The sequence below is a fragment of the Amborella trichopoda genome, chromosome 10, assembly GCF_054954075.1.
Source record: "Amborella trichopoda isolate Santa Cruz 75 chromosome 10, AtrichopodaSantaCruz75HAP2 v2.0, whole genome shotgun sequence".
Lineage (NCBI taxonomy): Eukaryota > Viridiplantae > Streptophyta > Magnoliopsida > Amborellales > Amborellaceae > Amborella > Amborella trichopoda.
The window spans coordinates 40525737-40597825 of record NC_142345.1 but is presented as its reverse complement, the minus strand read 5'-3'; the positions used below and the strand labels follow the sequence as shown (position 1 = coordinate 40597825).

At 36.0% G+C, this 72089-nt stretch overlaps 2 protein-coding genes across 5 annotated transcripts; one reads left to right on the top strand and one right to left on the bottom strand.

Annotated features, from left to right (window-relative positions):
• The first annotated feature begins 12451 nt into the window (after positions 1 to 12451).
• On the top strand, positions 12452 to 31303 carry LOC18433978 (Armadillo/beta-catenin-like repeat family protein). The gene is made up of 4 exons (XM_006844054.3): positions 12452 to 12862; positions 26577 to 27839; positions 28169 to 28478; positions 29521 to 31303. The coding sequence occupies exons 2-4, from the start codon at positions 26661 to 26663 to the stop codon at positions 31095 to 31097; spliced, it is 3066 nt and encodes a 1021-aa protein (XP_006844117.2). The 5' UTR covers positions 12452 to 12862; positions 26577 to 26660; the 3' UTR covers positions 31098 to 31303.
• An 8360-nt stretch (positions 31304 to 39663) lies between these two features.
• LOC18433980 (eukaryotic translation initiation factor 2 subunit gamma) lies at positions 39664 to 63193 on the bottom strand. 4 transcript variants are annotated; one of them, XM_020667147.2, is made up of 11 exons: positions 63011 to 63193; positions 61808 to 61863; positions 60785 to 60881; positions 54292 to 54429; positions 52895 to 52956; positions 50961 to 51073; positions 50760 to 50862; positions 46733 to 46960; positions 41620 to 41838; positions 40929 to 41189; positions 39664 to 40186 (listed from the first exon to the last, which is right to left on the bottom strand). In XM_020667147.2, the coding sequence occupies exons 4-11, from the start codon at positions 54395 to 54397 to the stop codon at positions 39884 to 39886; spliced, it is 1395 nt and encodes a 464-aa protein (XP_020522806.1). In that variant the 5' UTR covers positions 54398 to 54429; positions 60785 to 60881; positions 61808 to 61863; positions 63011 to 63193; the 3' UTR covers positions 39664 to 39883. The 4 variants fall into 4 exon arrangements, with proteins under 4 accessions (XP_020522806.1, XP_020522808.1, XP_006844119.1 ...); XM_020667149.2 differs by lacking the exon at positions 60785 to 60881; XM_006844056.4 differs by lacking the exon at positions 61808 to 61863.
• Between the last annotated feature and the right edge of the window lie 8896 nt (positions 63194 to 72089).

Genomic DNA, 72089 nt, shown 5'->3' with positions numbered 1-72089 from the left:
GACACTTTAGGAATGACAAAACTATGGCTATAGTTGGAGAAAAATATTTTTGGCCACGTATGCGACGAGATGTTGATCGATTTATGACCAGATGTCGAACTTGCCAAGTATCTAAATGTCACACACAAAATACAGGTCTTTAGACTTCTCTTCCTGTTCCAGATGCCCCATGGGTTGATATTTTTATGGACTTTGAACTTGGACTTCCACGTACCACACGAGGTATAGACTCTATTTTTGTTGTTGTCGATCGATTTTCCAGAATGGCACATTTTATTCCTTATAGAAGAACTATGGATGCTACACATATCACGAATCTCTATTTCAAAGATATTGTAAGGCTACATGGTGTTCTTAAGTTTATTACATCTTATCGGGATACATAACTTTTAAGTCATTTTTGGGGCACTTTATGGAAGCGCATGGGAACCAAACTTCAATTTTCTAGTGCCTAGCAAATTTGTTGTGGTTTATTTTGATGATATCTTGGTTTTTAGTGTTAACCCACATGATCATCTTAACCACTTGGAACAAGTTTTTGATGTGGTAAGAAAGGAATCACTTATTGTGAATTTGAAAAAATGCTCATTTATGACAAACAATGTTGTCTTTCTGGGGTATGTTGTTTCATCAGAGGGAATTAAGGTGGATCAAGAAAAAGTGAAAGCCATAGCTGAGTGGCCGGTGCCAAAGTCACTCACTAAGGTGCGTTCTTTTCATGGCCTAGAGACCTTTTATCATCGATTTATCAGAAGTTTCAGCACTCTAATAGCATCAGTGACTGATTGTATGAGGGCTGAAAAGTTTTCATGGAGTCCCGCTACTGAAAAGAGCTTCACTCTAATTAAACAAAAGATTATGCAAGCACCAGTACTTGTCATACCAGATTTTTCTAAGGTGTTTGAGATTGAAACTGATACATTAAATGTTGGTATAGGGGCAGTTCTAAGTCAAGAGGGACGACTATTGACCTTTTTTAGTGAGAAATTGAATGATGCACGTAAGAAGTATTCAGTTTATGACCTCGAGTTTTATGCAGTGGTGCAAGCCTTACGCTACTGAAGGCACTACCTGATTCATAGAGAGTTTGTTTTATACTCAGATCATGAAGCACTCTGGTATTTGAGTTCCCAGAAAAAGTTGAATGCGCTACATGCTAAGTGGATGGCCTTCCTTCAAGAATACACCTTCCTATTAAAGCACAAGGCCGAAACCCAAAATAAAGCAGTTGATGCTTTAAGTATATGGGTAGTGTTGCTTAGAACTTTTTCTATAGAAGTGTTGGGGTTTGAAGTAATAAAAGATCAAAATAAAGTTGATCCAATTTTTAGCAAGGTCTTTGAAATGTATATTAATGGGCGAGACCCTATGGGTGAGTATCTCGTGCATGATGGTTGTTTATTTAAAGGTGGGCGGTTATGTATACTTGATCTCTCCCTAAGGGAGAAGATAATCATGGAGCTTCATGGTGGGGGCTTCGGTGGACACTTTGGAAATGACAAAACTATGGCTATAGTTGGAGAAAAATATTTTTGGCCACGTATGCGACGAGATGTTGATCGATTTATGACCAGATGTCAAACTTGCCAAGTATCTAAATTTCACACACAAAATATAGGTCTTTAGACTCCTCTTCCTATTCCAGATGCCCCATGGGTTGATATTTCTATGGACTTTGAACTTGGACTTCCACGTACCACACGAGGTATAGACTCTATTTTTGTTGTTGTCGATCGATTTTCCAGAATGACACATTTTATTCCTTATAGAAGAACTATGGATGCTACACATATCACGAATCTCTATTTCAAAGATATTGTAAGGCTACATGGTGTTCTTAAGTCTATTACATCTTATCGGGATACATAATTTTTAAGTCATTTTTGGGGCACTTTATGGAAGCGCATGGGAACCAAACTTCAATTTTCTAGTGCCTATCATCCTCAAACAGATGGGCAGACCGAAGTAGTGAATAGAAGCCTTTGTAACCTCTTGAGGAGTATTGTTGGTGATAACATATCTTAATGGGACCTCGCTTTGCCTCAGGCTGAGTTTGCTTACAATAGTTCAATAAATCGATCTACATGAAAATCACCATTTGATATTGTTAATGGGCAGACGCCTAATCATGTGTTGGACCTAGTGCCAGACAAGATAAATGATGATGCCAATGCTTTTAGTTGAGCATATTCGAGATTTGCAAGATCAAATCAAGAAGAAAATTGAGGAGAGCAATGGAAAGTATAAAAAAGCCTCAAATGAGCATAAAAGAAAGAAGATTTTCAATGAGGGTGACTTAGTAATGGTGTATTTGTGAAAGGAAAGGTTTCCGTTGGGAACCTTTAATAAACTCAAGTCCAAGAAAGTGGGTCATTGCTACATCTTGAAGCAATATGGGAACAATGCATATAAGGTAGAATTACCAAAGGCATTGGATATCTCCCCGATATTTAATGTTACTGACTTAATTAAGTTTCATGGAGAACCTCTAGAAGTCGCAAAAGATGTAGTTGATATGATGAAGAAATCACCAAGGAAGAAAGATGATGAAATTGAGCAAATTTTGAAGACTGAAAGCTTTCAAATTCAAAAGGGTTCCTATCGCCAATTTCTAGTCAAATGGAAGGGCATGCCATACTCTGATAGCATGTAGATTTCTGAGCCAGAGTTCAAAAGAGTGGATCCAGACTTCTATCACATATATACTGAAGCCAACTCGCTGAAGTCGAGTTCCTTTCAATTGGGGAGAATAATGCAACCATGCGCCTTCGTGATTGGGCCAAAGAAGGGTCGCAGAACCCAAAAGGAAAAGAAAGGACAATGACATAATAAGGAGAAATTATTAGGGTTATTTATTAGGATTATTTTAATTATTTTTTTGTCTAGGGAGTGCGCAGGGATAATTAGCAGGGCGATTTTAGAGTTTATATTATATTTATATATGGGCATTGCCTGCATATAACTTGAGCCACCCACCGTTCAACATAGTTGGATGGTGGTGATTGAAAGACATTGAATCACTTTCTTTCACTTACCACTATCCAATTAAATTGGACAATGGGTGGCTCATATTGGCATGTGGGCATGTCCTTTAAAGGAATAATTTATGCTTGGAGATATTTTAGAAAAATCTAGAAAACTGGAAAATATAAAAATAAAGTGTACGACAAGAAAAGCTCACAACTTATATTTTAAGTGGCCCAAGTTGCACCAAGTACTCACTAGGCAAGGAACTGAGTCCGGGTAACTAAGCCGAGTTTTGAATCATTGACCAAAACAAGCTTTGCCAACGAGAAACATTCCTACCACAGGCCGAAGTTCGAAGGGGATTGGGACCGAACTTGGCTCAAGAGGTTTGATCAGGGACCATTGCAGAAGCCTCATCTTCACCTATTTGAGCCCGATTCCCACCTCTTGCTCAAATGAAGCTGAGATGCATGTGGACAGGCATAATATTCTTCAGTTTGCAAATTCAACGCTCCTGATAGTAAAAAGTATAATATGCTAAAAGGGTGTGGTTTGTATAAGGTTGCACCTTAAACAATCAAATTAAGGCGTATTTCTAAATTTTATCATAAATATAATTTTGATGTAAAAGATTTTTAGGATAGCTTGAGAATCTATTTTTATCTCTAATTATAAAATTTTAAACTCCAAAAAATGGTTCAACTCAAGTAATAAACACTTGAAAATCTTAAAAATGGACGGGCTAGATAATGTGTTGCGAGATACCCTAGTTTAGGACTCGAAATCTGTTATTCTTTTCGCATTCATACATTTCGATGTCAAGATGATCCATTAGATTATTTTCCAATATCTAAACAACCTTTCTACTTATATATTCAGGTATGAATAGCTTGTACATTGTGATTAAGTTGCCTCTTAAGGTTTAGCAAACTCTTTTTTTTTGTGGAAATCAGAAACATGCACTTATTTTTTGAAATAATATTTTCATTCATTTTATGTGTACCCATATTAGAAAAGTGGTTCATTGCATATCTTACATTCTTTAGTACTACACAGCTTTGTAACACTATAAATTGGGGCTCTTGTTTTCGATAAACTCAATAATACATCTTCCATGGAGGCTTAAAGCCAAAATATATAGAAATACAGTTTCTAACATGATATTAGAGCCACTATAGATTCAAAAAGTCTCTAACAACCAAGCAACGTTTGTCATTTACTGGTTCGATTAATTGGTCATTGTTTTTCTGCCCTTCAAATATTGGTGTTCAATTTTTTTTTCCAAAATTTAGTTATCTTTCCTTTACTAATAATTCCCCTACGTTTGCAACTACAAAAGTTTCGTTTGCTTTGGATTTGGTTGTAAATCTCGTCAAAAGTTTCTTATGCAAACATAGAAGTTAAGTTTCATGCTCACCAAGAGGGTGAAGAAGTCCTATAGGGTGGTGATCCAGCACTATTAATCCCTGGACTTCTATACAAACAAGAAAACGGTGGCCATCATCCCGTCCAAGCGCATCCGCAACAAGATCGCCGGCTTGTCCACCCAGCGCATCCAGACGGGTCCGGTTCGAGGAGGACGAGAGAGTTTGAGAGAGAGGCGCATGGACTTTGAGGGATTTTGTTGTGTACCGCCTTTCAATACCAACACGGTCTTTTTCGTTGCACCATCTACAAAGATTTGAAGCCTCTTACATCAACTATTGTTGCACGTCCCTTACTTCTCCTTCACTCTAAAATTGTGCCTTGCACATAAGAAAGACCTTGTTCTTGTCAAACCCTGCCTCTCAAAAAAGAAGATAGAGAGAGAGAATGAATAATCAATTTATGACCATAGAAAAAAAAAAGAGATCTTGAGTCTTGACTTGGTTTATGGAAGTCTCATGGGTCGGGTTTCTATATTTGTACATGATGGTCGGCCCCATGTTTTAGGGGTTGTTTCTAGGACTTTGATGCATAGAGAGATATCTCGCGTGCAACCAAGGGAATTGGTTTCTACGCTTAATAACCATTATTGTCTTTTTATCGAGTTGTGTTTTGACTCTCTGATTTGTTTTGGATCTTACTATTCTTAACTCTGAATCTAAGGTCCAACTGTGCTTGTTGATCCACTGCTAATTTCTATTGACTCTTCCAAGTGCCTCCTGTTTGATTATCGAATTCCTCGATTCTGGTAAATGATCAAGTTTATCATTACTCCATATTATTGGAGGATGGACTTTTCCGTTACTCCATCCTGTGTGATGATAAAGTTTACTCGATCATGTCTGTTCCGGATGCTTATGTTCAATGATTGAGTTTTCCATTACTCAATCCTATTGGATGATGGAGCTTTTCGTTACTTCATCCTATGTGATGATAGAGTTTACTCGATCATGTCTGTTCCGGATGCCTATGTTTAATGATTGAGTTTTCCGTTACTCAATCCTATTGGATGATGGAGCTTTTCATTACTCCATCCTATGTGATGATCAAGTTTACTCGATTTGCCGCTGCTAAAGCGTCTTCTATTCTTGATTTGTTTCTAAAAGGTCGCCTTTAGTTTTTTCAAACTCAAGTTGCTCTCTCTTAACTCATCTTGAGTTTGAGGGGGAGTGTGGATATTAAAAACCTGCACTTATTTTTAGGAACAATATTTTCTTTTCTTTTATATGTACCGGTAGTTCATTGTATATGTTTTAAGGTCTGAATATACATAAATACAGTTTCTATCATTGACAGGTAGAAAGCAACCAATCCAATAGAGGAGTTTTTACTTTAACAAAATAATAGTATACATTGTGTGGAAAGTGAAAAAAATTAATGGTGAAAAGAACTTAATTTGAAAGCACAACGGAGTCCCATTCAAGGTAAGAAAAATAAAGTTGGGAACATGTGACTTTTGAATTTATTAAAAGATGTGCAACTGGGCAAAAGGTCCATATCTAAACTCGAAAACTCAAAAGTTTTTTTTTGAAAAATATTCGATATAACTTTTTAACTATAGGAAGTATTTATGGTTCAAGCCAATTACTTGATGGGAATAGTTGTTGTTTGGATTTTTGTGTCTTAATTAATACTATCGTTTTACTCATGCAACTCTTTCTCTATCTCATTAATACCAATTGGTTTCTATGGGCTGTCTCCTTATTAACTGTCTAGGATGATAGAGGGAAGACTAGGGATGTAAAATTCAGTACATGGTAAAATTCACTTCCTTTCATCACCATCCATCATATTGATCGCACAATGATGAAACACACAATATGGTTGTGATTTATGACTATGATTGTATGGCTCATGCAATATAATTATATTTTGCATACACTCTCTCCTCATCTCAATAATCAATCTAAATAATAATAATAATTTGTACCTTATATATGGTCAAAATTAGTGCCCTTGCAACAATGAATCTAGATCATCTATTTGATGTATTTCAAGATATAGGCTTTTATAAATTCAAAATTAATTTGTTTCCTTTTTAACATTGCTAATCGAATGATAATAAAGTTATCTAAAAAATTTGGAAAGAAAAAAGATCATTCTAATGCCTAGATCTAAGCATCTCATCAAAATGAACGGCTTATATTAATTGGGCTAAAAAACGCTTTCTAGGTTGTGTTTTCAAATTTTTCCTTTTTGTGATTGTTCATTAGAACGAAAAGAGTGCATATTGTAGAATTTGGGTCAAACAAATTGCCCTAACATGGTTTTTAAAGATTGTTTCTATACAACCGTTGTATGAAATCACTCCATATGTATGTGTGTAGAAAAAGGTTGTTTTGATGTAGGAAAATTATCTAATTGATCATCTCGACACCGAGAAGTATGAATATGAAAAAAAAGAAATGAAAAAGATTTTTAAGTCTCCAAAATGGTAGTCTTGTAACACATTTTTAGGTAACATATTTTAAAGATTTTTATGTATTTATAGATATACTTTTATAACCATAGAAAGAAATAGATTCTCAAACCATCTTAAAAATTTTTGACACAAAAATGCCTGTTATGTCAAAGTTTGGAGGTGCGCGTTACTTTGATGTCTTAAGGTTTCAACCTTATGCAAACCACACTCATTTTTAAAACCTAAAAACTTAACATTTTTTAATTATATTTGTTTAGTGATATTATTATTATAAGCGATATTTAAAATAATATTCTATTTGATGACTTAAAATTGACTTCAGACTCTGTCAGTTTATCGGACATAATCACTCAATCCTCTGACAAAATAAAAGGAGTCGTAAAAAAATGTTCCAAGTTTCAATTTTGGGTAACTCAAAACATATGCATCATGACTAGCCGCGGAACCATAAGCATGTATAATAGGAAGGATGGGGCATATTTGTGAATACTAATTTGCTCAAGGTGGCAGTTAGCATGCGGCCAACCTGCATATTGTAGAAATGCGACTTCACAATAAATATATTTTTAAATATGATTTAATCCTAATTTTTAGAGAATATATAACCTTTAATATAAAAATCATGAATATAAAAAATCAATAAATTTTGAAAACTATAAATAATAATTATATTAAAAAAACATTTGAACTGTAGTTACAATTGTTTTTAGATTGATCACCTAATTGTAACCATCGTTAAGATGGATGTTTTATACCTCTGGACCGCATATTGTAGAAATATGGTCCAACAGGCAAGAAACAATTGTTCTTTACTAAAAGGTTAAGGTTTCTTTTGCGGAAAATTGTTTCATGCAGGTTGGACCGCATTTCAACATATGCGGTCCAGAAAGTGTAAAGCAACCATCTTAAAGATGGATGCAAGTAGGTGTTCCATCTAAAAACAATGGAAAATAACAGTCCAAATGTTTTCTTATTAAAATTATTATTTTGAATTTTTAAAATTTATTTATTTATTATATTCATGATTTCCATGTTAGAGATTACATGTTCTTAAACATTAAGTCTTAAAATCCATTTCAAACATAGATTTATTAAGAGGCCCGCATTTCTACATATGTGGGTTTGGCCACATAGAAACCAGGTCCTTCTTTTAAAGCTGCCTATTGTTAGGGGTTTAGATGTAAATTTCCTCTAATTTATGGACAGGGTTAGCATGAGACTTTTGGAGTAGGGTTGCTTGACTTGTACAAACACCATGAAGCCTCTCTCAAAGTTTATATTTTTATAGATCGGGGATGCAAAAATTATTTTAAACCTTTGTAAAACCATTTACACCTTAAAAAACTAAGTAAGATCTCCAAAAATAGTGCAAATCTATTGATGTAAGGTCCACTAAAATGAATGGCCAAAATCACATGTTGAGGTGACAATTAAGTTGAAGCATTTCTAAAGTTCCCAGACCATCTATTTTTTTAGGGTGTTGATCTTGGGGGTCAAGACGATGGATTTGAATTGTTTTAGTTCCTCAATTATATACAAAAATATGGAGAAATGAGGGAGCACCATACTTTTTGGCCAAGGCCTCTGCCATCCTACTTTTGCTTAATATAGCCGATAAAAATATTCAAACAAAGTGATTGCAATTTACTATTTCCAATTTTTTGAGAGATTGAAAAGTACCATTGTTCCCTATACATAATTAGATTGGTACTTGAAATATCAAGAAATTGAGGGTAACAAGGTAAGGAATTAGATATGGAAAAAGTTTATAAATGAAAGGTGCCAATAAAAAATTTACCTGAAAAGTTTGTTCCGATATTGAAAAATCCTACAATTCATCATCTCAACCACAAGATGTACAAATATACGAAAAAATGATGTAAATTAAAATTAGTGTATCTTGTAACACATAGTGTACATCGTCCATTTTCAAAGTTTTTAAATGTTTATAAATCTGCTCTATCTACACCTTTTCTAGAGCTTTCATTTTCATAACGTGGTAAAAATGAATTTTAGGCAATCATAAAGGTTTCCGATATTAGAGTTGTATCTTTTAACAAGATTACAAGGCCAAACACTATCACTTTTTTTTCTTTTTTTTGACATGTTGCTAAAGCACTATCAATTATCCTATATTCTAAGAGCACTATATTATGCTTCAATGGGAGAATAGTTTACTTTTACTCTGTTGTGGTTAGAAGGCCAACTTGGTAGGATTTATTTCCATCTAAAATTTTGAGAATCAATTTAAAATTCTTAGATGATTATTTCAATCTAAAATTTTTATAGATCTGTTTGATCTGCATGATTTTTCGACTTTTAAATTTTATAATTAAAGTGGAAACAAATTTGCAAGCTATTATAAAAGTTTCTAACATTAACACTGCATCTTCCGCTTGGGTTTGGATGCGCGCTTTACTTTGACTGTGTAAGGTAGGTGCTTTATATAAACAACACCCATTATTTTTCATTTAATCTCTTGATAGAAAAACGTATATTTAATTATGCATTTAAGGTATATTTAATTATACATTTTAGTTATTTCACTTTTTTCTGTTGCATTAACTAAAGCGTAGTTTTATCCTTTTATTTATTTTTTTTTGCTATTGGTAATTGAGTTATTACATTTGAAAGAGAATAAGGGGTACTGTCATCATAGCTCAGGCCTGTTAAATGGGGATGGATTAGTGCCCTTCTTCTATAGAGTCCACAATAATTATAAATCAATTTGGTCATTAACAATAATAAATAGAGCAATTTGATAAATTTTTAACATATGTTTGAGGATGTATCCTACTTACAAAAGTAACTTTTTTAATGTAATATGGGATGATTTGACCGCTTCAATGGTTTTGTAGGGTGGTTGGTATTTTTCCTAATAATAATAATAATAGATTTGTCATTAGAGTCCCCAAACATGACCAACTAACTAAATAATTGTTTTAGGTTAGAGATCTGCTCAAACATGAATACAGTACCCTTGAACTTAGGGCTGGCAATGGCTTGGGTGGCCCGGTTAACCAAGCCTCGAACAAATACAGCCCAGTGGCCAGAGTTGGTCCGTCACAACCTTAGAGTTGGCTAGGCCTAGGCTAGGACATGGTCATGACAAAGCTTGCTTAGACAGACAGTCCTAAACCGGGCCAAGGCTAGGCCTAGGCCCGGGCCCCTTCGGCTCGGGCCGGATTAGGCTGTGCCAACTATGGAAACTGAGCCATGCTCGGGCCATGGTGGGCCCACCCCCTGCTAGCCCTACTTTAAATTACTAATTCTTAAACCCTAAATACATGGTCCAAAGCCATTTTGATACGATAATACTGACGTCTTTTTTAGTGACTTGGACGTCTAATTGTACTAAAAAAACACTCAGAAATTTCCAGTTCCACAATGTCAACTATGCCTTCCAAAGGGAAAGCTTTCTATAATTTCCCTTTTGTATATAAATTATATACTTCTCCAGCTCTCCAATCGTCCAATTTAGATCTAGTGAATTGTCGACTGTTTAATCTAAGATCCGGTGCGTTATAGTATTTTTATTTATTTACAAATCATATAAATATGAAATTTAGTATGTGTCATCATCTCAATAAGGCACATCTAAATATAATATAAAAATATTTTTAATAAAATAAAATAACTAAAATACTTTTGAAACTTTTAAAAATATTTTGGTAATTTTATTTTATTGGAAATCTTTGTTTATATTTTTTTTACTGCGACTTTAGGGGCCGTTTGAGAACTTGAAAATCTATTACATGGAAATAGATTACAAGTAAATGTTGTTTAGGTACACATACGGAAAATGGAAAAAGCGTAACCTAGATTTCCCAAAAAAATGAGGAAATTTTGGATAGACATGGTAAGAAAATAAAAAAAGATTACCGAGATTTTCCAAAAACATCTATTTTAGTTACCCAAAAATCTCCTCATTCACTTCCTAATAAACTAGAAGAAAAAAAAAAAAAAAATTCTTCAACTCGTAGCTAAAACCAAGTCCCATCGTCTTTAACGAGCCACTAAAACCCGATAGCCCAAAGTCATCTTCAGATATAGCTATTGTTTATTTACCGATATCCAATCACATCTTCTTCAACTAGCCGCTAAAACCCGACAGCCCCAGACCCAGATATAGCTATTGCTTATTTCTAAAAAAAGTAAACGGATTTGAGTTAAGATCACTCTGTTTATTTTTTTGGCTTTATTTTTTCTTTTTTGCTGCTATTGTTTGTTGATAAATTCGAAATATTTAAGTTCACTCACAGAGAATCGTCAAATTAGTGTATTTGAATTGTTTTTTTTTAAAAAATTTAATTTAACTCTTCAATATCCTCCAATGCCCCAACCTAATTTCTCCTCCAATACACTTTATTTAATCAAAAAGCCTTCTAGGTTCTGCGATCAAAATTTCTCCAATTTTTTTTTTTTCTTTTGAATTTGCCCATGGAAGTTTTGTGGAGAGAGATGATTGAAGGGCTTTAGCACAAAAAACATAAAACATAAAAAATATGATGGCTTATCGTAATAAAAGTATGTTATTTCAATGTGTTAACATCTTGAAACCACGTCAAAGGCATACAAAAGGTGCGGCTTCTTATGCCGTAATTATAAAGTTTAAGCTACATACTAAAAGGGATTTTACGTTTAACCATGTTTTGGGTATAAAGCCAAAAAAAAAAAATGTTGGTAACGCATTTCCCATATTTCTTCCGGACATAGCCAAACAATAACAATGTATTTCTCGGGTTGCATCTGAATACTACCTAAATAGTGACAATCCATTTAATGTAATGTACTAGGCCAGTAATATATTTAATAGACAATATATTTCTAGATATCCAAATGACCCCTAAAAGAGGAGTGGACAACCAAAATTTAGTGTCAAAATGTTTGATAAAAAATTTTAAAAATAAAATAATGAAGAGGTGTGACATTGTAATTGGGTCCATTTCGACTCTCCATAAAGATCAGACAGCTGGATACATGAAAGAACATAACTTATATACAATAGAAAGTGTTCCCCTTACCAAATTATTTGCCCTCATTGTCATAAATTTTGTAAACGGGGAAAACCAAGGAACAACACATATCGTAGGAAGGATCCGAAGATGAAGACTTAAGCCCAAAAATTATAGAAATTTTCTTTTTGTATTGTTTATCCCCAAATATATAAAATGGGAAGAGGGATTTTGCGTATAAAATTTTGGGCTTCAATAAAAAAATGTCAATCCGGATCAGAACTAGTCGATCTAGATTAAGAATTGTCTGTACCGCTAAATATCCATAACTTGTCAATTCCCTCCGTGAGATGATTGATTCTTGCCATTTCTTTAACATAACTAGCCGGTTATGCTAGAGAATCAATTGAAACCGGTCCCACTTCTTTTAATTTTTTTCAATATTTTAAAATTTTAATCACCAATTCGACAATCTAGAACGTCGTTAGATCGACAATTTGGATTGACGATCCGGGCCACGGATCGATCTTTTGAAACCTTGATTCAGTTTTATACAATTGTTTTGATCTCCGGACTTAGTCAATGGAGTTCGAGCAACCACTTCATACTTTATAATTGATTATTGTATATAAACGCATTCTATAAAATGTAGTTGGTAATTGTTACCTTTCTGGAAAGCAACTCCATGTCTACTACTTCTCCCCTTCTCTTTATCTGGTCGTGGTCAATGGCTACTTCCTCTCTCTCTCAAGAGAGAGAAGCTCTGGAGCTTACACTTAAAAGAGCTCACACATGCCCCACTGGTTCATCTCACAAAACTCCCTATTTGAGAGAGAGAGAGACAGACTGGTTCACATGTTAGAATATAGAATTTAGAGAGAGAGAGAGACTGGTACACATTTTTTGCGCCCCAATCTGTACCGATCTGGGTGAGAGGTGAACTCAAATTTCGAGGGGGTGTCGACGCACATGTTAGATTATAGAATTTAAAATTCTAAAGGTGATGCCTAAAGGAATTTGCAGTCTTCGGATATCACTGCTTTCAACGCTATGCATGAGAAACTTGTAAGCTCTGGTGCTAAGGATTGAGGAGGTTAGTAAAATCAATTTTTTCTTTTTATTTTATTTTTATGGACTAGATTTTTTAAAATGATTTAAATACCCTTGCTTGTTCTGAGTTTTTCAATGTTTAATCGTTACTTTATAATAATCTTACCATCTCTATAGCAACATCGCCTTTTCCATTAGCACTGGGAATCGGGGGGCAGGGGGGAAATATACTGGCACTTTCGTCGCAAAGCAGTGTGCCAGGACTCGCCTCGGCCAGGGGAATCGCCCCTTAGTGCCACAAACAAGCACCACTTAATGGCCCCTTGTGCCACAAACAAGCACCACTTAATGGCCCCTTGTGCCACAAACAAGCACTACTTAATGGGTTCGTTTATAATGTGTTTAGAGAGCGATTTTACACCCATTAGCATCAGTATTTTGGCAATGGTCTTCCCCGAAGGGTAGTTTGGTCATATTTAGGACTTGAGAAAGGTTGACAAGAGCAGTGACTTAAGTAATTTTATCAAATTTTTATACCACAATAGAAGAATCAAAGGATGCCACTGTGTAGTGGGCATGGCATTTTGGTAATATTTGCATTATATTGGCACAAAATCTTACTAAAGATCAAAGATTTTGCACTATTTATGTTTTACATGGAGATTTTGGGACCTGTACTTTCTTCTAAAAATTGGCTTATTATTTGCTTAAAAGATTTAACTTTAATCGAAATGAAGAGGAAATAAGCAAAGGAGGGTTTTGGACTTCTATTTTCCCCATATGTACCTATTCTAGTCGATTTTAAGTTGGAAAAAGGTTTTGATTACGTTGATATGCCTATTCTAACGCATCCACCTTCTAAATTTTATGTTAGGGATTAATTTTAGATCCAAAACTTCACAGTTCCATTATCTCGACAAGCACAATCATGAATCTGAAAAGGAAAAAAAAAAAAAAATGAGCCTTAAAAATGCTTCAGTTTGTACCTTCTTTTGACATTTCATTTTAATTCTTTAAAGATCATCAGGTGTACATTATTTTCAGGGGTCCAACTTATGGATCTAGGTCGGAAATAGATTTTGCAGGAAATAGATTTGCAGTAATTTAGGATATGTTTCAAGTCCTAAAACCCTTGAAAACCGACACAGATGAATGAGACAGGGGACTCGCAGAAGATCCTCACATGCGAAATAGGGACCGAGCACAGAGGTCAGTTGGAACCTGCTTGGTATGTCTACCTTATCCACCATTAAAACAAGCAAAAGGAAGCTTACCTTGTTCTGTTTCAGTTATGAAACTTAGATTGGTGTTAAGACTTGTTTTGACACTGAAATAAGAATATTGAGGTTCTATCCAAGAAAGAATTAGTGCCAAATATAGTTTGCAGACCAGGCACATGGCAACTTGAAGAAGGCACGACTTTGTAGTTATAACTAATGAAACTTATTAACTTACTAAGATTTTATTTAGAAAAGAAAAAATATGTCTTATTTATGCTAAAAAAAGAAAGAAAAAATATGTCTTACAGAACAGGAAAAAAAAAAGTTAATCGGAGAAAAGAGATGCATAGAAGGGTGTATATATACTGTCATTAATTATGTTTTTCTTATTCTTGCAAATTTATGTGAAACGATCCTACATTTGTTTTCCGGATCATTCCATTCTTCTTCAATTTCCAATGCTTGCTTGACTTACAAATCACATACTCGGGTCTAAACTCGCTCGAGTTAGTTCGGCTCTAATTTAACCAGTTAAGAGACCTTAGCTAAAGTATCAAAATACTTCCAAAATTATTGAAATTCACCCTGCTTGTCTTAAGCTTCCAATATTGAACATCGGCAAATTGGACCGGAAATCGCTGAGTATTGAAACACGGGTTCATATATTAAATAACCGTGACATATTAAAATACAAAACTGTTATATATTCAAAAAAATATTAGCATGTGACTTGAGTGGTTAGTGGTTGATTTTTGCAACATTAATGCTCAACTTCAATTCCTACCATATAACTCCCCCAAAAAAAAAAAACCAGTATATGCAGAAAGTGGTGCATAGTGAGCTGTTTTAGGTGAATAATAACTTTAGTTGTTTAATAGTTTTTTCAAAGTAGGAGGCTGCGATTAACCCACTTAACCACTTTTTCTGCTTTCCATTTGCCCTTCTCCTATTTCTTTTTTCTTCTTCTTTTTCTTTTTTTTTTTTTTCTTTTTTTTTTTTTTTTTTTTTTTTTTTTTTTTTTTTGAGCATGGTGGGAGCGTATACTGGACAACAACTCCCTCGGGCAAAATAGTTACTTTGGGAGATTTTTTTCTATTCAAATTTTTGAGATCCATTATGATTATTTTCAGTGAAAAATAATTGCGTTTTGAGTTCATTCCCTCCAAAAAATGGACAAGTCCCGTGCAATCTTGGAATGCCATTTTTTTTAAGGTAGGTAGGGAGTGAGAGTTATTTTTTTTTTCTTGATTGTTGGGTTCTAGAGATTACATCCCAAAATTGTGTATATAAAACATATTCCTGGCAAGAGTTTTACCTATGGGAGTTAGATGGACAATCTACTCCGATGGGAGCATGAAATCTTTTGTTTTTTCTTTTTTTAATCGATAATATAATTCCGATAACATTTTTTTTAATTATCAGAAAAGAAATGTGCACTTGCTCCCTCGGGCGAAATAACCACTCTTGAGAACCTTAGAAGCACTCGCTTAATTAGACTGGGAATCATTTGGAAGACTTTAAAAAATAAAAAGGTTTAATATGCTCCGTTAGGAACATAGTTTAATTCTACTCCTTCGGTAAGAATACCTACTTGAGAAGATTATTGAAATATAGAGTTTTGGGAACCACTTTAGATTTACTAAATAATTATTCTCAAGAAACTTTGAAATTTTGAATTTTCACAACACTTATATTTCACTATTTAAAATTTGGATGGCCTCTATTCAATCTCGAGATATTATTTTCTTCAATTGCATAGAGGGTACAATTAAAAAAAATATATTAAAGTTATTTTATGGGTTGAAGAGATTACATACCAAAATTTTGGGTCTTAAAATTAATTCTAAGTGGTGTTTTAGGAAGTAAATTGTCACACCCCAAGAATTTACAATACTGTTATTCCTGAGATGTGACAGACAAAACATATATACATCTATTGATAGGACAAATTTACAGTGGCGAGGTCTTACAAAGTAAATAAAGAAAGCTAGCACAACAACGGTATCTTTCAAGGTTGATCTTGACTAGCACTCAAAATGAATCCGCAGTTATCCTGAAAAAATGTTTACCATAGTTTGATGAGTTTGGCTACTCAGTAAGTGATTATCATAATCCTAAAAAAATAATCGTGGTTGAAAGATATCAATATTTTCAAAAAGAAGATCTATTAACAGAAATGCATCAACAGTTTCACTTTTGCACAATTAAACACAATCCAAATGATTGAAATGCACATAACACTTTAACGCGTCAATGCATAATTCAAAGGATTTCACAAAATACCCTACTGGCGTCCCAAGTAGGTCACCTATATACCCCATCAGCGTCCTGATAGGTCCACTTAATCACTATCGGCGTCCCAGATAGGTCCACTTAATCCCTGCAGGTCCACTTATACCTCACCGGCGTACCGGATGAGTCCACTTAATCCCTACCGGCATCCCGGATAGGTCCACTTATACCTCACCGGCGAACCGGATGAGTCCACTTGCATACTTAAATTATTTCTAAATCTCTTTAAACATTCGAAAGCAGCAATATCATGTACTCAACATATCACTGAAATCATTAATATGAATTTCACTTAAACCATTAATAACAGTCACTCTCTATAACATTTCAAAAATAACCAATCAAATATTTTGGGCTCAAATTTAGAAAGGTAGCAGTTTGTAAAGGCATTCTAGCATAATTGCCAATTTAATATGTATAGAAAAACTCTTATAGAAATTCAAGAATACGAAATTATCACAATTTATGGGATATCAATCCACAAATAAACATTTCACAATAATACTATAATCAATTACAAAAATGTCAATTTTTAAATAATAAGGCAGTCATTTGCACATGAATTTTACAATGTCTAAATATTCAAAACAGTAGAAAGAAATATCACAATTTTACTAAAAGCAGAAATATCACATTTATTTCTAACAATAGACAAGAAAAATAAATAAATTTATTTTTCTAAGAATTTACAGCATTCAAAATTTCTAACATAGATAAAATATCACAATTTTTATTAAAAACATTATTTTTCAAGATAATGAGGTCACATGCGCATAAAATTTATCGCGCCTAAAATTCATGATAATAAGTAGAAATGATTATTTCATTTCATTTTTAAAAAGAACGGATTATTTTTCGAGACAATGGGGTCACTTACACACAAAACTTATAAAATAAAGATCCTGGACGGAAATATCACTATTTATTAAAAACAGACTATTTTTCAGGAAGACGATGTCACTTACTCACAAATATTTGAGAGGGAGCTTCCGATAAAAAATTCGGTTCGAGAGAGGAGTTCACTGTGTTTCGACCAGAGAGAGAGAGAGAGATCTCAAAATTTTCTAGGGTGGGAGTGCTCACCTCCCCTATTTAAATTCTTATAACGTATTATTATATTATTTTATTAGGCTCTACCTCATACCTGAAGTGTCGCGTTAAGAGTCTGTTTTTAACATATGAAAGCCACGTCCACTAAAGGACGTGGCAAGCAGCAAGCAAAAGTTTAAACCAAGTAAAAACTTTTGAAAATAGTGATGGTCCCCAAGGACCATCATACTCAAACAGACCATCACCTATTTAAAAATATCTTTTCTCTTTTTTTTTTCTCTTTTTTTTTCTCTTTTTTTTTTCCTTTTTTTTTTTTTTTTGAAATTTTAGGATTGTTACATTCTTCCTCCCTTAAAGAAATTTAGTCCTCTAAATTTGTGTACCTTTTTACTGAAAAAGATAGGGGTATTTTTCTTTGATTTCGTCTGCTCGTTCCCAAGTCGACTATTCTCTTAAATGGTACTGTCATAATACACGGACCAAAGGAATCTCCTTGTTACGCAACACTTGCACCCTTCTATCCAGTATCAAAATTAGCTGCTCAATGAAGGATAGGTCCTTCCTGATCGGTAAAGGTTCATATTTTAAGATATGGGATGGGTCGGGCTGATATTTTCGTAGTGAAGATACATGAAAGACATTATGGACGTTTGCCAATTCAGGTGGTAAGGCAAGTTTATAAGCGACACCTCCGATTCTTTCCAGGATTTCAAATGGTCCGATGTAACGTGGGCTCAACTTTCCTTTCTTGCTGAATCTCATAATGCCCTTTATTGGTGAGATTTTTAGGAAAACTCGATCACCTTCTTAAAATTCAAGATCTCTCATTCGGTTATCGGCATAACTCTTTTGCCGACACTGAGCTGTCCTGAGCCTTTCACGAATTAATGCTATTTTATCTGTGGTTATCTGGACAATTTCTGGCCCCAAAAGCTTTCTTTCACCAACCTCGTCCCAATATATGGGTGACCTGCATTTCCTTCCATACAGGGCTTCATATGGTGCCATCTGAATACTGGCTTGGAAGCTATTATTATAAGGGGTAAATGGTCATCCCAGCTTCCTGTAAGGTCAATAACACAGGCCCTCAGCATATCTTCCAAGGTTTGGATGGTCCTCTCCGATTGTCCATCAGTTTGGGGGTGAAAGGCAGTACTAAAGGTGAGTCTCGTCCCCATGGCTGACTGTAGTCTAGCCCAAAATTTAGAAGTAAACCGAGTATCCCTGTCCGATACAATACTGACAGGAACTCCATGCAACCGCACTATTTCCTTAATGTACAACTGAGTCAGTCGATCCAAAGTGTACGTCGTGCGAATCGGTAGAAAGTGGGCAGCTTTGGTCAACCGGTCCACAATGACCCAAATGTTATCATGTCTTGAATTTGTTCTAGGCAAGCTAGAGACAAAATCCATAGAGATGTGCTCCTACTTCCATTTTGGCACGGGTAAAGGCTGCAACAACCCAGCGGGCCTTTGATGTTCAGCTTTTACTTACTGGCATGTTAAGCATTTAGACACAAATAGTGCTACCTCTTTTTTCATATTATTCCACCAAAAGGTTTTCTTCAGGTCCTGATACATTTTAATACTTCCGAGATGTATCGTATAACAAGAATGATGTGCTTCTTCTAAGATAGCTTTATTTACACTCTTATCATTCGGGACACAAACCCGACCTTTGAATCTTAGCAAATCCTCACTACATATAGAGAATTCATCTCTCTTTCCTTGCTTCACCTCTTCTATAATTGTTATAAGCTGAGGGTCTTTCTTTTGTGCCAATCGAATTTGTTGGATTAATTGAGATTCCGCCTTAATGTTGGCAATTATACTTACCACACCATTAATGGACGGAGTTGGATGCCAATCCACTATTTCCTCTAACAATCGCATTTCTTGGATCATTAGATGAGCTAAGACTCCCGTAGATTTTCTACTTAGAGCATCAGCCACAACGTTAGCTTTTCCTGAATGATAATGGATTGTACAATCATAATCTTTTAAGAAATCCATCCATCTTATCTGCCGCATATTTAAATCCTTCTGAGAGAAAAGGTATTTCAAACTCTTATGATCCGTATATATTACGAATTGCTCACCATATAGAGAATGCCTCCATATTTTCAAAGCGAATAATATTGCAGCTAGCTCCAAATCATGAATTGGATATTTTTTTTCATATTCTTTCAACTGTCTGGATGCATATGCCACTACTTTCCCATATTGCATTAATACACAGCCCAAACCTTATGTGAAGCATCACTATAAATCACAAATCCCCCACTCCCCTAAGGAATAGTTAAAATAGGTGCTGAAGTTAATCGAACTTTTAATTCTTAAAAACTCTCCTCACATTCACTTGTCCACTCAAATTTGACATTTTTTTGTGTCAATCAAGTCAATGGGGTTGCGATTCGAGAAAATCCTTCTACAAATTTTCTGTAATATCCTGCCAATCCCAAAAAGCTTCGAACTTCAGTCACATTACTTGGTTGTTTCCAATTAACAACGGCTTCAACCTTTGAAGGATCAACTGATAGACCTTCCTTTGATATGACATGTCCTAAAAATGTCACTTGTTCAAGCCAAAATTCACATTTACTAAGTTTGACATACAATTTCTTCTCTCTTAATATTTGCAATACCATTCTTACATCCTACTCATGTTCCTTCTGATTCTTGGAATAAATTAAAATATCATCGATAAATACCACAATAAATTTATCCAAAAAGGGCTTAAAGATCTGATTCATCAAATCCATAAATGCAGCCGGTGCATTGGTTAATCCAAAAGGCATGACTAAAAATTTATAATGGCCATACCTTGTTCTGAAAGCTGTCTTGAGTACATCTTCACTTTTAATCTTAAGCTGATGGTATCCAGATCTAAGATCAATTTTTTAAAACACTTGTGATCCTTGTAATTGATCAAATAAATCATCAATTCTAGGTAATGGATACTTATTTTTCACTGTCACGTGGTTCAACTGTCTATAATCAATACACAATCTCATAGTCCCATCTCTCTTTTTGACAAACAGTACTAGAGCACCCCAAGGTGACACACTGGGTCTGATAAAACCTTTATCTAATAATTCTTCTAATTGTTGTTTCAGTTCCTTAAGTTCTGCAGGAGCCATTCTGTAAGGTGCCTTAGAAATTGGTGCTACCCCTGGCAATAATTCAATGGAGAATTCAATTTCCCTGTTAGGCGGTAATCCTGGCAATTCTTTTAGAAAAACGTCGGGAAATTCTTGGATAACCGGAGTGTTATCCAAATTTATTTCTTCATTCCTATCTTCTTTGATATAGGCAAGAAAGCCTTGACACCCTTTTTGAAGGAGACGATTAGCTCGAATACAAAAGATTAAATATGATGGGGAGTCTTCTTTGATACCATTGAAGTAAATTACTGGTTGATTCGGAATACTAAAGGTAACAATTTTCTTATAACAATCAATACTTGCATGGTAGGCAGAAAGCCAATCCATGCCTAATATTACATCAAAATCTTGAATTTCCAGGAGTATTAAATCAACCAACAGTTCCTTTTCTTCTATCTTTATTACACATGATTTGTACATTATATTGGTGTTAATTGAATCTCCCATTGGTGTGGCTACCTCTAGAATGTATTCTAATTGTTCTGGTTCTACCTTTAAGTGGCATGCAAAGTGTTGTGACACAAATGAATGAGTAGATCCAGGATCAATCAAAACATGAGCTACTTTTTGAAAGATAGCAAGAGTACCTTGGATCACTGATTTTGAGGCCTAAGCGTCTTGCTCGGTAATCGCAAATACTCTTCCCTTCATTTGAGGCTTTGGAGCTATCTGTCCCTGCTTTGGAAGCTGTTGTGTCTGTAAGCTAGGACATTGTTTAATCTGGTGTCCCAATTTTCCACATTTAAAACAGGCTCCGGTATTCCAATAATAAGGGCTTGATCCATGATTTTTCCCACATTTTCTACATGGTTCTATTAGGTTTTGAAATGGCGAGGGCCTTGGCTTCTTGTTTGGCCTTTCAAACTGTTGTCGATTAGATGATGTAGGTCTAACATGACTGTTCTGATTTTTCGTCTTTTGGTAATCTTCAAAATCTTTTTCGACAATTTGGGCACGATCCACTATTTCAGCATAAGTTCTTAATTTCAAGACTGATATTCTGCTTCTAATAGTTGGCCTGAGACCCCTCTCAAATTTCTTCACCTTTCTTGCCTCATTGTTAATCATATGTGGTGCAAACCTGGCCAATTCAGTAAACTTGGCCTCGTACTGTGCTACTGTCCTATTTCCTTGGATTAATTCTAGAAATTCCATTTCTTTTTTGTCTTGAATAAAATCTGGGAAATACTTTTCATTAAATGCCTCTAGAAATACTTCCCAAGTTAATGTTTTATTTTCTTTGACTAATACTCCTTTTGCCATTCGCCACCAGTGTTGTGCCTCACCTTCTAACATAAAAACTGCCAAGGCCACCTTCCTATCATCAGGACATTCCATAACCTCGAATATTTTTTCCAATTGCATAATCCATCCCTCGGCTTCCAGTGGGTTTACAACACCCTTAAAAGAAGGTGGGTTTAATTTCTTAAATTGTTCGATATTACTCCCATCATTTCCTGTAACTGACTGCCTGGGTGGATTGTTGTTTTCCATCTGATGTTGCATAAGAACAACCATATTTTCCAAGGCTTTGTGAATTCCTTCCATATTGGCTTCAACTATTCTGGATCTTGACTTTATCCAGGTCTGTACACACAATAAATGTGATTTTAAATACATTCTTTTTAAATTTCTTAAGAATCTTAAACCTATTACTCTGATACCATAATTGTCACACCCCAAGAATTTACAATACTGTTATTCCTGAGATGTGACAGACAAAACATATATACATCTATTGATAGGACAAATTTACAGTGGCGAGGTCTTACAAAGTAAATAAAGAAAGCTAGCACAACAACAATATCTTCCAAGGTTGATCTTGACTAGCACTCAAAATGAATCCGCAGTTATCCTGAAAAAATGTTTACCATAGTTTGATGAGTTTGGCTACTCAGTAAGTGATCATCATAATCCTAAAAAAATAATCGTGGTTGAAAGATATCAATATTTTCAAAAAGAATATCTATTAACAGAAATGCATCAACAGTTTCACTTTTGCACAATTAAACACAATCCAAATGATTGAAATGCACATAACACTTTAACGCGTCAATGCATAATTCAAAGGATTTCACAAAATACTCTACTGGCGTCCCAAGTAGGTCACCTATATACCCCATCAGCGTCCTGATAGGTCCACTTAATCCCTATCGGCGTCCCAGATAGGTCCACTTAATCCCTCCAGGTCCACTTATACCTCACCGGCGTACCGGATGAGTCCACTTAATCCCTACCGGCGTCCCGGATAGGTCCACTTATACCTCACCGGCGAACCGGATGAATCCACTTGCATACTTAAATTATTTCTAAATCTCTTTAAACATTCGAAAGCAGCAATATCATGTACTCTACATATCACTGAAATCATTAATATGAATTTCACTTAAACCATTAATAACAGTCACTCTCTATAACATTTCAAAAATAACCAATCAAATATTTTGGGCTCAAATTTAGAAAGGTAGCAGTTTGTAAAGGCATTCTAGCATAATTGCCAATTTAATATGTATAGAAAAACGCTTATAGAAATTCAAGAATACGGAATTATCACAATTTATGGGATATCAATCCACAAATAAACATTTCACAACAATACTATAATCAATTACAAAAATGTCAATTTTTAAATACTAAGGCAGTCATTTGCACATGAATTTTACAATGTCTAAATATTAAAAACAGTAGAAAGAAATATCACAATTTTACTAAAAGCAGAAATATCACATTTATTTCTAACAATAGACAAGAAAAATAAATAAATTTATTTTTCTAAGAATTTACAGTATTCAAACTTTCTAACATAGATAAAATATCACAATTTTTATTAAAAATATTATTTTTTAAGATAATGAGGTCACATGCGCATAAATTTTATCGCGCCTAAAATTCATGACAATAAGTAGAAATAATTATTTCATTTCATTTTTAAAAAGAATGGATTATTTTTCGAGACAATGGGGTCACTTACACACAAAACTTATAAAATAAAGATCCTGGACGGAAATATCACTATTTATTAAAAACAGACTATTTTTCAGGAAGACGATGTCACTTACCCAAAAATATTTGAGAGGAAGTTTCCGATAAAAAATTCGGTTCGAGAGAGGAGTTCACTGTGTTTCGACCAGAGAGAGAGAGATCTCAAAATTTCTAGGGTGGAAGTGCTCACCTCCCCTATTTAAATTCTTATAGCGTATTATTATATTATTTTATTAGGCTCTACCTCATACCTGAGGTGTCGCGTTAAGAGTCTGTTTGTAACATATGAAAACCACGTCCACTAAAGGACGTGGCAAGCAGCAAGCAAAAGTTTAAACCAAGTAAAAACTTTTGAAAATAATGATGGTCCCCAAGGACCATCATACTCAAACAGACCATCACCTATTTAAAAGTATATTTTCTTTTTTTATTCTCTTTTTTTTTTCCTTTTTTTTTTTTTTTTTGAAATTTTAGGATTGTCACATAAATGGACAATAGAATAGTTTTTGGCAAAAAAAAAAAAAATAACTGCTCCAATAGAATAGCTTTCGGCAAAAAAATAACTTTTTTAAATACTCTAAAAGTAATTAAAAAGATGTGAATTTTTTTTATAAACATCCCTTTGTTTTTTTGAATTTGAAAATATCCCTAATATTTTTATATTTTATGTTCATGTCCTTCTTTTAAGAGCACATGTAATATTTCAAAAATTTAGTGTTTTTTTATACATCGGACCGAGCACAAATTACGTCTATAAAAACTATACAAATAATAAAATAAAAATAAAATGAGCGAAATCTCTCCACAATTCTTTTTAGGGGTAATTTGGTTATTTATTTAAATTTATTAATTTTTTCACATGTGCATAATGGTGATAAGCATAGACTTTTAGTACATGATTTTTTAGGTAATTACTACATAATTTCTTAATTTATTTACCACCACCACCACGTCACCACGGGCATGGAGTACGCGCGCATTGTGCTCCGTGGCACAAACTCTTCTCCGATCATTCATATACCCTAACCACCGAGACAGGCGTATTTTTCTTCGAAGTCGAGGGTAAATCAAAGGAACGGCTGAGATTATTTGGAACATAGTGTTCCAAGTGGTATTACATATTCATGGATACCATAAGAACGCTTATCTTTTTATTTATTTATTTATTTTTTATATCTCCGAGACCATTTATCTTTGTTGCAAGGAGGTTACAATTGATAGTAGCCATTAGATATTAAATTAGATAGCTTAGGGTGTGACATAAAGTTTTAATTTTTTTTTTTTTTTTTAACTTTGAGTTTAATTAATAAGACACTTACAGCCACCCAATTTGAAATATTTGTGACCTCCTTATAGTAAAAGCAAATGGTATTTTTGTATATTTTTCCTTTATTATTCCCAAATATTGATCCTATTTACTGCCCTTTTGAACACTTCACGACATGAAATCATGCATAAGTACCAATGTGGCAAAACTCAGGCAAGCCAACTTAGACTCACCACACTAGTGATTTCGAGTATCCCCAAGTTGGATGGTCCGACATAAGGATCTTAAAAAATATATAAAAATCTGAAAAATAAGAAATCTATTCGAAATATTTTTTTTATATATTTTTTATCACATTTTCACAAAGTAGAAAGTGTTTTGACTATGAATACTTATTTTTACATTTTCTCTTCTTTTTGGATTATTTATAAAATACTCCCATCACAAATAAAAATTAATTCATTTTTTATTACTTTTCAACCTCTTTTAGATGTTTTATGTTTAATTTTATTTTAAATATACTTTTCCTATTTTTGGAAATATTTTATACTTTTTTCTTTTTTCCTAACTTTTTGGCTTGGCCGAACTCGGCCCAACGCAGGCTGAGTTGCTCGGGCCAAGTCCCAATTACTTGGGCTAGCCCCCGCTCAGCCATAGTTTCCCACACTGATTAGTACTTAGAGAAAATTTCATGGTCCCAAGGACCACATGCAGAAAAGGTCCATCTAAACGTTCGGTGTCATAATATTTAATGAGGGGTCGTAGTATGCTCCAATGGGAGCATACTGTACTTCTACTACACAGGCAAAAGACGCACAATTTTCTCCCCCACAAAATCTCGGAATCCATTTTAGGATCACCAGACGAGAAACTTAAAAATAAATAATTAAAAAAAAAAAAAATGATTTTCAGTTCCTAACTACTCAAAACTGACCGTTCAAAAATTGAATCGGGGCATATGCTTCTTCTATTTTGATTTCTTATAGTTTGTGGATTGGTTGCTAGGTCAAGTAGCATCCCCCAAAATTTGTGGTCCTAGAAATATTCATAATTAGGGTTTTACCTGGGGGAGAGAAATATGCTCTCGCGCGGAGCATATATTCTTTTCACACATTTAAAATCTAGAGTTATTTACTCAATTAGCTGTAGATTACCTCCTCCTTCTTGAAGAAAATAACACATTTTTTTGAAAAAAAAAAAAAAACACAATTGCTTTAACTTCCTCTTGGGTAGTTGGGGCAGTTGCACTTGCTGCAGGAGGGTCTCAACCAAATGAACAAAACTGAGTTATCATTCACATAATTAAATGTATTCTGCCATATTACACCTAATTCAAGAACTTGATTTACTTACTATCTTAGATGTGGATTCTCTTGGAAGTTTGAATTATTTACTATATATTAGTGGTGAAAAGGCATCTTCTTCACTCCTATGTATTATACAAATTTAAAGATCTAGTGGGGCACATATTTTTTTTACCCATGCAATAAGCTAACAGGATTAACCAAGGGAATGTACACCATAAAGAACATGCATATGGTATGCCGCTGCCATGGCATCCAATCTCAAAGATGGATGATGGAGATTAAGCAATAGTTTCCGATAGGCATTTATCGGATATGGTTAAATCTCCACCATACTTCTGTGAGAATAAATGGAGGACCCAATGGTGTGCCATATAGCATTTTCTTGCACCAACAGATCACAGCTATACTAACTTTTAGTGGCAAGGGTAATCCACAGACTAGATCCTTAACAGCTACTGAATTCTGTGATTCAGGTTACAAGCAATGAATGTAAATGGGGGAATATAGTTGATGTCTAGTGATCAATATAAAATCATAGAACTTGGGAACATCTTCAGATGTTTTCCCTTCTTGTTGAGCTACCCATAGATGAAGACACAGCCCCGAATCTCAGTGAATCTCTCCTGATAAGTATCTTAGAGGTTCAAGAATTGGTATTAAGCACTGTGCTTGAGCAAGAAAATTTCATGCAATTTGCATGCTATCTTGAACGAACTAATCCAATCCTAATGGAACTGAATGAAGCACAACGAATGCCGGGGGATGTGACCCAAATTCTGCGGTCGCTTTCCAGGGATGTTGACCTCGCAAAGGCACTGGTCGAAAAATGCAAAACAGAAACTCACTTGGATTCTGAGACAAGGCCTGAACAAATCATCAAGCAGCTAGAAAGAGTGGTCAAGAGTATGGGACATAACTTGAGCCAAATTCCCTCTTCATCGTTTCAAGACCATGATTACCCAGAGCTTGCAGTGAGATCACTTTCGAGGGATATGAGAAACACTATTTTTCAGGTAACTAAGGTTGATTCCAAGGCTTCCAAGTACGGAGAACCAAATTCTAATACTAAAGAAATCAAGTTAGAAGATCCAATTGAATTGAACCATTCAAATTTGACAAATAAAGGTGCATGTTTGGAGAGGCAAGGAGATGATATTCGGTTGATTGACTTTTTAAGCAACATAAACCTCCGAGGACAAGCGAATGATGATGATGGAAACGCAACAATGAGGACATTGCCCCAAGTTGCAGATTACATTGAGCCTCTATATGAGACTTTCTTCTGCCCATTAACAAAGAAGATCATGGAGGACCCTGTCACAATTGAAAGCGGTCAAACATATGAAAGAAGTGCCATAATTGAGTGGTTAAAAGAGTTTGAGGATGACAGCAACCCACCCATCTGCCCTGTCACTAGAATAGAGCTCAAAAGCACTTCATTTGCCACTAACACATCACTGAAGAGCACAATCAAAGAATGGAAGGAGAGAAATGAAGCAAGCAGAATCAAGTTAGCACGTGCTGCCCTCTCACTGGCAAGCTCAGAATGCATGATAATTGAAGCTATGAAAGACCTCCAAAACCTTTGTAGAAAGAGAGAACACAACAAGCATCAAATACGTAATGTCGGAATGATTCCACCGATTGCTGAGTTTCTAAAATATGATGACAAGATAGTACGCTGTGAAGCGCTGGATACTTTGAGAATTCTGGCTGAAGATGATGAAGCTAATAAGGTACCCAACTTGTTCCCAATAGCTGGTATGACTTTTCCGTAGAACATAGCATATGTTATAGAAAACGTAACAGCAGAATAAAATGGACAATGTTAAACCATAGCCTGTCATCACCATCGGATGAAATAATGGAAAGTGATGTAGGGAGAGCAGGAAGGACAGTAATGGGATGGTATTCTACAGCTCTCCATTCATCGCTGTCCATTTCATAGAACAATGAAGGCCTCATGGGTAATGAGTATACCAAGTCAATTGGATTACATTGTACTAGTGTTTTATATAAAACGATAAGGCAATTTTGCTTGCTAATTAACAGATACGTCATGCAGGAAATTATTGCTCAAACAAAAGCAATTCCCAGTACAGTTAAAATCATGTCAAGCAATTTCCCTCAAGAAAGGCATGCTGCATTATCATTCTTACTGGAGCTTTCTAAATCTGAATCCTTGTGTGAGAAAATTGGATCAGTCACAGGAGGGATTCTATTACTGATCACATTGAAGTACAACCAGTCCACTGATGCTATAGCTGCAGAGAAAGCTGACACAACTTTAAGAAACTTGGAGAAATGCTCAACAAACATCAGGTTAATGACAGAGAATGGCCTCCCGGAGCCCCTTCTGAACCATCTTGTCGAAGGTAAACACTACTCATGTATCACATTCCATTTGGTACAAAGAAGTACGTTCCCCAACAGTGTTATCTGATAAATCATAAATATTTGTTTCATATTTATATCTGGTCTGTCTGTATCTATAATACTTGTTTCCATGCTCTATCGTCTTCAAAATCAATGGAAAGATAAACTGAAGTGCTGAACTCAGACATATGCAAGTAGATGGCAGACCCCAAAGCTCATCCATTGCACCTTAGATAGGGAGTCAAGATTTTTTCTTTTTTTTTTTGATAAACAGGGAGTTAAGATTTATCCAACATTCATCAAGTAGCACTATAAAGTTTAACTGAGTATTTAAATGTTGTCACAATAATGAATCACTTCAGCTATGGATTAAATTAAGCCTGCAACAGATTCCTGTGTCTGTTTTCTTAATCTATACTAACTTACTGTCATGAGATACATCCAAGGAAATTTTGTACAATCTGACACTTTCTTCCTTTCTTTGAAACATAACCATGGAATTTTAATGTTTAAAAATGCTTGCAACATTTCCACAGCTTTTTGAAAAAGATAACCAACATCAAATATGGAAAAATGGTGTGCATGATAATTTAGAACCAATTAACAGTTGTATAAGGCTAAAATCGTAGAAACCTTGTAAGATGTTTCCTCTGAAGACTTGTTACATAAGATTGTGTCCAATATTTATGGAAGCGGATTCAACGAACATGAAAAAATAAAACAAAATAATTTCAGCCTAATTACCTCAAAGCTGAATGAAATCATGTGGTTTTAAACTTTTAATCAATGCAACTTGTAAATGACACATGTCTTAAGCTCCTATTACAGCCAATGCACAATATCCACAGAAGCAAGGTTTTCTTATGATTTTCCATGAGCAGCTGCATTATCAATAATCTGCAGTCTTAAAATATTAACCACCAGTCAGAAGCTCGGAAATTTTCATCTTTTCAGGTCGAATTTTCACTAATAACATTCATTTTCCTCTATAGAAAGTTAAAAAATTAAGACAAGCAATCCTGACATCTTTTAGTAGCACAGGTTCAGAGAGGATACAAATGGAGATGGTAAGCTACCTTGGAGATATAGATCTTGAGAATAAGAGCAAGGAATATGTTGCCAACCGAGCTGCAAATGTCCTTCTCGAATTGGTGAACAACCCCAACAGTCTAACAAGGAAAGCGGCATTAAGAGCTCTGATCAAGATCTCATCGCATCACCCTAATGGAGATATACTCATCAAAGCAGGCATCCTTCCCCTGATGGCAAAAGAGATTTTGACAGAACAAAGCGATAGTGAATCCACAAACTTCAAGGAAGAATCAGCTGCAGTTCTAGTGAACATACTCGAATCAGGATTCAATTTCGAATCTATTGGAGTAACCCCACAAGGGCACACAATGGTTTCAAACTATGTTATCTACCCCATAATCCAGATGCTCCAAACTTCAAAGCCCGAGGTAAATAAGTACCTAATCAGGATCCTTCTCTGCCTAATTCAATCACCCAAAGCAACAAACACCATTGTCTCTATGATCAGAGAGACTGAATCCACCTACACCCTAATTGAACTCATTGACTACGAACATGAAGAACTCACCATTGCCTCAACTAATCTACTACTCTTTCTGTCAAAACACATGGGTCACATCATAGCAGATAGCCTATGCAAAACAGAAGGGCAACCAGGGAAGCTAGTCAAAATCCTTGATACCCGAAGGGTCACTGAGAAGCAATCTGTCACTGCCAACTTCCTAGCTAGCCTCCCACATGAAAACTTAACCCTAAGCTTGGCCCTAACCCACAACAACATCTTTCCCATTATCACACATAGAATACATGAAATCCAAAAGGGTGATGCAAGAACAAGCAGGTTTGTGAATTCCTACATAGAAGGGCTTGTTGGCATACTAGTAGGGTTCACATTCATACTAAAAGACTTCCATGTGCTTTCATTCGTAAGAGAATACAACCTGATTGATGTGTTCAAGGAACTACTGACAAGAACAAACAGTGACGAGATTCTGATACAATCATTAGTTGGTTTGGAGAAGCTTTCATTAGAGACAGTTTATCTATCAAAAGAACCCCAAAAGACTAGAAGAAGCAACAACATATTCAAACCCAAATGTTGCATCATTTCAGATGAAGATATTGAGATGTGCCCAATTCATAGGGGTGTGTGCTCTTCAAAGACCACCTTTTGTTTGTTGGAGGCAGAGGCCTTAGAGGGGGTACTGGCTTGTTTAGACCATGAGAATGTGAGGGTGGTGGAAGCAGCGCTTTCAACAATATGCACCTTAATTGATGAGAGAGTCAATGTTCAAAGAAGTGTGGATATCTTAATTGCTCATAATGTGGTTGAGCATGTGTTGAATGTTTTGAGGGAGCATAGGTACGAAGAGGCGCGGCAAAACATCTTTCGTGTGGTTGAGAGATTGCTAGAGAATGGATTTCATAATATATGGGTGAATGATATGTCAAGGGATAGGGTCCTCATCTCTAGCCTGGTAACTGCATTCCATCATGGGCGTAGCAACAGTACAAGGGTGGTGGTTGAGAGAATATTGAAGTATTTGAATAAGATGCCTAGCTTTTCTAGTCAGGTGGTCCTATGAAGAGGAGTAGGGGGAGGAAAGAAGACATGTTTATTTGTCCAATTTGCTTTTCTCGCCTTTTCTTCTTTCCCCGTTTTTTTTTTTTTTGTCTTTGAGGGGAAGTGTTATATGGAGAAGCAAATATTTTCATTTGATTGTTTCTGTTTTTGTTTTACTATTTTTTGTACATATATGTACAGATAATAAGATATTCCATCGTTTTGTAAGTTTGTAACCAAACTAAGAGCCATGGTCAGTTCTTACAAATTGTTTGAAACCAATGGTTCAGTCCATTAAAACATCAATGGAAGTTTCAAGGTTTCCCATTTATTGCTAGCCTATAAGCAAGTTAAGTGGCATCTCAAGTAGCCTGGTATCCAAAACCATGAAAAGATCAAGTTCCAGAATAATATATTTCATATATCCAGAATAAAATCAAGATACATTTCATAGCAGATAAGATATTAGACCATTCGTACACTAGGACCAAAAACTGCACAGCATTTAACACTTTGTACAGTCCTAATTGATGGCTGGTTCTCTAACTGAATCCACATATAATTATCCACTCCCCAAGAGTCACTGCTGCTACCAAAATATCTACTAGACTTCTTTTTTCACAAACATTGCTCTTATTCTTGAACAGCATAAAAAACATAATGACATACATAACTGAGAACTCATGAAACCCAATGAAGATTGGATGCAATTTTAGAAAATGAAACAAGCTTCAGTTATAGTTTGATTGTTGTTCAATTTGAATAACCCAAGGCCCAAAATTCAATAGTCTCCACTCTACAGTTATATTACCTACTAAATGACCCAAATGCTCATAGATACTTAAAAACCCAACAATTGAAAATCTTTTATCATCAGAAATTAAGAATATTTACAAGAACATAGACCCCATGGAACCAAGATTAGATGCAGCTCTAGCAAGAGACACTCTTTATTCAAATTTTGATTCCACCCAGCAACACCAGAATGACAAAATAGCTTACAAATTGCAAACAAACCAAATGCTAGAAAACTCAAATAAGTGTTTTAGGTTACAAATATCCTCGAACATGTATATAGTGCCCTTGATCTTAGGGCTGGCAATGGCTCTGGTGGCCCGGTTAACCAAGCCTTGAACAACTACAGCCCAGTGGCAAGAGTTGGTCCACCACAACCTTAGAGTTGGCTAGGCCTGGGCTGGGACATGATCATGACAAAGCTTGCTCAGACAGTCCTAAACCGGGCCAAGGCTGGGCCTCGGCCTGGGCTGGGACATGGTCATGACAAAGCGTTTTCAGACAGTCCTAAACCGGGCCAAGGCTGGGCTTAAGCTCGGGCCCCTTCAGCTCAGGCCGGATTAGGCCGTGCCAACTATGGAAACTGGGCCATGTTGGCCCACCCCCAGCTAGCCTGCTTTAAATTACTAGGTCTTAAACCCCAAATACACGGCCCAAACCCATTTGGATACGCCAATACTGACTTCTTTTTGAGTGACATGGACGTCTAATTGTACTCAAAAGAACACTTTGAAATTTCCAGTTCCAAAATGTCAACTATGCCCTAGAATGCCTCTTTGAAAGGGAAAGCTTTCTATAATTTTCGTTATATATATAAATCATATACTTCTCCTGCTCTCTAGTCGTTCAATTTATATCAAGTGAATGGTTGACTCTTTAATCTAGATCTAGTATGTTATAGTATTTTATTTTAAATTTTTTTTTACAAATCATATAAATATGAAATCCATCATCTCAATAAGGCACATCTATATATAATATAAAAATATTCTTGATAAAATAAAATAACCAAAATACCCCTGTAACTTTTAGAGGTATTTTGGTAATTTTATTTTATCGAAAATATTTTTTTATATTTTTTACAAGTGTGACTTTAAGAGAGGAGTGGGCGACCAAAAATTGGTGTCAAAATATTTAGTAGAAAAATTTAAAAATAGAATCGTACCTTGTGATTGGGTCCATTTTGGCCCTCCATTAAGATCAGACGGCTGGACACAGGAAAGTATATAACTTATATGCATTAGGGAAGCATAGAAAGTTTTCCCCTTACCAAATTACTCCCCCTTGCCATCAATTTTGTAAACTGGAAAAACCAACGAACAACACACATAGTAGGATCCGAAGATGAAGACTTAAGCCCAAAAATTACAGAAGATTTTTTTTTATTGTTTTATCCCAAAATATATAACATGGGAAGAGGGACTTTGCATATAAAGTTTTGGGCTTCACTAAAAAAATTGTCAATCTAGATCAGAACTGGCCGATCTAGATTAGGAATTGCACGTACCCGCTACATATTCGGAACTTGTCAATTCCCTCCATGAGATGGAGGATTCTGGCCAGTTCTTTAACATAACTAGCCTGTTCTGCCGGAGGATCAATCGAAACCGGTCCCACTTCTTTTAATTTTTTTCAATTTTTTAAAATTTTAATCACCGGTTCGACAATCTAGAATGCCGATCTAATGCGTCAGATCAACAATCTGGATTGACGATCCGGCCCACGGATCGGTCTTTTGAAACCTTGATTCATAGTTTTATACAATTGTTTTGATCTCCAGACTTAGTCAACGAAATTCGAGCAACCAGTTCATACTTTATAATTGATTATTGTACATAAACGCATTCTATAAAATGTGGTTGGTAATTGTTACATTCTAGAAGGCAACTCCTTGTCTGACTACTTCTCCTCTCGCTCTGGGCGTGGTCAATGGCTACTTCCTCTCTCTCTAAAGAGTGAGAAGCTCTGGAGCTTATACTTAAGGAGTTCACCCATGCACCACTGGTTCATCTCACAAAACTCCCCATTTGAGAGAGAGAGGGAGACTGGTTCACAAGTTAGAATATAGAATTTAGAGAAAGAGAGACTGGTGCACATTGTTTACGCTTCAATCTGTACCGATCTAGGTGAGAACAACACAATTTCGAGAGGGGGTCAACGCATATGTTAGAATTTAGAATTCCAAAGGTGATGCCTAAAGTCTTCAATGTGATGGGATTTCACTGCTTTAGAGGCTAGGTACCATACTGGGTTTTAATGGTGCATGATAGGGCAAATTTAAAAAGTTCAAAAGAAGAGTAGGTCAGAAGACTCTGAACTATTGAATGCAATCGCGTGTGAAAACACCATTAACATACTTATTGGATGTCCACAGGCACCTAAAGGGGCAAATGCATCATATAATGCTCACAAAACAAAGAAAAAAGGTGTCCACCTTGTGTTTTGAGAAGATATGATGGAGATCGGTGAAAGTCCATCACCTGAACCAATAAGTTCATCTTCAACATCCTCTATTGAGAAAGGACAGTGGACTGCTCCATCAGTATCGCACATCACATGGACGTGGATTGATCCATTTTCCTAATAAGGTATTCCCAAAACGTGAAAAGGATGACCGCTGCAAATCATTGAAAGTGGTAGGAAACAGAAAAGAATGAAAAAGAAAATGAAAAGAAGATCCATTCATGTTACTCATGATAACCAATATAAAAGCAGTTCTTTACATCAGATACTGCAAACATAGATAGACCCATATTATATCATCTTTTCCCATGTCAAGAAGCTCAACCTCACTAAGCAAACCGGGGACCTCAAACTACATCTAATCAATGAAATTCCAAACATCGAGAGAACACTGCAAATGATGACTCAGAGATCCACCGACTAACCCGCATCCCATTGCAGAAGAACCCAAAATGAAAATGCGGTTGCAGAGCAACCAGTGTCAAAGAAATCCTATCCATGTCTAAGAGCAGTATACAACTGACCTTTGTGGCCCATCTACACAACTTCCCTGTTGAAAATCCAGCTGAAAGGAACTGTTGCGACTTGCTTTGCCCGACTTTGGAGTCTCTCTTCCAACCTTGGAGCCAAGCCACACACAAAATCTTGGGCCTTCTGCACCTTCCCAGAAAGATACATCTATTAACCAGGAATTCAATGATATCTGTATAATCCTTAGTTGTATAAACCTGCAACTTCTGAACAACATCCGAGAAATGCGTGGTCATCTTGCCCATCATACATCAACTGAGGAGGCATGGATATCTTCTTCTTCATCATGTCAGCAAATGCCAAGACCGTGTCATCAGGGTCAATCTCAAAGAGCTTCTCTACGATCTTGGATTAAGGGGACCAATGTGTAATGGAAGAACGAAAATCAAAGGAAACACGAGATTCAACATAAGATTCATTTACGTCAAAAATCCAAGTTGATTCGTTTATCTTTATTTTTATTATTATCTGGGGTTGGTTGCTATGTTATGTTATAGAGTTTATACCTCAAAATTTTGAATCCAAAAAATATTCCGAGCTTAGTGTCTTGCCCGAGCGAACAAATGGAAAGTTGGCAGTACAAAGTTTCCCTTAAATTGGAGGACAGTGTCATGAACACCTGTGCAAAAGAGGTTATGATGTATTAATGTTACGTTGTAATCATAACATGTTATATCATACTAATGTCATTGTGCTCAGTATTTTCTAAAATATGGGATGGGAATTTATATTAATACCGAATTATAAAATATAATTTATTTTGAGTTTTAAGTAATCTTTTGAATTTCAAAAGCATAGGAAATAAAAAACGATGTGGTTTATTTTCAAAAGCATAAAATAACTATTGTAATTGTTATATATAAATAAAGGGCAAATCAATTTAATAATAACACTAACATGGCTATTGGACCCCCTTTTATTTAAGGGTGCGTTTTGTATAGAGCCTAGGCTCTAAACAATCAAATTGGAGCCTATCTTCAAATATTGTCAAGAAATGTGGTTTCACTACCGGGAATCTTTGTGATAGTCTTAAAATATATTTTTATATTTATTTATAAAGTTTAAAGCTTCAAAAATAGTGTATATCAACAGATCTATGAAACTTGAAAATCTTGAAATCTGATGGTAAAAAAGTACGCTACAAAATACACTATTTACAAAACTCGAAATCCAATTTTTTCTCTATGTCCATGCATCTTGATGTTGAGATGATCAATTTGACAATATTTGGGCATCAAAACAACATTTTCTAATAAAATTTTTAAGGTAGGCTCAAATTTGATTGTTCATAGCCGCTATATAAACTTTCCCCTTTACTTAATAACTTCTTTCTTTGGAAATTTATAAATTTTTAATTGATGGATAATGGATCCTGACCTAATTAACATGAAAGCAAAAGACAAATTGTATAACTTTGTGCTATTTCACCATCCACTTAAAAATAATAATAAAATAGATAGTGGGAATTGGTTAGAGAGATCTATAAATTTATTTTAATTATTTAAAATATAGTTAAACATATTCAATAAGATTTAAAAAGAATTGGATCCATAGAATTAGAAATATGATAAATATAATGAGAACTTCATCTTTTTTAGAAAGCTTATCTTACTATTTCCATTTTATTCCCCTTAAAACTGATCAGTTGTTTCCCCTCTCCCCTCTCTCTCAATCTCATCTCCTCTCTATGTCCCACTCTCATCTCTCTTCCATTGAACCCTCTTTCGCTAATTTCATATGGGCATCTTTCATTATTATCATCAATAGCATAGGCCCTCTATCTCTCACACACTCAATCATCATGACATGGTCCCTCTATCGTGACCTTGACCACATATGGTGCACATGTTACCCTCTCTCCCCCCTCTCCCACTCCCTCTCTCTCTCCTCTCTCTTTCTCTTCCCCTATGTATTAATTAATTTATTTTTTTATATTTACAATATTATAAATATGCATGTAAGGATATAGTTCTTGATAGAATAAATCACATATCAACATTAGTGTAGTTGAGTCCAAATAATTAAAAAAAAAACTTTAATGATGATGATGATATATATCATACTAATGTATCAATAAAATGACAAACGATTGGCAAGTGGGAGGCAAAATGATTATTGAATTAATTTATGCTTTATAAGGATCACACCTCATTTAAACACAGTTAGCAAGTTAGGGAATATTAATATATCAGCGAACCAAAACATCAGCAATGAATTGGTTTTTGTTTCAAAGGTTGAAGGAAAAAATCAAGTAAAAAATATGGATCGTCAAAAAAATAAGGTAAGTTATAGAATCGTAAATATTTCGGATTTGTCTCAAAAAACAGAATGAAAAAATCGGATATGTAAAGATGGCTAACAAAGGATTATGATTTGCAGTTATTGTACATATGCATTAAAGCCATTGAATAGTAATTTTGTGGCATTGCCTAGTGCTGTTAGAGTTTTACTTGACAATTTATTATCTAAACTTTCAATAAATCCAACAACAATGCTTACTTTGTTGTCACAGTATGAAATATATCACAAATTTATTAGGAGCATGAAATGAAACAACAATAATAATACTTAAACACAAGAACTACAATATTAAATGGAAAAATTACAAAAAACACCCTAAAACGTACTACGTATGCAACTTACCCCCACCCAAATTTTTTCTCACTTTTTTCTCCGAAACAACATTTCATCGCGAAAACCCCCAAACTAAAAAGTTGTTATTTTTTGGATGGAAATTCCTTCCCATATAAACCAAATTAATTCACAGGGCCCAAGTAGCGTACTGCTGGAGCGCATCTTTTCACCGCCGGAGCGTGTCTTTGCACTGCCGGAGCGTTGTGGCTCAGACATGCATTGTCGTAGTGCAAATTCAAAATGCCAAAGCACTTGTTTATACTACCAGAGCGCAGTCCTCCATTGCCAGAGCGTTGTTGCTCTAGAGACTTCATAACCGGAGCTCATCTTTGCACTACCGGAGCGAGTTCTCATAATGTCGGAGCGCTGTGGCTCAGACCTGCATTGCCGGAGCGTACATTCAGAATGCCGTAGCGAGTGTGAAAATAGGAGAGAGAAGGCCGTGTGAAAACAAATAAGGGTAGTTTAGTCTTATTTCATGCTACTTTTGGGTTGGGGGGTTATTTACGAGGAAAGATTGTTTTGGGGGAAAAAGTGACAGAAAAGATTGTGGTGAGGGTAAGTTGCATAGATAGTCTATTTAGGGTGTTTTTTTATAATTTTCCCTTATTAAATAACAAGAACTATAAACCAAGGTGTAGGATTATTATTCAAAGAGAAAAAAAAAGGCAAAGAAATCACTCAAGTATTGCAATTAACTAAAACCAAACACGAAGATCCAAATATGTAAAAGAGTGGTCCATCCAAAATGCTATGTTGCATACATCAATAAAACAAAAAGATAACTTTTTAAAATATGCAATTAATCAAATTTCTATATGCATAAAGAAAACAACAAAATACTTGAGCAAATTCAAATCTCACATTAAATTCTTAGCTGCCTAAATCTTTAGTATCTTTGAATATATCTCTTGCTCTTTATAAAAAAAGAAAAGTTTATATAGAGCCAAGGCTCTAATCAATCAAATTCAAGCATACCTCAAAACATTCACTAGAAGAGGTTGTTTTCATTCTCAAATATCTTTAAATTGATCATCTCAACATCAAGATGCATGGCCATGAGAAAAAAATAGATTTCAAGTTTTGGAAATGATGTATTTTGTAACGCATTTTTGGATCGTCAATTTTAAAGATTTTAAAGTTTTCATAGATATCTCTATCTGCACTATTTTGAAGCTTTAAACTTTATTAATAAATATGAAAATATATTTTAAGGTTATCAAAATGATTTCCAATATTGAAACCACATTCCTCGACAAAATTTGAAGGTAGGCTCTAATTGAATTGTTTAGAGCCCAAGTTCTATAAAAACCACACCCAATAAAAATGCTCCAATTTTTTTCTTAAAAAAAAAGATTTTTTATTGGGTTACTCCTGCCTATTATTTTGATATATACGATTGTTCTGGTGTCTTATTTTTTGATGAATGTATTGCATGTACATTTATATACACTTTTTTTAAGGGAATTTATGGGTGATAGTTTTTATGGTATTTTACTTTAAGGTGTGATTCTTAATTTAATCCAAACGTTAATGTGTTTATCTTTAAATTAAAATTCAATAATATTAAATTAATGACGAAATAAAGTAATAGAGAAGAAATTTTTTTGAAAAGATTTTTTACAAAAAGATAAATTACAAGTTTATATCGGTTTCAATTAAATAAACACGATTTTTTGAAGATATTTTGAAAACTCAAAGTTCTTAATTGATTTCAAAAAATAAAAATAAAAAATTGAAAACATCATAATTTAAACGGAGAGTTAGCTATGCGTGCGATTCATGCCTTCTATGGCTCTCGTCTCATGCGAAACAGGTTTCTTTACTCGCAGTTCATACCAACATGGGTTATGTCCTGTAGGTTTATAGGCTCATAATCAAAATTCTACATCTCCTGTAGGTTTAATAAATCCAGCAAAAGCATCTCTTATAGGGAAATCTTTTGACTATAAATTGCACCTATTTATTATATAATTAACAAATTGCTGATTCAACTGAGAATCTGACAAATTTTTATCTGGATCACAATCTTTTAGAATATTATTTTGAAGTATCTGACGTTGGTGTCATGTCATTGGTGCATCATGAGCCGGAAACTATGAAGTCCTTATCACATGAAAAAAAATCACATAAACACAGAGGTACAATGAATTGCAAGAAAAATATGTGAAAACAAGTAGGGCATTCCCATGTTAAAATCAAATCTCAAATCAGTCAAAAATCCTCAAAACCAAAATCAATAACTTAAGCTAGTTCTTAGGTTTTCTTCTCCATCTGACAAAAACAGTCCCTAAAAGTTCTCTCCCAACCCACATTGCTCTCTATCTCACACTGAACTCTCCCGGCTTCTCTAAGTTGCGGTCTTCTTTACCTTGTTTTCTGTCTCTATATGGGGCAAGGGGGAACATCTAGTGTGGCTCCAGCCTGAATCTGACCCCATCCAATAAGGCGCCAATGCTTCTCGATTCGCCTACTCAAAGCCACCTTCTCTCCTTTACTCGTGCAAACAGGTGATGTCAGCTGAAGCTTTGCTAAATCATTCTTCACAGCCAACACCTTTGCACCAGTCGACATGGAACCTATATTTAGCATGAGTATCTCTGCCTTGGCCAACTTTGACACCTTCCCTTGCTTCTCTGTGCCCTTTGTCCTCACACCAAGAAGGCGGCGGAGGAGGAAGAAGTTGACCTGCTCAACATAACTCAGGATGAACCTCTCTCTCTCTCAACCTTCTTCACTTTATAAGATCATGCAATGTTTTGAAATGTTGGACACGCACCAGAATTTGGCCACTGCCTGGGGTGGGCGAGTTGGCTCGGTGAGTCCCCACTTGAATCTAAGAAACTTGCTCTTTGAAAACAGCAATTTTTCGAAAAATACACTCACAAGATTCTTTTAAGACTCAAGACAGACTAGGATCAAAATCGGATCATCCAAGTCTTGCTGTTCCAGAACCAGCAAGGTTACCAGTTCCTGATTCATTAGTTGGACATTAATCAACCCAATGCTCGCATGCTAATCATTTCTGAATGGGCTTATGGGGTAATTTGCCGAGAGAGACTTTTGAAGGCAGCATACAGAGGAATTAGCATGCAATGCATCAACTATGCCATGACAAGCATTAGATGCTTATCAACCACACTAAAATCTTCGTGCTCTACAGCTACATTTTTAAAAGATGGAAAATCCCTGTTTGCAGAAATACCGTGCAACACAAAGTCTGGGTACTTGATATAAAAAACGGGTTTTGCTTCTATTGATATATATTTAAAAAATTCAGAAAAGGATAACAAATTTCACAATATATGAAGGTTAATGAAGCGTATCTAGCCTCTTTGGATTTCTATTTTTCATATATTTCTTACTTGGATATCATTTATTGAGACTTAGGCCAGAAAGACATGGATAAAAAGAGCAAGTGATGGCTTACCTCGAGCTCAACAAAGACATCAGGGAGTGACCCAACCTCTCCCAGCACCTGACCCACGAGACGATCAGCACGGGTCAGGGTGGGATCCATTGTAGTACCTACTCCAATAAGACCTCCTGGAACTGCAAACTGAAGCTCGTTTTGCTCGGCAAATAAGGAGACTATCCTTGAATAAATTGGGGTACATTTCATGTTTCCATTCTCATCTTTCACAACGATCCCAGGCCGAACTTCAATCTTCTGATTTACCCTCAGCACACCCTGCACAAAAATAGAAAACCACTATGAAACTTAGAGAGATTTCCACAAAGGTCAAGAAGGCTTTACAACGCAAGAGAGAGACGGAGAGAGAGATATCATTGTAAAGACAGCTTTAAGACCTGTCCCCGTGTGTGTCTGCGAGAGAGAGAGAGAGAGAGAGAGCAATAAAGGTGATAATAAAGAGAGCGGGAGAAGTCAAGAAAAATTTAAAATCCCCTTTTACACACAACCACTAGTCAGATTGCGCAGACAATTAATTGAAATGAATCACCGTTTCAGCCAATATCAAATCATCACAGGTTCAAAAAATTATACCAACTCATTTTTTATTGGCTACAGCAATTACAACTTTCAAAAAATTAAAAAGTTACCATGATGGCCATGCAAATCATTTCTACGAGTTGAAAAACAAGAACGGTAAGAAACATACGCTCAAAATACTTCCACCTGCAACACCACCCTTTATCTCCTCTACCTCAGAACCAGGTTTATTCACGTCAAAAGAGCGGATCACTATCATGTTGGGTGGTGCAACGAAGTTTCTTTCTGGAACTGGTATTTTATGTACAAGGTATTCGCACACTACGTCAATATTATACTTCAATTGTGCAGAAATTGGAACAACCGGAGCTCCATCAGCAATTGTTTGCTGCATGAAAAAAAATGCAAAGTCAGCCTCAAAAGTGTAGAAGTAGAGTTAAATCCTCCCTCTTTACCTCCTCATGCAAGCTCAGACATATACATACTAACATACCTACACCCGCAAGTGGATACATATATCATTATTATATATATACATCTTAATATACATCTCTAGGTGTGTTGGATAAGCAATTATGCTATTTACATAATAAAAATATACCAACTAAAAATAAATTAATTCCATGTCACTTTCAGTTCTATATCTCCATTTATTAGTAGTCATGCCACTAGAGTTCGAAGTGTGCGCTGTTCCAATTTTCTGTTTTCTCAATCAACCTCCTTAGTTTATAAAAATATTGCCCCCATTTTTTGAAAATATATTTGCCTTCACCAAAGCAGTCATTAATATCTTAGCTAGGAATAAAAATGATAAAAAATGTAATATCCCACAGAACCCTGAACAAGAAAGGAAACTTTAACTCATACTTTGAAGTGCATCCTTTGTTATGTCACACCTTTTTTTAAGGTTATTTCACATAATTTATATATTCTCCATGAAGGGTTCCTCTTCTCCTTCCCTAGCCCTCATTTGCCAGGTGTAGGGCTCTAGACCATGCCAGTGGGCCGTCTTGGAGGCTAGTGGCGCCTTAGATGGGATATGGGTCATCTGGGACGCGACCCTACACGTTCTCTCCTCTTCCAACATTGGTGTTTCTCGGTTTCTGACTAGGATCTCCAACAGCCTCCCATGGTTCTTCATGGCTGTTTATGGGCTTAATCCCCACTTTCATCGAGCCAGCTTTTGGAAGGAGCTCCAATCTTTGGCCTCCCTGGCTCTCCCTAGCTGGCGTATTAGAAGCGATTTTAATGTTACTAAGTGGTCATTCAAGCGCAACTCCAATTCTTTCGTCTCCCTGGCCATGCTGGAGTTCTTCGACTTTGTATCCCGTAACAATCTACTGGATCTCCCACTCCAAGGGGCCCAGTTTACTTGGTCTGATCACTCCTCCACCCTGCCCTGTTGAAATTGGATAGGTACCTTATATCTATTGCTTAGGACTCCTCCTTTCCCCACACCAACACTTGGCCCTCTCTAAGCCTATCTCAGACCATCGTCTCATCTTGCTGGACACATTACCTATCCAAAGGGGTCCTAAACGTTTCCGCTTCAAATTGGCCGGGCTTGAGGAGCCAGATTTGTTTTCCCTCCTCCCCTCCTGGTGGTCCTCCTTTGCACAGCAAGCACGAGGATGGGCTGGTTTCCGTCTTCAAAGGAAAACTACAGCTCCTAAAGGCCGCTCTTAAAGACTGGAGTAGGCACATTCCCAGTAATTTCTGAGAACAAAAACTCACCTTGCTCAACTTGATTCAATCCCAAGATTCTTTAGAGGAGAGCAAACCCCTTTCTTCGGTCGAACACGATTTGAGATCCCAAGCTAAGCTCTCCGATCTTAGCCTCCTCAGTAGAGAGGATTTGGTCTCAATGCTCCAAGGTCAAATGGCTCAGCCACGGTTACCTAAACACTGGTTTTTTTCACAAAATTGCTAACAATCGAAGGTTCAATAACACCATTTCCCTTATTAGAGTTGGTGCCCAGGTCTTTGACACTGCCTGTAAGATTGAACCATCATTGAGTTCGTAAAGAAGCTCTTCAAGGCCCCCTCTGGCCCAAGACCCAGGATGGCCTCTCTAGCCTTCCACATCATCCCTTCCGACCTCTCGGAGTGGCTTGAACGCCCCTTCTCAGAAGGAGAAGGCCTAACTGCCATTAAGGACCTTGGTCAGGACCATGCCCCTGGTCCTGACAGCTAGCCAGTGGCCGCCCTATTCAAATAGTTTTGGGAACCCATTCGCCTTGACATGTTGGCTTTCTTTGAATATTTCTATCACCAGGGCATCATCAACAAATCCATGAATGCTACCTTCATAGCCCTTATCCCCAAAGTCGAAGGTGCCCAGGAGCTAAAGGACTTTTGCCCCATCAGTCTTATCAATACTCCATACAAAATCCGGGCCAAGGTCTTAGCATCCAGGCCGCATGAAGTACTCAGGTGGGTCATTTCTCCCACCCAGGGAGCCTTCATCAAGGATAGGTAAATTCTTGATGGTGCCTTAGTAGCCCATGAATGTATCCACTCTAGACACCGAAACAAAGTTCCCGGTGTAGTCTTCAAACTTGATTGGGAAGAGGCTTACGACAACATTGATTAGGCCATCTTGGACAAGACCTTCCTTAGGATGGGCTTCGGGCCCCGGTGGCGTTCTTGGATCCGTGGGTGCATCTCAAATCCTTACTTTTCCATCCTCAACAATGGCTTCCCTAGGGGCGTTTTCTCCTTTTCAAGAGGCCTCAGACAGGGAGATCCTCTCTCACCCTTGCTCTTTGCCATTGTGGCAGAGGTGTTTAGCAGGTCCTTAACTGGTTTGTATCGTAGTGGTCTTCTTCAGGGTTTCCAAGTCAGCATTCAGAGGCCCTGAGACTTCCCACTCACAATATGCTGACGATACTCTGGTTTTTTGCGATTCCACGATACAAGTCGACCTCCTTCTCCTCTTCCTAAAATGCTTTGAAATGGCCACTGGTTTCAGACTTAACTTGGAGAAGACAAAGATGATGGGGATTGTTGTCAACGATTCAGTGATCTCTAACCTCACCCATTGATAGGGGTGCAAAGTAGCTGCCTTGGCTTCTGTTTTACTTGGGCCTACCCCTGTGCTTAGGCAAACCTAAACTGAACCAGTGGAGCCATTATAGATAAATTCGATAGGCGACTCGTGGGATGGAAAGGTAGATTCCTATCATCAGCTGGTAGCCTAACTCTAATCAAGGATCATCAGCTGGTAGCCCAACTCCAATCAAGGCTACGCTTTCCAACATTCCCGTTTTCCAAATGTCCCTTTTCACATGCCCGCACCACCACCGAGAACAACTTAAGCGGAACTTCCTTTGGTCAAGGGGCCTGGACATAAGCAGGCTTGAAGACCACAACCTCGCCCTCCTTGGCAAATGGTGGTGGCACTTTGCAACCCAGGAAAACCACCTCTGGCTAGATGTCGTTCAATCTAAGTACCACTGCTCGAATTCAGCTTGGATTCCCACCAGTAGGGCACACACAACTCCTCTGGTTTATGGAGAAGCTTCTTTCGATGTCTTCAACATTCGCTTTCGGCCGAGAGCCGGAGATAGAGTCTCCTTTTGGTCAGATCTGTGGATTGGTCATACACCCTTGAGGGATCGCTTCCCCTTACTCTTCCTTTTGGCTAGGGATCCCCAGGTCATCATCGTGGACAATCCCGAAACCTCGGATTCCAGTAGGGTGTGGAATCCAAATTTTCGGAGGCCATTGAATGACCAAGAGGTACCAAGCTTCCTCAAATTGCAGCTCGCTCTCCACTCAACCTTTGTCCCGCTCCATGGGACCCAATAAGCTCATCTGGTCCCCAGCTCACTCGGGCACCTTCTCAGTGTCCTATTTCTATCACCCCCTCCTGAGACACTCCTCTCAGCCACCTTCTCATCAGTCGGCAGTGGGTAAAGCTTGGAACCCCTTAATGCCCCCCAAGGTCCAGATGCTTTCCTGGATTGCTATCTCCAAACGAGCTCCAACAGTCGACCAACAACAAAGGAGGGGGTTGCAGACCCAAACAGATGCACTATGTGTACCAATGACGAAGAGACCAACAAGCATCACTTTATTCACTGCGAGTGGCCAAAATCTGTCAACATTCTGTGGAAAGCTGCAGTGGTTGCCACCCTTTGAGTGATCCGGTTGGAGAGAAATAACAGGATCTTTCGTGGTGAGAAGGCTCATTTGGAGGTGATGATAGACAAGCTCAGATCCACGGTCATTTTTTGGGCAAAAAACAACAAACACTTCCAGCATTGCTCTCTTGCTGTCTTCCATCAGATCTGGCTGGCTTTGTTGTCCTATCTCTCTACCCAAATCACTCGAGCCTCCTTGTGGAGACCACCGGAGCATGGCTGATCCAAGCTCAACTTCAATGGTTGCTCTCTTCGCAGGCCTGGCCCCTCAAGCATAGGGGGAATTTCCCGAGATATGGACGACTGTACTTGTTCTCATACTCCCGTCCTATCGGGATTTCCGACTCTAATACTGCTGAGGCCTCAGCTCTCCTTTTCGGTCTCAGAAATTTTAATCTTACCTGGGGTCCCACTCTGATTGTAGAAGGTGATTCCAAAAAAAAAAAAAATTGAGTAAAATAAGTGGCCCCACCGCATAGATCAGCAAAGTACTGTGTGCATAGGTCAGCATGGATCATTTGACTAATGGTTGTAGGTGATTCCAAAAATGTTATCGCATGAGCTTCTATATCTTCCCCCTGTCCATGGAGATTGGACCACTTTTTTGATGAAATATTCCACCTTTGCAGGTATATGCACGTTGTATGGAGGCATACTTGGAGGGAAGCAAACACAGTAGCCAACACACTCGCTAAGGAGGGAGCTTCCCAATTCACATTGCTTGGAACTCTTTCGGGCACTTTTTGAACACCCAGGCACAGTTTTTTGTAAAGCTTTATCGATCGTATTTTTTGGTTGTTTATAAGGGCTGTAAAGCATCTTTTGGACCCCGTAAGGGGTTTATGGACTCGAGCACCCAAACTGTGGATCGCCAAATTTTTTGTACACTTCACCAATCAATACAACAGTTCGACTTTTTCAAAAAAAAATATTTCACTATTAATTGTCCCCCCATAAATCCATGTAACAAAACCACCAGTATCTGTAGCAAACTTTGCTGAACTGAGAGGGACTTTTAAAAAACTTAATTAAAAAAGGAAAACAGATAAGTTACTTCAATTCATCAAAGAAAATAAAACCTAGTTCCAATTTCTAAGGAAAGAAGCTCTGATGAGTCAAATTTAAAGACACGCTTACCTGGATAAACTTCTGGATTGCATCATGCTGGTTGATGGCAACACTCTCTTGGATTAAATCAATTTTATTTTGTAGAATGATAATATGTTGGAGTCGCATAATTTCAACGGCTGCAAGATGCTCAGAGGTCTGAGGCTGGGGGCAGCTTTCATTGGCAGCAATCAAAAGCAATGCACCATCCATGATGGCTGCTCCATTGAGCATGGTGGCCATAAGAATATCATGACCCTGCCAAATAAAATAAATGTTGACGCTCTTCAAATGCATAAACAAATGATACCCAGACAATCAAAAAATACAATTCATCAGTCATGAATGGGAAAGTTGTCAATTTTTGTTTACATGCAAAAACAATAGTCCCGAATTGTTAAAAAAAATAGTTTAAAGGGAAAAATTGGAACAATGACTAGAACACCACATAAACCCTAAGGTTCTCCACAAGTATGATCTCTGAACACAGTGCTGGATTTTCAAACTGACAATTTTACTCACTCTGATAGGATAAGCAAGAATATTTTAGTAAGATTAACAAGGATAAAATACTCATCTAGAAAAATGACGGGTCCAAGCATGATTTTGATATTACTAAGTATATGAAGCACCCACAAGATTTGTGGAGGAGTTACAGGGAATTATTTTTATATGTTCCCTGTAGTATATAAATAAGCACAAGGCATAATCACCATTGATACTTTATAGTTTTCTAAATATATTCTTTAAGACAAACACATAATCTAGTAAGTAAAAGTTCTCTAGAGAGATGAACAAAATAAACTTCGATGAAATTATTTCGTTTTAATAAAACTGAATAGATTAAGAATGCCAGTAGAGGATGCAATCCAACTTGATTTTTTGCCAAGCCAAAACACCAAAGCCCTAACACCATAATAATTGCACTACACCTCTAGAATCCAAGATTCAGAATACACCATCAAGCCAGTAATCCTTCAGCTAACATCTAGCTTAAAATATTACCACACCATGTTCATTCCATACCATTCCCCACACCACAGACTCCACAACTCCTAAAGCCTCCAATGCCACATCCCCAATAAAGGCCTTTTCACTTCTCTTAAACCCATGACACGAAATCCCAAACTTCTTAGCGATTCAAAACTTGCTTAACTGAACTAAATGTATCCAAGACCTCTATCATCCACACTCCAAATGAAAACATTGTCAAAGCCACTTCAAGTTCCCACTTAAGAAGTGATATGGAACAACTAAATGAGATAAAGTGTGATGCAACCTCCCAAAGATATTGTTTCTTCCATTGAAGCTTCAAAACATTCACATTCGCTTAACAGTTTCCACAGCACTTCTTAGCTAAGATGCCCAGATACAGGCATGGATAAGGAGAATGAGGGTGTGACAGCATTTTTTGCAATCCTTCACAGGGAAACAAATACAAGCATTCTAGCTAACACACTTACAAAATATATCATACCTAGTACAATACACAAATACATGTAACCAACAATTCGGTACACATACACACACGCACATGCACTCAGGCACACACATTTATATATGGAAAACACTTAAAAACACCCACAAGTGAATTTCTACAGTATTTCGCTCATGACTCATCACCATCCAAAGTCCATCAGACAACCATGATTATCTTATGGCGTTTGAATTTTTAGCATTTATTTACAAATCGGATTAACCTCAAATTACAAGGGTGTCCATGACTCAGTGAGGCACACCAAAATAAAATATAAAGAATAATTCAAGTAACAAAAGTGACACCAAATTACCACTATGAATAGTTCATGGATATTTTGGTAATTTTATTTTGTGATATTTTTTATATTTTATTTTTGGGGGAAATGGTTAGGCGCACACACGCCCTAAATTTCATATAAATCCAATTTGTAGAAAAAATATTAAAATTCAAATACTATTGGATAATCGTGGCTGCCTAATGGACTTTGGATGGTGATGAGCTATGACTGAAGTACTGTAGAAATTCACCCATTGGCGTTTGTAAACATTATCTACTGGTAATTTTATATTTTTTGATAATTATTTCTATATTTATTTTAGTGTGAAATGGTTAGGCGTACACATGCCCCAAATTTCAGATATATCTAATTTGTAAAAAAAATATTAAGATTCAAACACTATTGGATAATCGTGACAATTTGATAGACTTTGAATTGTGATGAGCCATGGGTGAAGTATTATAGATATTCACTCATGGGCATTTGTAAATGTTATCCTTCACACCCACAAACCCCACACACACACACACACCCCATGACATAATGCAGACTACTGTATTTTGTTCACATTATATTACTTAAAGTGATGTCATTTTATATTTAGAAGTATCCTATGAGCATGCCATATCGTCATTGACATGATACAACACCGGCACGTTAAGCATGTACAAGTATCCATTCGTCACAGCTTCTGTGGCATGGCCATGCATAGTGCATGCCACAGAGTCCTGAATTTTAAAGTGAGCCAGACCTATAACGCAACCAACTGATGAAGTCTCTCGATAACTCAATTTTCACCAACATCCAATATTGAAGTCCTTTCCCTTTTGCCTCGACATCAAGCATAGAATTGGGTTATCTGACTGGGTTGCAGAAGCACCAGCAACAGGAAGAGTGCAGAGTATCATCGGCATAAAGCACATTAGCAACTATCCCTTGCCTCAACCAACCTGCACCACCAGGCAATTAAACTCCTAAGTAATGATTGTGAACAAAGAATGGGAAACTGCCATAATTCGCCATATGTATGAAAGAGGTACAAATCGTTATTATGAAAGCCTAGAATCCTTAAATCCTTCGGCAGATAACTATAACTTTACCAAAGCAAGCATAAGAAGGTCTGCACCTTAAACTACAGGCCATGGCTTAATCATCTTTTTAGTTTTCTCTCTTTTTCACCTAATAAATACATGATTATTCTCCCTTACTTTACATTAAATATTATCAGTTTTGTTTTACAACTTCCACCATCCATACTTTCAACCTCACCAACGTGGAGCTATTCTCAGCAATATTTTACAACCCAATCAGTCCCTCTCCCACATGGCTCTGTTTTATATCATCTCTCGACGACCATCCTTATACACCTGTCACAGATAAGGTGCTGCTCTCAACTAATTTATTCTACAACCAAATCCTGCCTCCCTCCCTGATGGATTTCTTTATAAACCCTACCATCCGTATACACTTTCTGCCTCAAAAACTACTACTCCACCATATTTTATTATCACATTCCCTATAGTAAAACCTCAGCACTCGACACTTCATCATCATTGATGTAACGCTACTTTTTAATACTATCACATCCTTCCACCCTCCTTCGGTCTTTAGCCATTATGAATTCCTCTCTCCCTTCCAGCGGCGGGGTGTAGAGTTCAACCATTTGACAGAGGAAAATGTCAAATACTTGCTCAAGATGCCACAATAGCATTGCAGATGACGTACACTAGCCCACTTTCTGCCCCCCCACTTACATCTCAAACAATGAATATGAGAATGCATAAGCCACAATCTATGATAGCTGCAAAATCTATAACACCTAGAAGGGATTTTAACGAAGACGCCTACTCTCAAACAAAGAAGACCCTCTGGATTTAAAAAGGTACATGTGTCACTTTCAGATATCCAACTTTTGGAGGAGCAAGAAACCAAAATATTGGAAGAGAAAGCACAGAGTAGAACATAAAGAAAATTCTAATGCACTTCCAGAAGTTGGCAGAAGTATATTTTGCATGATTTTTTAGAAACAGTCAGAAGGGATTTTTAAAGGAAAAGCTACTCAATCATTCAGGTAAAATTCTGGTTTTATGCAAGATGCAAACCTAGAACAATTGAATAAAAATACATCATTTTCATCTGAATGTCATATCTACAATAATACAACGTAACCCAAAAGGAGTCTCTTCTTTTCACGAGATCTTTCCTCTCCACGTTAACACGAGGTAACCCAGAAAAAGTCATAACCAGAAAACACAGATTTGTAAAGAAATTCACGCTAATAAAGAAAAGAGAGAGCTCACCGGGCAGTCCACAAAGGAAACATGCCTTAAGAGTTTCATCCTAGCATTTTCAAATCCAGGAACGTCACACAAGGGGGTATCTTCCTTTCCACTTCCATATGCTCTGCACGTTACATGGAAATAGTCACACACAAAAGAACATAAAATTACCCACAAACAAAGGAGTTGCCAAATTCACAAAGTTACCCATGAGTAGCATACTTGTAGCACATTGGTCTAGGGCATCGTTCATCCTCACACTTGTATATCTTGGCATTTGCATAGCCCAGCTTAATAGTGATATTACGCTCCAATTCATTTTTGAAACGAACAGTCTGTACACAGTTAAAAAGTAAAAAAATCAGGCATACCAAATTTTTATCAGAATCAAATTTTCAGAAACATAACTTGAAAATAGGGGCCAGAAGAGGTAGCTTTATCAAATATGAGCAACCAAAATATTCCATATCAAAAATAAGACTGCAAATTCATCATGGTGCAACTTATAAGAAACATGGGGTCAAAAGAACTGATAGCAAAGGAAAGAGAACTTAGATCCAAAATAAAGCTAGACTGGTAATCTTATTACAAATTAGAATATTGGCGGTATGGCAGGATGCAGTGCAAAATCCAATAGAAAGAACCCAAAGAGTGGTGCTTTAGTATGAAGGTATTACTAATCAAAAGTTAGCATAAAAAACACCCCTTTTATTCATAAACACAATCTTCGCAAAAATAAAACAGGGCATAAAGATTCAAATGCATCGATCAGAAAGGGAAAGCACAATCCGATGGAATGCGGATGATGATACTCCTATGGAATCATCACCGTCTAAAGAAATGATTGACAGAGCTATAGAGAAAGAGTGGGGCCCACCATTGGGGCTATGTCCTCTGGTGGTTCCCACTGTGTATCACTGTCCATCATCATTCCATTGGCGCTCCCACTCTAATAGAATATGGTTTTCTGCAGTAAAATAGAGTATAATATGGAGGAATGATTAAGTAGAAAGTCACCTACGTTTTCTTCATAGGACAAGACCCATAACCCTTGGATCCCTATATAACCTCAAGATGCAGATAGTAATTAACAGGTTACCCTCAAATCTCGAGATTGGCAGGATCTCGAAGTTGTGGTCATTTGGGCTGCACAGAAAAAGGTAGGCAACTTTCCAAACAAATTATTCACCTTAACTTTCCCAAATCTAAAAGGGAAGTCCCAAGAATGCATGACTGGTGAGTCATTGATCAATAAACACAGGTAAAAGAAGGCAACAGTAGAACATGAAAATCAACGTTCCATAATCTCGAGCAATCAGTGTCATGTATATAAGTATATAACTACAATACAGCTCCAGCAAGCCCAACTCCAGGTTGCAATTATGAGAGATACCACCTTCTAAAAATAATGTCATCCCACCCTCTAAATACACCTGCTTTCATCTTATTACTTGCATTATGATGCTCTAATCAATGGTTTGAACACTTGTTTCATTACCAAATATTTTCTTGGGTCAGCAAGGACTTAGGATCAAGCCCATTGTAATATGGGCCTTAAACCCTAATCCAAAACAAGAGGACATAAGCAAGGTTTTGTAAGTATGTGCATGTAAGCAAGCTCAACACCATCCCAATATAAAATAAATATGCACCCCAATAAGTCCACCCAAATGAAAGTCAAACATTCGCAATGTTTCTCCCAACCAAGCAATCCAAACCCCCCATAAACTCACTTAACCTCAATCATTTATAACAGTATAAATCCTTCTTTAATCAGCACTAAGTCAATCATGATAATAACAATTAAAATTAAAAAGTAAAAAAATTTGTAACCTAACTGAAGACCATTCAGATTGCAAGGTGCAGAGAGCCAGTAAAGAAAACAAATAACATAAGCAATTTTTCTAGCGGTGATATAAGCAATTAGCTAGGAGTAACAACCATTTGAGTGGAAACATTGGCGGACAGCCTAATCTGACAAACTCAAGAATCGTTTGGCTATATAAATCTATTGAAAAAAATACTAGTACAAACATAATGTGACTACTACAAACATAACCATTCATACTCAATACTTCACAATTTCAGAAAGAAAAAGCCACTAAATCATGCAGCCATTCATTTGAATGAGGAATCACAAAAGAAAAGAGAATTGCCTGAACTCCAGATATTGCTTTAACAACAGTTGATTTCCCATGTGCCACATGACCAATTGTACCTGAACAAATACTTAGAATTAATCCATCTAATAAATTCTTCAAGACAAAATGGCTGCATCATACAAAATACCACAAATATAAAAATAATAAACAAAATACTGTGGAACACCAATTTAATCCACATACAAAGCTATCATAAGCAAATCAAGCAGTTTATAAGCAGGTGGGAAATGAATATAGCATCTCAATAACAGGAGAGACTATTGCTTATTCCAAACACGCACTACTATAATTTACTTGCATATTTATGGAGTTCTTGGGGTTATCCAAAACGATTGTTGGTCAGGATCCACACTAGCATTAAAATAAAATATTTCACAATCATCAGTTCAAAATAAGCAAAAGAATTACTGCTCAAGTATCAGATTGCAAAAATATTTTTCTGATGCACTAAGTTTTAAGCAGTTTATAAGCAGCTGGGAAATGAATATAACATCTCAATAACAGGGGAGACAATTGCTTATTCCAAACGCGCACTACTATAATTTACTTGTTACGGAGTTCTTGGGGTTATCCAAAATGATTGTTGGCCAGGATCCACACTAGAATTAAAATAAAATATTTCACAATCTTCCACTCAAAATAAGCAAAAGAATAACTGCTCAAGTATCAGATTGCAAAGATCTTTTCCTGATACACTTGAGTTTTACAAAATTAGCCGATAAACAAACATAGAGAAACATACACAGCCAACAATAACAATATGATCGTCACAAAAGTTGGTACAAGTTCCTATAGCTTGAATTAGAACTAAGGATTGACTAGTGATTATGAAATAATCATGTTTCATGTTTTAGTCATAGAAAAAGGTTCCTTTATTGTTGCAAGCCACTCTAATGTTCATCAAATTTTCTTTTTATGGAAAAGATTTTCACAGGTTTGCATTTTAAACATCTATTGATCATTAGTACAACAATCATCCCCTACAACACGCAATCAAATCAATTGATCATTAGTACAATAATCATCCCCTACAATGCGCAATCATTTGCCTTTTCTATTACTACATGGCATAACCATGTTCTAATAAAATAAGAATAAAAAATATATTCTTGACCACATCCCTATTCATGTGCATGCATCAAACATGATTGTTGCAAACATTTTCTCTTACCAACCCAACCATTCATGATGATCATTTCCATGACACATGTAAACAGGCTCCAATATGGTGTATGTTCTCCAAAAATAAACTGTAAGAGTCATGATGAAAGTAATGCTCCAAATACTGGTAGATTTTTTATAATCATTTGCAAATACCAAAGATTGCATAAGCACAGAAGTTAAACCAACAACATGGACCTGCTAATGTAGAAAAGAGGAGAGAAACTTACCAATATTAATTGTAGCTTGACGAGATATGACTTCTGGAGAGAGAGGATGCAATTTTGTCACATCAAGCTTACTAAGGTCCTGCTCCATCAACCCTTTACGCGACATCTTGACAGCAGATAATAAACACCAACAAAAAACTGCAGGAACCCAAGATTCATCATCGAAACCCAAGAGAAATAAACAAATCCCCCAAAAAGTAAATTCAAATCATGAAAAAGAAATAAATGCACCATCAAGACAAAGATCCTACGGTTACATTTTCAGCATATTAGATCAACTAAGAGATATTCACCCCACTACATATAGACAGATGAATATGATTTGAACCCTTTTAACCTTTGACCTCATATGTGGTTCCAAGGAAGGTTGTCAAAGGCAGGAGGTAGCCCTGGGCATATCCAGCAAGAATACTTTAGTTTAGATATATTAATTTTCTGGGAGGGTACTGCTCACTAAATTTCACAATCCAAATGTCTCTAGGATCAGCAAATTTTGATCACGTCCACAGTCATGAATGAATAACGAATTGAATCCCTAACACTTGGAATGGACCTCTCAGCTGTTTTGCTAAATGGGACGGATGTAGCCAGTCAAGAAGGCAAGGGAAAAATAACAAAGAGTTGAAGAATGTTGGGGAGACCATCTTCTAAACAATTACTAGGGAGCATAGCACTAGCTGATAGAAACGTGGATGAGCTTATGTGGAGAAGCAAAACAAAAAAAGAAATGAACCAAAGAATGCTAGGGAGATTGTCATGGTCCTCAGCAATAGAGCAATAAAATCCCCAAGGTGGAAGGTGATCACCATTAAGGCAAGAATCAAGGTGTCAATCGTTATCCTCCTAACATAAGATCTCTAGTAGAGGCAGTAGAAATGGCTAGTTTCATTGTACAGCATGTTCATAACCCATACAAAAGCAAGCAATTCTTACAAAGCCAACAGTGTAACAAAACAAGGGCCGGGGTCAAGAATCTCACTAAAATCCGAGCCCGAGTCAGGTAAGCCAAATCTCTGACAGACTTGGCCAAACCCTATCAGTTCCCATATGCATGGTTTTGGGCTTGGCAAATAATCAGTGACCATGCGAATTCAAGTGAGTGTTTCAACACTGAGCCAAACATAAAGCAATGCAAGTCAATGTTGAAAGGTATGTAGTTTCAGGCAAGAGGAAGATCAGCGGCGGGAGAAATGAGGGTCATGCATAGACCAGTGTTTTTGGACTCGGCAGAGTCCACTCAACTTGGCCGCGTAACTCGGCCTCACCCTATTGGCGGGGAGAGTTGGGTGCCCAACTCGCCGACCATCAAAAAACTGATAAAAAATAAAAAAGGATAATTAAAATTTTAAAAAAAATTGAAAACACCAATATATTTGTTAGAACTATGTTTTTAGATGATTTTGATAGTTTTTAAGATGATTTGGGGACTTTCATAGTTTTTCCTTTTTTAAAATTTTCTAAAATATTCAAGGTACGAAGCCCATATTTCAAAATTTTCAAAAATCAATTTTTTATATATCTTTTTTATCTTCTTCAGTCTTCTAATGATGTCTATTACCCCTTTCAATTTTTTCTGATTTTTAGCCTTTTCTGTTTTTACAATCTTTTTATTTTTTTGACTTTTTGGGGTTGTGCATGACTCGGAACTCAACCTTTAAAACATGGGAAAAGTTTATATAGAGCCGAGGCTCTAAACAATCAAATTCAAGCCTACCTCAAAAGTTGTACTGGAAGAGGTTGTTTTGATGCCCAAATATACTCAAATTGAACATCTCACCATCAAGATGCATGAACATAAGAAAAAAATGGATTTCAAGTTTTGGAAATAGTGCATTTTGTAACACATTTTTGGACAGTCAATTTTAAAGATTTTTCAAATTTTCATAGATATCTCAATCTAGACTATTTTTTAAGCTTTAAACTTTATCAATAGAGATGAAAATATATTTTAAGGCTATCAAAAAGATCTATAGTATTGAAACTATATTTCTCGACACTATTTGATGGTAGGCTCTAATTTGATTGTTCAGAGCCTAGGCTCTATAGAAACCGCACCCTTAAAACATTAACATAGACTTCAGAGGATAGAGAATTGACAGGAACATGGAATCAAGCCATTTGGTTATTACATGGAACTAAAATTTCAGAAAATCCACTGAGATAATCTTCAACGTAATGCAAGATTCCAGATTTACAATTACAACAGATTCGAATACTCATTTAGTCCAATACTCAATAGGACAGATGGAGAGTTAACAGGAGATTGAACTTTGTGAAAGGAAAGTACGAGAAATTTGATCTGGCTTCTTCATAAACAATAAACGAGAAAAATTCCATCGTATGGTTCATTAAAAGTTGGTGAGCATCACTTGAATTGTGAATGCAGAGGAAATCAACAGACAAGAAACCATTCGACATGAAATTAAAATAAATTATTCTTATGATTGAAGAAATACAACAACAACAGTTCAAAACTCCATAAGCTCAAAATATGTGAAACTTCTTCATCAAATCTGCTAAATCTCATATAGGTTTCCTCCAAAGAACAGTTATTTCGTTTGTCAATCAAAACTTCTCTGAAAATATACCTAAATGTTACAGTACATGCCTGATATCAAGTAGAAAGACCAAAAACAGAACAACAAGAACAAGGTGAAGAAGAAAAAGAAGAGAGAGAGAAAGAGAGATAGAGAGAGAGAGTTTTGCTAATCAGGGCATTCAGTGAAGCAGAGCAAGAGAGAGAAAGAGCGAGAGACACCTTAGCTAATCAGTGCCTTCAGCAAAGCACAGCTTTGGAAAACCCTGAAGAGAAAATGTTCGCTTACCCTTTGCCTTTATTATTTCTCTCTAATCTGCTGCACAGCTGAGGGATGAGGAAACCACTGGTTATTCCTAAAAGGATGGGGGAGATGAATTGTAGATCCAATTACAATGATGCACCATGAAACTACACTCATCTCTATTATCTGCCACAATGATGCCAGATGGATGATAGGGATGTGTACTGAATATCATAAGCATTATGTGTATTGTGCATAACATTTGTACCCTTCACAACCCATTTAGGAATCAATAACCAATTCATGGGGTCGGTCGAGTATCATAGGAGGAACTGTAACGAATCCGAGTATTTGGAGCTACGATTCTCTGATTTGTGCTTTTTGGAAGCTATCTAGCATTGGGTGTATTGGTATCTAGAAATATTCTTTGATGAACATAGAGGAAAACCTTCTTTGGGTCAAGTATCACAGGAGGAACTATAACGAATCCGAGTATTTGGAGCTATGAAGGTGTGGCCGGGGAACATATTGTGTTTTCTGGTTTGTGCATTTTGGCAGCTATCTAGCATTGGGTGTATTGGGATCTAGAAATATTCTTTGATGAACGTACAGGAAAACCTTCTTTGGATTCGCCCAAAATCTTTGGAATTCATTTATTTATCTCAAAGGTGGCTTGCTTTGGGTTTGGCGCATTTCATGCCACAAGTTTGTATGGTCCTGGAATATGGGTGTCTGATCCTTATGGACTAACGGGAAAAGTGCAAGTCAAAACTCAACAAGACCTTACCCCTCAAACAAAATATACACATGTACCACATCCAAAGATAAGAAGTCTAAAAACAAAATCAATTAACATATCAAAGAATATATATAAATATATATATAACACTTTAAATATATATATAACACTGAACATATGACAAAAAAAAACATGGACTATTCACAGCAGTCATCGTGCGTAGTTACTAAAGTGTGAAATAGATGCCCCGAGAAATGCAATAGGAGACTCTAGAATATGGTAAGCACAAGCATTTAAATTGAGTACGAGAAGAGAGTACAGAGAGTAAGAGCGGTAGGTCCCAACACAAGTGGGGCCCTATACAAAAACCTCACAGGTCCAAAAAATGTGCCCCCCTGAACAGGCTACCAAAAATTCTTGTCATGTACAATTTAGGATAACAAGAGCAGAGTAAAAGAAAAGGAGCTGGGAATGAACATCAAGCTCCAGTGGGCAAAAGCAATGACAAAATTTTATCTGTTTCCTTTTTAAATCAGTGACAATTTTTTATTAGAATCAAAAAAAATTATAAACAATGTAAAGCACCAGGAGATGTCAAGGTGCCAATCAGTGGTCCACAAAATTTGACAAAAGAAAAGGGCAAGGCAACCCTAACTACACCCTTATTAGAAAATAAATTCTATGATGGTATGACAGATTTGCACTGTTGTGGAGGCTATGCATTCAGATGCACTATCAATAGCAATTGCAAGCTGGATATATTGCACCTTAAGATCTTCAAAAATCAACACAGGTTTCAAGTAACATATTAGCATATAAATGAGTTTGGTGATTATGAAGAAACATTTGTTGGAGGTGACTCACAGATTGGGATGAAGGGTGGGTTCCTTAGATTCTAGCTAGTTGGCCCTACCCTTTTGTATAGTCAACAATAAATTATGGTACAAAGTGGTTAATTTAAAGGACATTTCTTCCATGGAAATGGCGATAATCATCCTTAGCTAAGGTGCTTTTCTTTTTTTTTTTTGGAAGTTAGCTGAGATGCATATTCTTATTAAAGCCACTCATTTAACCATCCCAATCTCATATTCTGCTATTGCAAATATTGGCAGTTATACCCTTGAATTTAGAAAACAAGATGTGATATGGAAAAGCAATAGCAAGGTCAAGCATCAGAAACGTCCAACTTTGTGGCCAAAGCAGTTTTACCAAATGGGACCATTTAAAAAAATAATCTTGCCATTTCTTCCCAAATTTTGACAATAATGTCAGACACATGCAGGCACAACAAGTTGCTCAATAAGAGCATGCAGGAAAAACAAGTTTCACTGGTTGATAGTTAACAGCTTCACGTGACAGTTTTTCAGTGAAAATAACCATTGTGGCCCACCAAGCTGGCTACATAGTCCCCTTATACTCATTCATGAAACTACCAATCAAATCAAAACATTTAAAACAATATATCAAGGCAATAAATTGAGCAAACAAGACTGCATTACCCATTAGCAAAGTAATATTTAAGAGCAGCTAACAGAAAATACAAGCAAATTAAATATTCTTACTTGTAAAGAGTTAGTATTAGAAGCAATCAAATGAAAAACCTAGAATGTCAGCCATACTTCGGATTATTACATGAACAATCACTAGCATATAGCAACAAAATATTGAAAATAAAGCCATAAATGGAAGAGCATAAAACCTTGTAGAAACTAGAGAAAACAAGAAGATGCAAAAACAAATTAGACATTGTGCTTTTGTGATAGCTACTACAATTCACAGTTTAAAAGAAGAAAACATGGTTGGAGTTCGCTTATGCAACACATTGTGCCATTAAAGCATCACTTTTATGCTTGTTGTGCATGCTCGCAAGGTCACAAACTGGTTGCAAGCATAAGGGCCTAATGCTTGCAAACGATGTTCTCTTTCTGTGCTAACACTTATTACTCAAAAATCAACATCATAAGCAATTTAATATCATTGAAAAATCAAAGAAAATTATACAAAAACTTGGTTTAATGAGGAGAAGTCATTGAATACAGTAATATCTCATTAATTCAACAGAAAATTAAAGCTTAGATTTATTAAAAAAGAGTAATTGAACACACTAAAAATATATAACCAATGAAACACCGACAATCAAGCAATTCAACCAAAACTTACAATGAAGAGTTGCAGAGACAACGTAACAGGACTTTGCAAAGTCCTCACTCATAACCAAAGCAACTCAAACTCAATAGATAGAACATCAAATAATAACTTCCGAAGACAGTATTTGAATCAATCAACACAGAGTATAGCGATAAACAACAAAAGAAAAACTGATAATGAAAAACCCTAGAATGAATGCTCAAATAAACCCTAAAATAGGGAAAACAGAGAACAGAAAAGGGAAAAACCTCAGTTCAGAATTAGAAAGAGAAGTGAATTTGAAGGCAATTTTTTCTGTAAAGAATCTTGAGTTCCTCGCTGGTCATGAGGGAGAGAGAAAAGGGGGACAGAGAAGAGAGAAAGAAGCAGATAGAGGGTGGATGAGAGAAAGAGACCTGATTAGGGGAGAGCGAGCAGAAGGAGAGAGGGAAAGAGATGGTGGATGAGAGAGAGAGACCAGATTGGGAGAGAGCACAGAGGAAGAGAAGGAAGAGATGGTGGATGAGAGAGAGACCAGATTGAGAGAAATAGCAGAGAGACAGAGGGAGGATGAGAGAGCAACCAGATTGGGGGAGAGACAGAGAAGCAAAGGGAGAGAGGATGCATGGCAGATAGAGAGACAGAGACAGAGCAAAGAGATAAAGCAAGGGGAGAGAGAAAGATCAGATTGGGAGAGAGCAAGAGAAGCAGAGGGAATAGTGATGACAAAGAAGATGAGAGAGAAAGAGAAAGAATCACGTAAGGAGAGAAAGAGTAGATGAGAGAAGAGAGAGAATGCAGCGGGAGAGGGGATGAGAGAAGATGAGAGAAGGCGAAGGGGACGTACCTGGTTGCAGAGACTCGGAGGCAGACGCGAGAGAGAGGAAGGAGATGGCTAGGGCTTGCAAGCTTGGAGGCGGGGAAGGAGACGACTAGGTCTTGATCTGAGATGGGAGAGAAATGAGAAAATGTCAGGGACTTTTTATCACAAAAACCTTCTGAAAATCAACTTCTGCCCTTCTCCACGGAAGATAGACATTCCATTATTAAAAGGAAAAAGGGGAAGGTTTGGGGAAGAAATGTCCAGGCACTGTAGCACTTCTCGTACATCAAACGCGGGATTGCTAAAGTATTAAAGGAGGTTCCTCTTCTAGAGAAGAACCTCCCCCCAAACAAACGCACCCTAAAAAGAACTTCCAAAAACTAGGGCACACCATAAAGGCACAAACCCTAAGGGTGCGTTTAATAACTTTCTCTGTAGTGTCCCCAGTAAAATTCCAGCTGCTGATTTTCCTAAAATTTGGGAGGAAAGTGAAAATCGGTAGCCTGAAAGCTAGGAACCTTGTTTAATAAATTGTGGAGCTGTTATTTTCACTTGTTTCATATTGTGACAGCCTGAAACTACATGTCTTAACCATTTATTGTGTATTTCATTGATTTGATGTGCAAAATGCATATTTTGAATATCATTTTCTTACTACAAACCATCTAATGCATATCTTATAAAATGTAATGGTTGAGATTGAAATTTGTTCTTATATCGTGCAATGCTCATTAAACATTTAAATCCCAAAAAACAAGCAGAGCATATCCACAACTAGAAGCACAACTCTTACATCCAATTCCACTTAAGTCGTGTTCTCGCTATCTCAGAGATGAAATGAGAGTCAATGGACTCATAAGAGGTAGTAAAAATGCTGATATGAGAGAGAGAGAGAGAGGCAGAGATCGCACTAACAATTTCAGGAAGCTCAATAGAATTACATAAAAGCTACATGCCAAAAATCAGAATTTAACAGAAAAGGAGTGGAAACCCATGTATACAATATAAACAAAAATTAACTTTGAAATTAACTGGCACACGAATTACCTGAATGAATTACTCAAGAAAATTCCTTAATCCGACATAAATCATTGAGAATAATCCTGACCAAAAAACCAAGAATAAACTCGAACAAAACACATACTCTAATCCAAATAATGTAATTAAAAGAATAACTTCTCCCAGAAAACCAAACAAAAGGAGAACAAATTCCAATCCAACCACTCATTTGAACCACACAGTCCACCCATAGCAATTGCACATAACAATAGCAATAATTAGCAAAAAAAATCGTGGAACAAAATAATTGACTGATCAACTTATCCATGGCAGAAATTTCAAAAGGATGCATAGGAAAAAATGAGCACTAGTGATTAATAAATCATGGATAAACTGAATAAAATATTCATGGAAGAGTCCTAAGATGTGAAAAATTACAGAAATAGCAAAGCAATCAAACAATAAACAGATGAATAAGATGTAAATAAAACACGAGAAATAACAAAGAAATAAGTGGATAAAAAACAAACAAGGAGTTTTGCAGTGTACCAAATATTAATTCAGTTTTCAGAATTATGCAATAAAACACAAATAAACATCACACGTTCAGATCAACGAGGTCGCCAACTATTAGCACATCATGAAAAAACAGAATCAAATCACACCAAAACATGATCGAATTCCATTTCAAAAACACATTAAAAAAAAAGAATCACACTTCAAAAGAGGCAAATAATCAACGAATTAATCACAACACAGTGCAAAAAAAAAAAAAATCAATATGAAAATGCCATTCATGGTAAAAAGGCGAAAAATGCAGAAACTTCGAAGAAGTAAGTAATAAACTATACAACAAACATGTGAATGATTCTTCAGTTAAATAAGTATAATAAACCAACTTGACCCTGTTAGAGTTGGGTATAGATATTCCGCATAATCTCTTTAACAAAAAAAAAACCCTACTAGATTTGGGCATTCTCTATAGCAAAACCAAAGTTAAACAGCAGAACCCTGTTAAAGTTCTCGAGAGAGACCAATGAAACCTCCAACCACAATGTTAACCGATAGACCAAAATCATCTCAAAATTATAGAGAGACTCAAACCCATCTGAAGATTCAATAATATCTAGTCTGAAGATTCAATAATATCTAGAAAAAAAAAAAAAGGGGCTGAGGAAAGCCCGTCTTAGAAATTCTAGAGAGAGAAACAAAGAGACCAAGACCAACAGAAAGAGAGATGGATGAGCGCACCCGGTATCCTCTGCCCAGAACAAGAGATTAGGGTTCCTGGATGGCTAGAGCGACAAGGAGAGAACGAACTTTGGGCGAGGAGGATAGAAGTTGCAGGGTTGAGCTTCGGTGGGCCGAGCGGCAATGGTAGATTGGGTTGAGCTTCAGTGCGGCAACAGATGGGTTAGGGCTTACTTGAATTCCAATCCTTCCTAAAAGTTGAGCGCGGGGTCCCTATGCAACTTTACTTAGGTTCTGTTTGGTTGCAGGAAATGGGTATCGTGGGGAATGCCTCTCTTAGAACTGGTACCTCCTAGAACATAGGTCTATGCTTTCGATGCCATTTAGTAAGAAAACGTGTTTCCCCGAATTTATATATATTATATAAGAGAAATCACCCAACAGACCCTCTTCCAACCCATATGGAGACCCTGTTCTACCCGTATGAAGAACCTCAAAGAATTACCATTAAATATTACATATATCTATAAAAAAGTCAAAAGTTTCATACCCATGTAGTAACTTTTTAAAAATTTCTCAATACTTATCAAGTTTTCATAAAAAAAATTGAACTTCAAACAAAACTTCGAGAAACTGTTCAAGTTCCAATTTTACTTTAAAACAAAATTCCAACCCCAGGGTTGGAACTTACACTTGAAAGTTTTTTTTTTTATGAACCCCCCATATATAAAATGTATATGTTTTATTGTATAATATACAATATAATATATACCATGTATAATATATTATATTATTTGATATAAACATATATATATATATATTAATAAAATAAATAAAAAGTACAATGTTATGTTTTATATATATATATATATATTATTTTATGTATATTATATAATAATAAAATAATTCATTATATAATATATCTTATATAATACAAATATATATCAATAGAATAAATATAAAATACACTATATTATATTTTGCATTACGTTAAATATAATATTTAATATATTGTATTATTTCATATAAATATATGTTATATAAGAAATAATACATTATTATAATATATATATTATACATTTATGTAATATAATATATTTCATTATATAATATCTATTAGATATTATATAACAGAATAATTATAAAATACACTATAGTATATATTATACGAGTAATTATCCTATAGAACCTTCTCCCACCCATATGTGTAGGACATCAAAGGATCACTATTAAAGTTGGCATGGATCTCTAAAAAAGTTATCACATGGGTGTGGGACTTGACTTTTCTATAGATCCGTGCCAAATTTAATAGTGATCCTTTGGGGTCCTACACACATGGGTGGGGGAGGGTCCTATAGAATCATTTCTCATATTATACTATGTTATATTTATTTATATTTATATATTATATATTTATGTAATATAAGATATTTATATATATATATATAATAATATATATTATATATTATAGTATCTTATAAATATTATAAAATATAATAAATATTTATAATATTATATAATAAAAAAATATATTAATAGAATAAATATAATACTATATTATTTTATGTAAATATATAATAATAAAATAAATAAAAGTACATTATTATGTTATATATATTATAAATTTATGTAATGTAATATATTTTATTATATAATATATATATATATATTATAATAAAATAAATATAAAATACACTATATTATATATTATACTATGTTATATATATTATATAAAATATATATCATATATTTATGTAATATAAGATATTTACCATATATCCATGGAGTTATCAAACACATAAACTATGAACTTCTTAACTTCCCAGGGAGGTTATCAAACATAGAAACCATGAACATCTTAAGTAACTTCTAATTTGCAGTTATTCAAGAACTGCCAACTTACCATTCATGAACTTGCTTATAGTTATCAAACTGGTCCTAATGGTGATCTTTTGGGGTCCTACACACATGGGTGGGGAGGGTCCTATAGGATAATTACTAATTATATTATAGGGTAATGAACCTATGGGACCCTCCCACACCCATGTGTGTAGGATCCCAAAGGATCACCAGTAAATATGGCACAGATCTCTAGACAAGTTATCATATGGGTGTGAGACTTTACTTTTCTAGAGATCTGTACCATATTTAATGGTGATCTTTTGGGGTCCTATACACATGGGTGTGAGAAGGTCTCATAGGATCATTACTTTATATTATAATATAACAATATATTATAATATTAAATATGTTTAATTATTTTATTATATATTATAATATGCCAATTATTTATAAAGTTATATAAGTAATTATTGTATTATATATTATAATATACCAATATAGTAACATATAAGTAATTATATAGTATTGTAATATTATATAATATTATGTATATTAATTTATTTTTTACATAATAATTAATATTATAATATATAAAATATTTATATATATATTGTAATATATAATTAATTATAGGGTGTGGTTTCTATAAGGATGCAACCTTAAACAATCCAATTAAGACGCACCTTCAAATTTTATCATAACATGTAACTTTGGTGTAAAACATTATTGGGATTATTCAAAAATATATCTTCAACCCACTCTATAAAATATAAATTACAATAAGTATTTTTGGCCTGTAACTCTCTTTCAATCTCTCGAAAATGTGAATTCCACCCATTTTGGTGGAATTGACATTTTCACAAAAAAAGACTTAAAATTTGGAAATCAGACTCCATAACGAAATGGGTCTCTTGCCTTGGGAGGACATCCAAACAGCATTTATGGGTCATTTCTATAGAGGTATGTATCCCATAAACCCATTTACAATGAACCAAACGGGATGGGAAGTGTAAAATGGGAAATAAAGAGTTTCGACTTTCCCCAGTTTTACTATTCCCAAATTAGAAAAAGTTACAATGCAGGGGAAAGTTTGAGATTTTCTCAAGTTTGCACTGTTATCAAACACACCCCTAAACCCATAGCAAGGCGCGCTCTCTCCTATACTCCTCTTTTGAGGTGTGCACCACCCCAATACTTATGGGGGTGGCTTGCCACCTACTTGAGAGAAAGAGAGAGATAGAGAGAGAGAGGAGAGAGAGAATCAGAGAGGGTGTGGAGAGGTTTGCAAGAGTTCATTAGGTTGGAGAAGGTCTACTGAAAATAAAGAGCGAGAGTTAAATGGTTTAAAGATGTGGATTTGAATACTAAATTCTTTCATGCTAGTGTCAATGCTAAAAGATTATATGATGATATATCAGGACTGACAAATTCTAGTGTGGATGAATGAAATAGGGATTTCCTATAAAGTGTTATTATTGAGCACTTTAACAAAGCTTTCACGAGAGGATTACATTTTGAGCCTAACACAGGAGGATTACATTTTAAGGCTCTACCATGTCGTATTACCGAGTAATTGGAAGTTGAAGTTACTATGTTTGAACTTAAAGTGGCAGTGTTTTCACTCTCTGGAAGCCAAGTCCATATGGTTTTCCTTTATTATTTTCTAAAGGTTTTAGAGCGTGGTTAGTGGAGAGCTTATTGACATGGTCGAATAGTTTTTAGACAAAGGTGATATCATTAAAGAAATTAATTCTACTTATATTTCCTTAATTCCTAAGAAATAAGTCATTGTTAGTCTTAGTGATATTAGACCTATCAATTTACTCGCTAGTATCTATAAGATTGGGATAAAAGTTGCTTGCTGGAAGACTCAAGGTTGTTTTTCACTTAGTGATTTCAGGATCACAATCGGGTTTTATTCAAGATAGACTTATTATTAACAGTGTGTTGGTTGCTCATGAGTATATTCATTATAGGCATAAGAGTGATGAACTTGGGGTGATTATCAAATTGGATATGGAAAAGGCTTACGATAGGGTGGAATAGAAAGTACTTCATGAGATAATGAATATAATGGGTTTTGGTTCGAAATGGAGATATTGGATTTGGGGATGTCTTTCTATAGTTCAACTTTTTTTTTTCTAATTAATGGCATCCAAAATTGTTTTTTTGGTAAGGCTGGTTCGTCCCAGTTAACCAATAGATATTACTTTTTTATATGTTGTGATACGGCTTTGGGTCTTAAGGTGAATTTCTATAAGACTTCATTAATTGAGGTGGGGTGTGACGACAGTTTAGTGGCATCATTGGCAGCATGTTTGGTTATAGAGTTGACTCTTTCCTTTTTACCTATCTTGGCATGTCTATTTCTATTTGAGGCTCTCCGTCTCTGCTTGAGATAAAGTAATTGAAAGAATTAAATGTAAGTTGGACATTTGAAAACCGAAGTATCTTTTTTTGGCAGGTAAGATTACACTAATTATGGCTCGCTTAGCTAATTTACCCATTTATTTAATGTCGATGTTGCAGATGACGTGTGTAGTAGCCAAGAGAATTAAATATATGATGTGCAACTTTCTATGGGGCTATTTTGATGAAAAGAAAAAATTCTATTTACTGAGGTGGAAAAAAGCGTGCATACCAAAAGGTGAGGGTGGTATTGGGATTAAGAATGTATTCTTGGTTAACACAACCCTCTTGTCAAAATGGTAGTGGAGGAGTATTCATCATTAGGATAAGCTATGGTGTAGGATCTTAATTGGCAAGTATGAGGTGGACATGCATGGTCCTTGGATTAGACGAGGTAAAGGAAGCTCAAATACTTCTTTTATGTGGATAATCATTTATTCAACATACAGATAATTGAAAGAATATGAAATGGGTGGTTGGAAGAGGAGATGACGTTTTCTTTTGACATGATAAGAGGTTGGGGGACATATCGTTAAAATTACATTGCTTGGATCTCTTTGAAAAGTCTCTTGCTCACAAGTTAAGGTGTCAGAGTTGGTTGAGAGACCGAGTGGTCAACTGGTTTGGAATAGTAATCTCCCTTATAATAGAGTTCCTGTTGGGAATTTTAATAAGTTTCTCTCCTTAATGCAGAGTTTGACTTTGATGTACATTTCAGATGTTGAGATGGATGAAATAGTTTGGGAATTGGAAAATGATAGATAGTTTTTTATGAAATCAGTCTATAGAATTATCTTCAATGATCGTTGGAGATGGTCAGATCCCAATTTATCTAAAATATGGAAGTGGCCTATTCCCCATAAGGTTAAAGCTTTTATATAGTTGGCTTTACAAGATAAAATATTTATAATAGATAACCTTATTAAAAGGGGAAAGGTTCTACCGAGTGTCTACTTGATGTACAAAAGTAATGGGGAATCATGATCTCATATTTTTCTTCATTGCCATTTTACTTCTAGAATGTGGAATTGGTGTTTTTAGCAATTAGGTAATCTATGGGTTATGCCTTCTAATGTGTTAGGCATTATTACACAATTCTCATTAGTGAGATTGCCTAAGCTAGGTAAGACGATAACGATGATTCTTAGAGGAGCAATCTTATGGGAAATATGGAAAGAAATAAATCGTAGAACTTTTGAAAGGTATTCATTGTCTTTTGAGAGGATTATTAATAATATCAAACACACCTTATAGACATGACTATCTATCACGAAAGAAGGTCAGTGTGTGTCGGAGATCGATATCCTTTTGAATCTTTCGAATTTGTTTAAGATGAGCGGTGGTGAAATGTAGGCCCAAGTACATATGGGAACCACCATTACAAGGATGCTACAAACTTAATTTTCATGGAAGCTCATTTGGCAACCTATGAGATGCTGGATTGGGGGGTGTGGTGAGGAAAATGTTAATTTTTGTTATACTGGACCTTGTGGAAATGCTATGGCTAATGAGTCTGAGATGACCATCTTTATTGCAAGGTTTGAAACTAGTCAAGAAGATAATGGTGGGGCAATCATGTGATGGAGGGAGACTCCTTAACCACTATTCAATAGTGTAAGAAGGAACAATGGGTGCCTTGGCAACTGCGTCATTGCTGGCTACAGATTGTGGATCTGACAAATAATTCGAGAGTCTCTTTTCAACACCTTTAATTGGGAGGCTAATGATTTAGCTAATGCTTTGGAAAAATGGGGGTATCACTTACCTCTTTGGTTATTTTTTATAATGCAATATCTTTATTATAACTCTCTTGGTTGTAGTTTCCATTATATCAATAAAAAATTCGAATATTGTTAAAAAAAGAAAAAGAAAAAAAAAAAGATAAAGAGAGAAGAGAGAAGAGAGAGGTATGGTGTGAATAACAAAAGGGGAAGAATGACCCTTTTTATGGCCTCTAGGGCCTCGGACAGTCCCAATCATGCTAAAGTTCAACTTGATCTAGAATTGTTTTAGGTGATATGTACGGTGATGGAGAAAGTAAAACTAAGCCATCCATATTTGAGATCAGCCATCACAAATCAGAGAGGATATTTAGAAACCTTATCTACTGAGATTTTACCTATATCCACTTTTAATCCATCTAAAACTTTGATTAGTAAAAAACGTATCTTAAAAAAATTAAAGATAATTTAGAAATCTTATTATCTCACAAAGAGATAATTGAGACTCCTAATCAATTAGGATTTGGTAAAAAATAATATAAGCAACAAAAAAAAAATCCAATAGAATTATTTCACTAAGAAATATATTAAGATAAATAACTTATGACATTCTAATATTTTAAAATAACATACTAAACAAAATAAAAAAAATTGGCACATAAAGTGGGCGACCCTCTCAAGGGGACGTGTGACCTATAATGGACCCCAAATGTAGCCTCATGTGGGCGCCACACGTATAGGGACTGGGCCCTTAGCCCCATCCACAAGGGTCCCAAACACAAAAACGAGAAATTCATAATTACCCTCATTTTTCAAAATTATAAATATACCCTTTTTTTAGTCAAAAATTAATTTTTAAATTATGAAAAATCATAAAAAATCACAAACATATTTTTTTAGCTGAAAGCAACATTTTCATGGGGGCTGGGGGATATAAAAATCGAAAACACTTAGAAATGCCTAATAAAAGTGGATTGGCACCATACACGTAAAAACAAGTAAATGTTAGGGCACTCCACCATTGTTAAGAATCATGAGCCTTAATTGTCTTCTCAAACTAACCCAACAGGATCAATGATCACAATCAAATGCAGGGGCTCGTGATGGCCAATCAAAATTTACCAATAAACAACGAAACTACAATCCTAGTATGTAGATTATAGGTTATCTCATAATAGCAAGTTAGATGCACACATCAGTATAGTGCAAGGGGTGCTCTCGCTTTGTACATATAGGGTTGCTTGCCAAAAATATAGTTGTCGTATGTATTGTCCAAAAGTTTTTTTTTTTAAGATTTGGCCCTCGATCTCACAAGTCCTTCTTTTGCATACAAGAGACCACACAACTCCGATAGCCAATAAACATCATCCATGGGCTCCTCTCCGACCTCAACAATGGATAACCTTTTATAAAAATCTCAACGGTAGTGCCATATGCCCAAAGATAATGATTTTTGACATGACTCGGCCCGTAAATCACCTAACTTTAGGTCAGTCAAATACAACACACTCCCACTGAAGTGTATATTCCACTATAAATAAATTTATTTACATGTTCTCCAAGCCTTTAAGGGCCACAAACCCCAATAGGCCTGCCTAAGCCCGGCCTAACCCTAATCATGCCAAAGAGGATCTAGTCTAGACGCGTCTTACCCGTTGGGTCGAGTCAATGAACCATTCCGACTTGGCTGAGGCTCAATCCAGTCCTACCTTAGAGCCATGGTTTCACAACCCTGCCTTGTCCTTCCAGACACATTATGTGCCCCAGGCCGTAATTTTACGGTAGAGGTGACTGGGTCGAGCCACCAGCGCCATTGCCACCTTTATTTTCACATGTCGTCTATTGCCATGATGTTTAAATTGTTGTAACATGTTCTCTGCTCTATTCTAATTGCAATATGTTATATATTTCTTATTATCACGTCACTAATTACACATTTAGGGTTGGCAATGGGCCTGTCTTGGACAAGGCCATGCTTGACCCTCTTGGCCCTAGCCCAACCTTAGTCTTTATAGGGCCAGCTTGAGCTCATCTTGGCACATACTAGGCTAAAGATGTCTGTATAAAATCAGAAGGGGGAGGAGGCATAAATTATTATTGTGCATCCAAATCACACAAACAAGCAATAGGGATTCTCATTACAATAAAAATCACAATACAATAAAGCATGGAAAATAAATCAACCATAAAAAACACAAGATTTTACATGGTTTAGCCACAAATCGTGACCTATATCCACGGGAGAATGGTGCGAAACTTTATTTACTGATTCAAAGGAGGTGTCAAGGTGAAATAAGGCTCCAAAAGCTTTCAAACAAAATGCTTTTTCTATCTATAAAGACTTTTTTTACAGCACAACCAACAAAATCCAAGTGCAATAGGTTCCTCTTTCAAACTTTCTATCACTATAACATGGCCTGCAATAAACCCGCAAGAGAACTTACACTCTTACACACTTTAAAAAAAAAAAAAAAAAAACATTAAACAAAACTGGGTAGACAACAACCTACTAGAGAAGTCCCAAGGTTAATCACTCTCTCTCTAAACAAGAAGGTTTCAATCCTTTTAAAGAATGATGTCTTTACAAAATCACACTTAATTAATTTCAATCCAATGACTCAAAACAAAAGTGGGAAAAGTGGGAAAAATTAACGGATAATTCACAGGAGTGCCACTTTGGCACCTCTGTGATTTGGTTCAACCTAGGGTTTGAAAACTCGTCGAGTCTAGCCGGACTGCCCAGTTTGACTCGGGAATCATCTGCACCCGAGCTGGTTCAACGAAAAAACCAGGAATCGCCCGTGTCCAGAGAGAACCGGGCGATTCCCAATAGTGAATTGCGAGTCTTACAAGTGGCCGCCTCACAGGAGCAACACATGGCATGTGGCCGCCTCACGGGAGCAACACGTGGCACCTAAAAAACCTCCACATAACTCACCTCACATGTCGGCCCCATCGCTTCCTACACGCGCAGTGTAATATATATTACACATGAATATATAGAGAACAAAGCAACGCTCATCCGTCGATGTGGGATAATTCCCACAAAAAATCAATAAAGCAAGATGATTGAATATATATTATTATACAAGCTAATATATTCACATTAGGAGATGTGACGGTGTTGGTTGACATATCTGATTTTAAGGGGGAGGTATAGAGTTCGA

Coding starts and splice junctions, on each gene's coding strand:
- LOC18433980 (XM_020667147.2), bottom strand. CDS start 54,397: ATGTCGCGTAAAGGGTTGATGGAGCAGGACCTTAGTAAGCTTGATGTG. Junction 41,839..46,732: donor CAATCCAGAAGTTTATCCAG/GTAAGCGTGTCT, acceptor TTTTTCATGCAG/CAAACAATTGCTGATGGAGC. Junction 40,187..40,928: donor ATGTCTTTGTTGAGCTCGAG/GTAAGCCATCAC, acceptor TATGTTGAGCAG/GTCAACTTCTTCCTCCTCCG.
- LOC18433978 (XM_006844054.3), top strand. CDS start 26,661: ATGTTTTCCCTTCTTGTTGAGCTACCCATAGATGAAGACACAGCCCCG. Junction 27,840..28,168: donor AAGATGATGAAGCTAATAAG/GTACCCAACTTG, acceptor TACGTCATGCAG/GAAATTATTGCTCAAACAAA. Junction 28,479..29,520: donor TCTGAACCATCTTGTCGAAG/GTAAACACTACT, acceptor TTAGTAGCACAG/GTTCAGAGAGGATACAAATG.